Source organism: Monodelphis domestica, chromosome 2 (genome assembly GCF_027887165.1).
Source record: "Monodelphis domestica isolate mMonDom1 chromosome 2, mMonDom1.pri, whole genome shotgun sequence".
NCBI classification, from domain to species: domain Eukaryota; kingdom Metazoa; phylum Chordata; class Mammalia; order Didelphimorphia; family Didelphidae; genus Monodelphis; species Monodelphis domestica.
The window spans coordinates 418,442,106-418,514,194 of NC_077228.1; the positions used below are offsets into that span (position 1 = coordinate 418,442,106).

A 72,089-nucleotide genomic window follows, 5' to 3' on the forward strand; every position below is an offset into this window, starting at 1 on the left:
ATTTCTCCTGGTTCGTCGCCTCTGTGTCTGACAATTCCTTCTCAATCTCCTTTATTTCTATATCATCATTCTCCTGCCCAATTATTGTGTATTCTTAAAACTTTTTTTCCTTGCTCCTTTTCTCTTCTTTTTCTATAATACCATCTTGGAGAGGACATGTGTTCAAATATGAGCTTTATGTAGATAACTCCCAAATCCAAATATCCAGCCCATATTCTTCTCCACCCATATATCTGCATGAACGTTAGGAGAATCAAAGGATTTTGTGTTTCTTTCAAATCCCAAAGTGCTCTATACATTCTAATTATTTATATTATTATTGTAACCATTTGCTTCCTTTCCATTCTCTGATAACGAGCCTGCATATTTTCATTCTGCCATGGTTCTACAATTTTTATTAAAATAAAACATACAAATCTTCAACAAAAATAATTTATGGTAGAGATAGGGTGACAGTAAGTAGTTATAAATAAAATACATATAATATGATGGAAACTTTTCACATGACACTCAGTAAGTAGTTATAAATAAATATATGTATACATATATATTTAATATGATAACTTTTCACATAACGGAGGCAGAAAGAGTCATGGCAAAACACATATTGCTGGCTTATCTTTTCTTCCCTCCTAAGTCCTGAATATCACATGTTGAAATATCTGTTCATTTCTTTCCAGATAGGAAACTCAATGGATAAATTGTTGGACCTGCATTCAGGAGGTCTTGAGTGCAAATCCTTTCTCAGACCCTTACTAATTTGGGACCATGAATAAGTTTCTTAACCTCTCTCTGTCTTGGTTTCCTCATTTGAAAAATGAGCAGTCACAGTACCTACCTCCAAGAGGATTTGCATTTCCATAAGATTTGCAAAGCACTTTACCAACATACTTTGCAAATCTTATGTATGTAAATAAATGCTATTATTATGTAAAAATTTGAAGAACTATTAAAAACTAATGAGATAATTATTCCAATTAATATTAGAAGAGAAAGCTTTGGTATAGTTGGTAGAAATCTTACCCAGGGGTTGGGAAGACTTGTTTTCAAGTCTTCTAACTAACATATTCTATTAAATCAGGAATAGACTATTTGGAAAACTTTCCCAATAGGTTAAAGTTGGATTTGCCAATCTCTGCTGGTCAAGGGTTTTCACTGTGACTGTCCCTAACAGTGATGAAATCACAGGTCTGGACTAACTCCTTAAATTTTTCCAAAATATTAGAGATTTTAATCATAATTCTTTCGTCTAAAGAAATTAACTTATCACTAATGGTTTAGCTACTGTAGAATAGAGAGAGTAACTGGGGGCTCTGGCAGCTGAAGCAGGGGATTTACAGAATCTGGCAAGAGGCCGGAACTAAGCAATGCCAGGAAGTTCTGGGTCAACATGGTTCAAAGAACAATGTAAAAAGCAAAAACTTAGGGCAAAGTCCACCATAGACAATAAATTCAAATATACTCAAGAAAGGGTGCTCTCAGAACTACAGAAGCTTTTTTAAGAGTTGCTGTTCCAATAAATAGCATTCAAGGCCATGTCCTTTGGATGGATTGGGACCTCAGCAGGGGTTTCTTATTCTTAAATGGTCCAACTGTGCTAGACATCAGGGTTGACAAAGCAGACCTGAAAGTAAATGCCATTTTTAAAATCAGAGCTAACTTTGTCCAAGATAGACATGGGAAGCAAGTGCCTAAGCCCAAGTAGAGAGAGCCCCTATCATCTAGATTCAAGGGGCAGGGGGATTAGACTTCCATATGATCCTTACTTATAAATTATCTTACACATTTCTAAATATCTTATTTTAAGAATTTATGTTAAAATGACAACATTTCAATGAAGACTTTCAATTATATATTGGTTTATTTTTCTTTTAAAAATGAAAAAAGATGTGTCCCCCTTTGTCAGATCTTCTGCATTTACTATGATATTAAAATATTCATTTCCCCCCATTTTCAATCATTCCTCTGTAATTCAATGAAACACCCCAGAAATTTGCCCTGAAGAACAGAATAAACATTTTTATAGGAGCCACTAATGAATGATTAGCAAATTCTTTAGAAATGTAGATCTCTAGTATTGTAGCCACATAGCAAAGAGTCAGAGAGAGTGTATTCCTAAGTATTCAACTGGTTCTGAGAAGGCACCTAAGCTTGTAAAAAGGCATTAAAAATTTTATTGACAAAAGAGTAGTAACCTCCCACCAACTCCATCCACCTCATTTCTAGCCTAGATTTTTGGTGTCTTTCTGGATGTTCTTCATTCTATCCTCTGTCTCTTGCCTTCTCTGGCCTCTTACATGACTCAATTTGGATCCCACCAATTTGGATCCCTCCAAAAGGATGTTCAGGGTCTCTTCTCATCCCACCAATTCTGCTACTGCCTGCTCTCTGAAATGAGCTATTTACATTGAATATATCTTTTACATTCATATTTGTTTGTATGGTGCCTTTCCATTAGAATGTGAACTCCTTTAAGGAATGCATCCTGGTTTTCATTTAATTTTATTTTTTTGTTGCCTTTGTATTCCCTGACATTAATATAGTGCCTGACACATAGGAACTCCTTAACAAATGCTTGTTGGTTAACTGACTGTTAGTTTTCTTGGAAATTTGGAATTATATAGCTGTCTCTTGAGAAAGCTGTGTTGGATACATGAATAAGTATGTTGCTAAAATGATAAGTGTCTTTAAAATAAATAACTCAATTGTTGCAGTATGTCTAATTAGTTTGATCTATATCAAAACACATAATGTATGTTCCTCCAATTTATACTTTCTTGCTTTTTTGCAGCCTATTCTGGCAACTCCTGGGAAGTTTAAAAGAGTGATCTGCAGGACTTTTTCACTCTTTACCAATATTTCTTCATGCTATGTTTATGGAGCCTTTACCCACCTTTTAAATGAATTGAATTCAGGTACATTTACTTTCATCTAATCATTTCATAGGCTTTGTACTTTTTTAAATCCATAGTTTCCTTTTTGAGGTCTGCCTAATGATGATAATGTGACAAAGTGACAAAACAGATGAGACTTAAAATGTCTAATGGATAAAGTAAGTGAAAATGGAAAGAAACATTGTCTTGAAAGTTAAAAGTCATTCAACCTCTCTGGAAATGAGAAACATCATTTTTTCCTTGATAAAGAGTTTTAAAAGCTGTTAAGTAACTCCCCTATGTATTGTATTACAGAGATCATTTCAAGAGGCACATCCATAATAAATGTAATAGAAACATAAATAAATCCCCAAACAGATAAGCTGTAAGGGATTTAGAAGAGCTATAACACACCCCAGTAATCCTCCATACCACATTGCCAGAAATGGCTTTGAATGGACTCTTGAGTTACATGGAAATAAAATACAAAGAGCTCTCAGTGTAAGGGGGAAGATGGTTAAAATGGAGAGTCTATTAGAGCTGAGTGTTGGGAGCAGACAGTATTGGAAAAACACACTGGCATTTGAACAGGTATGTTGCTTTGGATCAAATGAGAAGCTGGGTAGTTGTTCTTCCCTAATCCTTCAATTCTAACCACATTCTAAATATATTGATTTGCAAATATGCAGAACAGAATAACTTTATTCTTCTTGGGTTTGATTTCACATATTTCAGTCTCATTTTACTACTAACAAACTGAATGCAGATTGTTGGTCTGCCACATCATCTTTACAATCTGCACTGGCTCCTTCTGCTCCTACCTCAAATGTGAGCCGGACTCTCTGGTTTTGAAATAAACACTTTGCTTGACCTCACTGCCTTCCCGAGCTTCTGACCTATTTTTCTCTTACCCATAACTGCTAAATATCTTTTAGAACTCTCTTGCAGTCTGGCTGCGAATTGGTGACTCCATCAAATCTCTCCTCTTTTGGGTCACTAGAGCCCTTTTTACCACAAAACGCTGTGTGTGTTTATGTATATACATATACATGTGTAAATATGTGTATTAATGTTACTGCTTTGTATATTCATTTCTCAGTAGCCTTCCCCTCTTTGCAACTGTTGACCACTTAACTTTTCTTGAAATTATCTTGTTAAGGCCCAGGATTTCACCCACCACCAAGGAAGGCCATGGACAATGCAATCAGGCAAGGAAAAAGGCCATTTATTATGGAACTGGTATGCACACCAGTGGGAACCTCTACCATCAGAATTCCGAGTTTGCTTCTGAAAGTCTGGGCCTTAAGTACTTTTCAGCATGTATAGCCCCCCTTCCAGCCCCTTATCTGCTACATACCATTGTTGGAACATTGCCGGTGTGTATGGCTCCCCTCAGCCCTTATCGGTTACATACTATCCTTGGGACCTTGACAATTTTATGTTATTGGGGTCTTCTTGGCCTTTATCTGGTACCCACTGCAGCTGGGGTCTTTGGCACATTTATGGTTCTAACACTCCTAAGGTTAGGCAGCTCCATGTTCAGGCATTCCTGAACTTCCAAGGCTAGGCAATTTTTTGTTCTGGCCTCCCTCACTCTCTCCTTCCTCGGACTTCATAATTTTACAACTTCTGGTTCTCTTGGTTCTTCTCCTGATTTTATAACCTCTGCCCTTTTCTTAGATACATTTCCTCCTTTCACTTGCATCCTGTACCCACACTTCACCTCTCATGTTAAGTCTTCCTCCAGAGTAAGCAAAAGTTAGGGGTTCCTTAGGGTTTAGGCTAATGCTTTGTCCTAATCCTCAGCTCTTTTCTCTATATATTATCCCTTTATAATTTAATCCTTTATGTCCTCAACCATTTCTACTATGAGAATGATTCCCAAATTCCACTCCTGACTTCTCACATGATCTTCAGTTTTCTGTCTTCAACTGCCTTTTGGATATGTCTACACTGATGTTTTGCATCACCTCAATGCCAATTGTTCCAAAAACCAAAATAATTATCTTTCCCTTTAAAATGACTTACATTAATACTATTGTGATCAAAGGAATAATAAACTGGAAGAATTCCATGAGAACTGGAACAACCTCCAGGAATTGATGCAGTGAAAGGAGCAGAACCAGGAGAACATTGTACACAGAGACTGATACATTATGGCACAATTGAATGTAATAGATTTCTCTACTAGCAGCAATGAAATGATCCAGGACAATTTCTGAGGGGCTTAAGAGAAAGAATGCTATTCACATCCAAAGAAAGAACTGTGGGAGTAGAAACACAGACGAAAAACAACTGCTTGATCACATGGGCAGATGGGGATATGATTGGGAAATGATCACTGTAATGCAAATATCAATAATATGGAAATAGGTCTTGATCAATGAATGACACATGTAAAACCCAGTGGAATTGCATGCCAGCTATGGGAGGGGGCTTAGGGGAGAAGAAGGAAAGAACATGAATCTTGTAACCATGTAAAAGTATTCTAAATCAACTAATCAAATAAAAATTTCCAAAAAAAATGACTTCCATTCCTGATAATCTTATTTTTGTCAACATAGTCCTCTCCAAGGTTTGACAGTTTGCAAACTTCAAGCCATTTTGATCCCCCTTTTCCTTCAGTGTCCATATCCAATAAATTATGAATGGCTTCAAGTATATCTTCATTGCTTATTTTCCATGCATATCATACCACAACTATTTTAATCTAGTCTTTGGTGATTTCATCCTGTCCCATCTGACAACCTTTTCTTTTGATTCTCTTGTTCCATCCCAGACTTCTTTTTCTAAGTCACCGTGCACACTCATGTCTAATTAAATTTCCTAACACTCTACTACCATATTGCTCCTCTTCAGCACAAGGTCAAATTTTGCCTCTTAGACTTGGAATGAAAGTCTTTCACAACCTGACACCAGAGTGTGTATGTGTTTGTGTGTATGTGTAAACACAAATATATTTTTCAACTTTATGTTATATATTTATATTTGTATCATTCTCTTTTTTCTCAGCACTATGTCTTCTTTCCCTCCACTCTGTTCTACGACACAATTTTCAAAACAGATCTTTTTCATTTCACCTACATAGCAGCCCAGAATATCTCCTTTATTGTCTGGACTATCTTACACATCATTCAAAGTTCAACTGTAGTTGCACCTTCCATGAAAACTTCCCTAGCAATGCAAACCAATCAACATCTTTTTTTTCTGCCATATTTCTATAGATATTATTGTTTGTTTCACTCAAATCAAAGGGATATATATATATGTATATATATATATATGGACATATATATATATGTATTTACTCATATACATATTTATATGCATATTTATATGCACAGTACATATATATGCACTTTTCATCATTTATATGGGACTGAAATGTCCTTGATCATAAGGTCATGCCTTATTTGTCTCAGACTATTAATGAGTTAATTAATATTCATTATCTTCTCTGCATAGCGCATATTAATTTGTTTCAAGAACAAATGAAGAAATCGAATTTGTTCAGTGCTCAAAAGGCACTGGTTTATAGTAAGAGATAAATAACAAGAATCTTTGAGTCAAAAGGTAAAACAAAGGCTACTAACTTCGTGCTCTACTTGAACAAGAAATCTCTCTGCATCCTACATAAAGAATGATCAACCAGCAATGGCCAGTGAGGAAAAGCCTTCTCCCTGCTACAAAAAAGCATATTCCATTATTTACTTATTTTAATTCTTAGGGAGTTAGTATTGCTGTTTCCCCCTTAACTTAAGCTTAAAATTATGTCTTTTCCATTGTTCAAAGTTTAATTCATCTTCCTTGGGACAAACTTTCAAACTTCACATCCCCCCCATAAGTGTCACTTATTACATTCAGATTGTTGTTGTGGTTTATTGATTTTTTTTTTTTTGTATCTTGGCTATCATCTAGTTTTAGCTATTCTTCAGCTTTGTGTTATCTGCAAATTTGATGAGTATGCTGTCTATGTGCTTTAAAGACATAGAGCATATGTAGAGAAGTTATTGGTGGCATGATGAATCATATTAACAGATGACTCAAAACTCAAAGCTAAGAGGAATAGAGACAACATAAAACAATAAAGGTACATGAAGATGTTACAAATGCAGAATATTGGTATAAATCTGATGCAAGAAAATGAAATGAAAATTAATAAGAAGTTTTATCATTTTGCCTTCAGAAGTTTAAGCTACAGTATAAGTCAGCAATTTCTCTGAAAGAGCTGAAGGTTTTAAAGAACTTCAGACTACACAGAATTCATCATTATGACATGTAAGTCAAGAAGGCAAGTGGTATCATGATTCAAAGGCTTATGTAAGAAATAGAATTGATCTTAGGAACTGTTCAGTCCAAGCTATCTATCTATCTATCCATCTAACTAACTATATATATTTTTCAGAGATGAGGAAGAAGGCTATAGTAAAGTGAAGTTCCTTACATGAAACTTCCATGAGAGTGACTATGTCTGGAACTAGAGACAGATTAGCCCCTGTGAATTTTGCCTTTGTCAGACATCTAACAAATTCACTTCTAGGTGTCACATTTGAAGGAATTCAAAGCTAAACTTGTCTGAAAAGATTTTGGACAAGTTGGGGAAAATGATCAGAATTTCAAGGGATATCAAGAAAATGCCATAGGCATATGTACTGAAGAAAGGGAAGCTGTTTGTTCTTGAAAAAAAAAAAAAGTTTTTGGTGTGGGAATACAATACGTATATACAAAATTCTTTAAAGATATTATCTGATGGAAAGATTAAATTTATTCTATTCAGTCACAGGTAGCAGAAGGAGGGAGCAATGGGAAAAAATATAAGACATTTATTTGTCATATAGAAAAAAGAAACTAAGCAAAAAAAAAACTTTCTCGCATTTACAGCTATTCTAAAGTAGAATGAATTTCCTTGGAAGGTAGGATTATATCTAAGAGAACTTTAATCAAAGATAGGATAGACAGTTTTCAGGAATGGGGTAAATAGGAATCTTACTAAAGTTCTAGATAGGTGGATGAGTATTTAGATTTCTTCTTTAATAAGATTATTTTTTGTTCCTGTGGCTCTGTTTAGTAACATTTGGTAAATTTATTTAAAAAGTTCATTTTACAAAAGCTGAATTGTTTGCTTAGTGACTTCCCCCCATCAAACTATTCTGTTAACAATTGTAATTACAAACCATACCATTTGGTTTTCTCATCTCGATTTCAGAATTATTTATTTGCTCACATATTTGTTTGTGTTTAGAGCTCTAATTTCATTGATTTGAGGAATTCACAATGAAAATACCCCCTCTACTACTTGTAAAAATTAAAATTAATGTGCAATAATAAAAATATATTATATTTTAAAAGATTGATTAATTATCATTAGAAGCAAAGTAATAAAAAGGTAACAAAATAAAACCAATCACGTGCCCATGGCTAATGAGCCTCTTTAAAATTCCCTCTTACCACAATTACCATGCTGACAGTAAGCCAAAGAGGCTGAGGCCAGCCAACCCAGTGGCTAATATCCACTGCCTACAGGAAGTATGTAATAACAGGAAGCCAGTAGGCTCCCAGGAAATGTAGTTTTTAGTGACAGATTTCCAATTACACATTCCCTTCTGATGATCATTTGGGGGGGCTAGTTTCCCAAATTAAATCATTTAACATAATCAACTTTTGAATTACAATAATTTAGGGATAAAAGGGAAAGGAACAAACCCATGATTGCTAGACACATTGACAAAAAGCCAGTTAGGGGACAGTCCCCATTTGGCAAAAGAGCATACATACAAAAAGAAATGCATTCAATCCCACACAGCTCAAATCACCACATCCCAAAGTTTACTCTGGATCTTCTGGTGCAGCATGTTTTCTGTGTAGGCATCTTCATGGTGCTTTCTCCAAACAGTTCATTTTCTATATTTGGAGAGTTAGCCTGTTTCTATCCTAAAATTACTCTCAAAAAGAATTTAAACTTTGCATATTATAATAATTATATACCCCCCCAAAGAGGATGTTGAAAAACACAGGGATCACTTAGAGATACATGGCTGAATTATGAGGTATATGAGTCAATTGGCAAGAGAAATCAAAAACATGAAAAAAAATAAAAGAGAAAAGATAACTTCTGGATGAAATATAGACTATAGGTGGTAAATATAAAATTCAAAGTAAAGGAATATAAGCCTATAACGGGTCCTTGAATCAGGGCCCAATTAAAGTGATTTAAGCAATTATGCATTTACCCAATCAGTAGCCAAACTACAGACAAACTACAGAACGTTTGCCACACTATGAAAAATAGAAAAGGGCCTAAATTCATGGCAGCAAATAGGAGCCAGGATGGAGACAGAATAATTGATATTATATAGTTGATATAGAGTGTGTGGTACAAGGAAGACCTGCATTTAACACATGTTGAACAGTCACAACATCAAGTCTCATACATGATCAAGTCTATTCAATCTATGTGCAGAAAGTCATAAATTCACAAAGGACTGGTTTGTTCTTTTTGACCTTGTGCTCAATTGACACTATACAAGTAGCTTTATGCTTCTTTGGCACTGTGCAATGGCTCTTTTTGTATTTCCTTCTCCTGGAATCCTACAGAATCATTAAGCAAAGTCCCATAAATTTTAAAACAATCAATGGCATTATTTTTTATAGTCTAAAGATTTTGGGGTATGTATTGACATTAGGGCAAATATATTTTAAACTTATATTACTGCAAAATCAAAAAAGTTAAAGAAAATCTCAATACTGGTGACATGTGCTTCAAATACAAAAAGGATAGAAAAAATAAAACTGAAATAGTATATTGCACATGCAAGCAAAAACAATAATAATTTTTTAAAAAAATCAAAAATACATAGTGTACAATCATTGACACACTGTGTCAGCTAAGGAAAGGAAGAATACAAAGGTTTCTCACCCAAAATGAGATCTATTTCCATTTCAAACTTGGCCATGATACACTGTGTGAGTGCAAATAATTTTCAAAAACTAACAGTTTTTTTTTTTTATATAAAGAACAGTAGTACAACAGGTAACGAACATTCAAAAAGTATCAAAATCCCCAAAGTTATAATAACACATTTAATGACAACAACAAACAAACCTACTATCATTTGGATTCACATGAGTCTTCGGTACAAAATAAAAAAAAACACTTAGAAGCTAATGGATACTTGTCATAAGTTTTTCATTTGTAGTAATCTTTTAACCTTGACTGAGTTATTTTTTTCAATCTATTACTGTCATCATTATGAAAATATGGCAGAGGAATCTAGCAAAAACAAACCTCTCTACTGTTGATGTTGCATCTGAAAAAAATGTCACCAAGAATCTAGATCATTCTGGAAGAAGGGTAGAGTAAACTGGAGAATGACAAATGACAGATGCTCCCTTTTGGGAGCATGGCTCCCAACTCCCCAGCTCCTCTGGTATGAGACTGTGAGGTCCCATCCATTTATATTTTTACAAATGTGGAGTGGGGATTGCAGCAATTTACCTGCAATTGCTATATGAAAGGGAATAACTAAAGGAATTATGATTTAGAGGAGAAGAGACAAGTTGAAGAGAGAGGTTAATGAATAGAGATAGATACCAGATCATATCTTTTCATGGAAGGACGCGGCTTCCCTTCCATCTTCCTTTGCTGAGCACACAATGCAGAAAGATAGAAATTAACCAGAATGCATGAATAAGGAATCAGGAGTGAGGTGAGAAGAAAGAGAAAAAAGAGAGAAAATCTTTAGAGGTATACTGGCTCTCCATAACAGGAGAGATCCATGTGGCTAGCAGACAGGTAGGAGTGAGAGACAGACAGAGGAAGAGAACAAGAGAGAGAGGGTCTCTTCCTTCCTGACTTTTTACTGATGTAATGACATCAGAGGCAGGTAATACATATAGAGGATTTACATTGGCTTGACAAATCCTTGACGTACAAGCTAGACGTGTGGTAAGTACAGCCTGCTCTTTTCAAACTCCCAGAACAAATACCGCATGGCCTGCTCATAAATTATACATTGGAATGCTGTCTGACAGGTCCAGAGCTGAGCTCTTTGTGGCTCAGCTCTGAGATTCTTCCTGGAATCCTACAAGGATATAATTGCACTTCACTTCAGCTACTAAAACAGACCCTTTAACTCAGAGGCAGGCAAAATGATCAGTCAGAGTTATTGAAAAAAATCTAAAATCAGGTCTGAAGGCCCCTTTAAAATCAATTTGATATATTTAACTGATTAAATTTTCCAAAGGTTGTTAACAAGGTTGACAGAGTCCATCCATCCTCTATGTGACGTTTAACAAAGCCAAAATGTAAAAAAAAAAAAAAAAAGCTGTTTTTATGGACTCATACAATGATATTTTGTTCAGTCTAGTTATAGGGGAAAGGCAACAGAATACATCTAATAGCTAAAACACGGTAGATTCAAATGATTCAGTGCAACAGAATAGTATTGATCAGATTAATATATGAACTTAAAACAACAAAATTAAATCATAAACAAAACAACCAGCAAATACAATAAAATGCAGAGACATTCATAAAACAATGGAGTCTGAAAAGTCTTAACATTTTCACCTCCAATCTCATTAAGTTTCTTCTCTATTTGTTCAGATTCCTTTTTTTTGAAAGCTCTGGGATCTCCCATAGCGAGGGAGAATTTCTCGCTGTACATGGTTTGGTGGAATGCCAAACTGGATGAATCTTAGAGACTGGGCAGGTCCAAATGGCAAAGGGCTGTAGAAAGATGAATTTCTCCCCTGCATATCAGGCAATATGATTGAAAGGACCAGTGCACCCAATAAGGGTAGAAAGAGAAAACATCCTATAACTAGAAGTTGTCTGAAATAGGCAAGTTACTGTTCTTCTGTAGAATGAACCATGCTTGTAATTTTCTTCCTGTTTGGAAGAGTAACTTTCTTTCCCCTTCCCCCCTGCGGTAAAACACTGGGGAGCAGTTTGTTTCTCCTACCATACAGACAGGGAGTTAGGAATCTGATTATTGCCTAAGGATCAGAAGAAATCAATAAGAAGGTTCAACGGCTGAGAGGGCGATGCAGCAAAGCACTGTGGAGTGCTTAGGGCATGTTGGAGCACAAAAGACAACATGGCCATCCAATGCAGCTGAGGAAGTCTCCAGGTGTAACGACTTTTCGTGCCACTGGACCCAGGCTTCCAACGCCAAGAGAGTGGGACTGTCTCTGTGCATCAACTTTTCCACTTAAATCTCCTTCACACACAAGTGTCTTAGTGCACACTCATCTATCATAGATGAAAATGCACAAAGACAATCGTAATTCTCGGTTACCGAGAGACTACTACTATATTACCTAAGGAAAACACACTCTGGTTTTTACCAGATGCCTGGAGAGCAGCTCCAAGTTTGTCTGAAGATATAGCAGCAGGTACCAGCAACCCAGCAGGATCCACAACAGTGTTCAGGGTAAGGGTCAGGGCCAGAGGATCAGGAGATCAGGAGGAGAAGGAGCAGGCAGTATCATGAACAGGCAGGATCAGCAGCAGCTCTGAAAAGAGGAAGCATCAAGGAAAGATGGTTGAAGCAGATGGGTGAGAGAAGCGGTTTATCACTTCTTTGCCAAGTCTTTCAAACTAAAAGAGCCAGGCTGATAGGGAGGGTGGTCATCAGAAGGTAGGGACTGCAGAAGTAAGGCAGCAGCTCCAAAGAGAGTTCAGAGTTCTCTTGGAGTTTGAGTGGGTGGGGGGGTTGGGGGGGTGAGGGGTGAAAAGCCTTGGCAGGAGAAATTTGGCTTAAAAAATTATCTAGGCTCTCTTAAAAAAATTGAGAAGTCCTTCTCCAACTAGTGGTTGCCATCAATGTAAAAAATAAAATTAATGTGTAATAATAAAAATATTATATTTAAGTGATTTATTAATTATCATTAGAAGTAAAGGAATAAAAAGGTAACAAAATTAAACCAACCATGTTCCCATGTCTAGTCAGCCTCTTTAGAATTCCCTCTTACCACCATCACCATGCTGACAGGAAGCCAACGATGCTAAGGCCAGCGAAATCCCAAAAAGAAATTACTAAAGTAAATGGAATTTATGGTAGTTTATTTACAATATTTACAGTAGAAGGAAGATATTAAGGAAGGAGTGATAGAGAGAAAACTCTGTCTTCTTCTGATACCAGTTAGAATCTCTAAGTCCCAGCCAGGGGAAGAGAGTTTCAAGAATATTGGCCTTACCTGGAGGCATCACACCTCCAGAAAGGCAGGGTCACTCAGCTTTTCACTCACCAACTGTGACAGTCTAAAAGAAGTCTGGGTGTCTGCCTTCAAGTCTCTCCTCAAGGGTCTGTCCTCCAGCCACTCCTCTGAGTCAGTGTCCGAATCTCCAAACTATTGTCTAAATATCTGAGTCCAAATGCATGATCCAAATCCAAATGACCCAAAAGTCCAAATGAATATTCTGCCTTTTGGTCCTCTTTTTAAAGATCTTTTTCTCTTGTGTCATTTCCCCTAAATTTCATATCTATCAATCATAGAAGACACTTTATTCCAGGACTGCCCATTCTTTAGTTCTCACCTTCTCTGGTTAGATTTTCTCCAGCACTGTCCACTCTTTAGTCCTCACCTTCTTTGGTAAGATTATATCTTTCTGGGTTCCTTGACACCTCCTTTAGTAAGTTTACCTTTTGTAGTTACTTAACACCTTTTTGTAGTTAAAATGGGCAGATCTACTTAAATACTAAGCTATCACCTTTTTGTGGATTACAATTTTAGCTCCACTATAAAGGAAGAGCTAAGTACCTTCATTGTAAAAATCAGGAGAGTACATTTTTTTCTTCACAATAAAGAAAGAGCTAAGTCTTTTCATTGTTACAATCAGGATATTGCTAAATCCAATCTTCACACTAAAGGAAGTAAGTAACAACAGGAAATCAGTGGGCTCCCAGGGAGTGTAGTTTTTAGGGTAAAAGATATCCAATTACAAATTCTACAGATCTGCAACTGTGTGAAGACATAGTGTAGGTTCTAAAGACAAACAGTGGGTAGACAGTCAGGCTTGAGGCCTGCCTCTGTCACATTCTATAATCCTTTCATAGAACCCCAATGCAACTACAAGGATTTTTCAACATGAGATGTATAAACTTTATTTTCCTTTCTTTGTTTCTGTAAATGTTTTGATAACTGTACAAGAATATAGTTGGGTGCTTTTTTTTAACTCTACATATTTTATTTATTTAAAAACAAACAAAAAATTTATTATATTTTTTATTTAAAATATTTTGTTTAGGAATAAATAGCTTCACCAGAAGGGCTTCATGACATACATAAAAGTTAAGAACTGCTACTCTAAGACTATAAGTTTCAGGGAAGGTAGAGATTTTCACTGGTAGAGGGAGTTCCTTATTAAAATTTTTACTTTGGGTCACATAACTCAATTCAATTTTTTTAACAATTGTAAATGTTGGTTCAGTTGTCCATTTCTGGGAAAATATATTTTACCCAAATAGTATAATAATTATGGAAATGCAAGGATAAATACTCAAGAGACATGTTAAGATCTTTTATTTTTTAATTTTGATTAATTAATTAGTTTTTTTACATTAAAATACCTAGGTAACTTTATTTCTCCTTCCCTCCTATTAGAAAAGGCATCATTTAACAAAAACATATATGTATATATAAAGCTATATTTTGATTGTTTTTATTTCAGTGCTTCCTCTGGAGGTGGACATACACAAGACATTCTTAAAATAATATTTCTGTTGCTGGGTATAATGTTATCTTGGTCTACTCATTTCATTCTTCAGAATTTTATGTAGATATTTTCATGTCTTTTTCCCTCAAAATTAACTTGTTCATCATTTCTTATAGCACAGTAGTATCCTATTGCAATTATATGCCATATTAAAGTTTAATTGTGGTTGGACTCTGAATATTTATATAGGTGGTCGCCAGTGATTTAATTTCTAAATCCCAAAATGAATTACTAAAGTAAATGGAATTTATAGTAGTTTATTTACAGTAGAGGGGAGATATTAAGGAAGAGAGAAAAGGGGAGAGAGGGATCGATAGAGCTCTGACTTCCTCTGATACCAGTTAGAAATTCTAAGCCTCAGTCATCAGAAGAGAGTCTCAAGATGATTGGCCTTTCCTGGAGGCTTCACACCTTCAGAAAGGCAGGGTCACTAATTCAGCCTTTCACTCACCAATGGTGACTGTCTACAAAGATATCAGTCTGAAGTCTCCTGCACGAGGTCCTCCAGGGGTCTGTTCCTCCAGTCTAACTCTGAGTCAGAGATCTTCCATCAAATCCAAGCTCAAGAAACTGATCCTCCAGTCCAACTCTGAGGCAGAGATCTCTTCAATCTCCTTGAATTGAATATCTTCTTCTGGCCTTTGGTCCTCTTTTTAAAGATATTTTTCTCTTGTGTCACCTCCCGTAAATTTCACATCTACCATTCACAGCAGACACTTTTCTCCAAGACTACCCACTCTTTAGTTCATACCTTTTTGCTTAGATTATACCTTTTTTGGTTACTTAACACTTTTTTTTCATTAGTTCACCTTTTGTAGTTACTTAACACCTTTTTTGTAGTTAAAATGGGCAGATCTACTTCAAATACTGAGTTACCACTTTTCTGTAAATTAAAATCTAAAAATAGATTGAGGATTACAATTAAATCTTCCCAATAAAGGAAGAGCTAAGTACCTTCATTGTCACAATCAGAGATTACAATTTAATCTTCACAATAAAGGAAGAGATAAACATCTTCATTGTTACAATCAGGAGATAGCTAAATACAATCTTCACAGCCACAAATTGTTTAAACATGCCTCAATTGATGGGCTTCCCTTTGTTATCCATTTCTTAGTCATCACAAAGAGGTATAATATATAATTTGTTTTCCTTTTCCCTTGATTACCTTAGGAAATAAATTTAATAGTATTATTGATGGGGGAACATTAAACATAGTTTTATTATGCTAAATATAAATCCAGATTGCTCTCCAAAATGGTGAGAAAAGTTCACTATTCTACCCACAGTGCCTTAGTGTCCTCTTTTTCCATATCCCCTCTAACATTTGTCATTTTTTCCCTTTAATCATTTTAACTAATCTGATACATATGAAATGATATCTGAGTTGGCTTTAGTTTTCATTTCTCCAATTAAATGATAAGAGTATGTATGTGGTTATATTTAAACTTAATATATCTACAAGTTATTATTTTTCATAACATTTATTAATAATCATTTAAGATAGAAAAGGTAGATAAGCATAGATTTAAAGTCTCTTCCTTACTCTAAGTTCTGACCATGTGCAGCCTATTCTCCAAGAATCCCTCTCTCCCTCACCTGTCTGCTCCAGCCAAATGTCTGTGCCAAAAGAACTTAGGTGGCCTCTGCCCACTCTCTTTTATTGATTTTCACAGACTCAACACTGGCATGTGAAGAATGTTGATGAACTGGGTCAACAACTCAGGAAGGGGAGGGGATGAACTTCTCTCCACACAATCCCCCTGGGATCCTTTATGAGACTAGTCTTCCCAATGGAACATTTAAATATAACTATCTTATATCTCTAAATATCATCTAGCTAAAAGTAGAAACAATATTTCATTTTCTAAGAGTAAGTTACTATAGTTAGAGATAAAAAGGAAAATAAAAGAAGAAAACAAAAATGATTTATAGACACATTTACAAAATGCCAATTAGGGGACAGTCCCCTTTGGCACAAGAGTATAAATTCAGAATAAGTATGTTTAACCCCCTTCAGTTCAGTTCATTATATCCCAAAGTTCGTTCTGGATCTTTTGAAGTAATGTGGCTTCTTCAGGCATCTTTGTAGGACCTTCTCCACATGGATCCACTTTCTTGATTCAGGATGTTGGCAAGTTTCTTTTCCTGAAATTTCTCCAAAAGATTTTAAATGTTGTATTTTAGGATAATTACACAGTCCCCCCTGAGGAGGTATATGAGACAATTGTCAAAAGATAAACAAACCCTCAAAAAAAATCCTAAATAAAAGAGCAAAAAATAAATTCTGTATAAGAATAAGTACAAAAATAATAAAAAATAAAAATCTTATGTGTATAAAATTCTGACTAAAAAAAATAAACCTGTAACAGGTCCTTGAATTACTAGCAAGGCCCAATTAAAGTGATTTGCTTCCTACAAGTTTGTAGGACAATTGCAGAGATATAGCACTTTACACATCAGTTGCCAGGACTACAGAAAATTGCCAAACTATAAAGAGAGAAGGGACTAGGTTTCAGAAGCAAATGGAAAAAAAATCATTCCCTGGTTTGATTTTACCTTCATTGTCAGGGATATGGGGAGCCAGGAGGACAGCCTAACTCTGGTACTTGACTGAGAGTGTTTTACAAGGAGTATAGTACAAGGAGTCCTGCTTCTTAACATATGTCAAGTGCTGCTACCTCTAGTCTCACACTAGGTTCAAGTACTTTCATATTTCATATTGGTAGAAGTTTAATAATCCTACCTGGATTGGTTTAGTCCTTTTTGACATCTTGCTACTTGGCACTGTATAGTGGATCTTTTGTTCCCTTCTCCTGAAATCAGACACAATCATTATAGAAAGTCTCTTAATATTTATCAATTTATCACAAGTTTCCATAGTCTAAAGGTTTTGGATATGCATGTTACTAGGGATAATAGATACTGTAAACTTATGCTGTAAACTGTATCCTTTAAGTCAAAAACACTAATACTGATTTCATGTACTTCAAGTACTACCAAGGATAGGAAAAAAGAAAGAAAAAATTAAATATCCTATTACAATTTATAAACATAAAAAATAATTAAAAAATCATACATTTGTAGTTCACATTCCATGTGACAATGTGTTAGTAAAACCAAGGCACAACACAAAGGTTTTTCAATGAAAAAATGAGATTTAGTTCCCTCTTCACTTGGCCAAGATCCACAGTATGAATGTACATTATGTTTTCACGGTAAAAACATTTTAAAAATAGTAGTACAACTAATGCAGATATTAAGAAGTATAAAAATCCCCAAAATTATAAGAGCCCATTAATGACAATAGCAAACAAACTCACCATCATTAGGATTCATAAGAGTATTTACATAGCGACTTGCTGTATGACATTCAAAAACCTTTTAACTCAAGAATGTTTGTCACATGTTCTACAGATTTAGCCAATCTTTTTAACGAAGTCTATTATTGCCATCATTCCAAAATTTTGCAGGAGAGAAACAAGGAAAATCTGATAAATACTTTTTGGTTCAAAAATGTCACCAAGAATCTAGATATTCCTGGTGGAAGTATAGAATAAGCTGAAGAGTTACAAATATAATAAACCCATTTACAATCTACCAGGTTTCACAGGAAAATTCATTCCCACCTCCCAGGAGATATTATAATCCATTTCAGGGTAACTAAGCCATTTGGGCACCTCCCTACCTCCTGGTATGAGACTATAACAGTGTAACAGAACTGTCTCCAATATGTCCCACCCATTTTCACTTGAAGTCGAGGACTAAATAGTGAAAATCACTTCAGGCATGTCATCCATTACATTTTCAATAAATACAGAGATGCAAAAATACAACAGTGCCATTGCACTTTACTTCAAATGCAAATGGACCTCTTATTACAAACAACTCAGAGGCATGAATATGATCATTCAGAGGTAGGGATGCTCCCAGATATCTGAAAATCACTTCTGAAGACCCATTATAATCAATTGAGATTATTAGATAATTAAATTCTCCAAAACATGTATACAGGTTGAAACCAGTTTGATGGAGTCCACCGATCATCTCTGTGTGTCAATTAACAAAGGCAATAAAAGAACAAAAGGCTGTTAAGGCAACAAGTGATCTCAATGGATCTGGTGACAAATCCAGCACCCATAAAGGCTTATGGTTTTGCCAGGAAAAGGATTTTTAAAAAATGTTTATGGGCTTTTTCAATGATATTTTCTTCAGTACAATCATAGGGGAGGAACAAATAAAGACAGTGTAACAAAATATTTCAATTTTGATAACTTATGAAGTGGTTAACAGTAAATTACATACATCTTGTATTTAGAATTATGTAACAGAGACTTCTTCATTATTGGGACTTGAAACAGTTAACATCAATAAGTCAATGGGCTCTGTAAAGGTTTAAAATTTACCTCCAGATGCTTTGAGGTCGTTTCCCCTCCTGAGTACCATCATTCATCTAAATTCCTTTGTCCACACATCTGGGGTCTCCCATACTGTGGGGAGTTCCCACACTGAATACAGATGTTTGGGTGTGAGTTTTGATTTGCCTCAATCAAATTGTAATTCCTCCTATCAATATCATTATTCCTGAAGCTTCTATTCCTATTTTCCTGATTTCTCTTATAATTCATAATTAAATTTCCCAACTTTCCACAAAAATAGCATGTTAGTAATTGTTTTGTGCATTCTTGTAAGGAAGCTATGATCTCTCCCTGCTTTGCCTTTCCAACTGTTTTGGCTAATTCTTTTATTTCCTTCCTTAATGTCTCCACTAAATTAGTGTTCTGTTTATCCTTCTCTACCTATTTAGCAGTTAATTCCTTTAATTCCTTCCTTAATGTTTCCAACAAATCAGGCCAGTTTGGACAGCTAGTCATAAAATAATTCTTAACTACCTTACAACTATTTTTCACAAATTGTATTCTGATTTGTCTAATATCTCCTTCCCTAGAAAGATCCAGTTCTATATACCTACCTTCCAGTTCAATAAGCCTATCCATAAACTGATAGGTGTTTCCATTATCTTCCTGCTTTAGATTTTGAAATTTAGTCCACATACCAGGCCTATCAGAAGGAGTTCTCATTGCTTTTAGTAATGCATTCCTAGCCATAGTTGTAAGTAACCTTGCTCTGAATTTGGGTTCCATATGGGCTCTTCAGTTGGGCAACAAGTTGTTCCCTCTCCCTGGGCCTGATTAACAAGAGAAATAATCTTATTTACTTCCCTTTCCATTAGCAAGGGCTGGAGAAAATCTTCCACATCAATCCACATGGGATTTTATGTGTGGAAAATGTTTTCAACCTTATTTATGACTAGCATTGGCTCACTTTCATAAGAGTTTTTTCATTGAATCTCTCAGTGTCTTGTAGAGATAAAGGTGTTTGATGTCCAATGTTTACCAAGTCTCCACATCTATTATAAGTAGGAACATCTCTGAGAGGGAACAGAATTTTATTCAAATCATCTGTGATAACTGCTGCTTAGACTGTTTTCTGGATTTCACCGGAGTAGATTGTATTGAAACTAATAGGGGAAGGGGGTGGGTGGGTGAATGGAGAGGGAGGGGCTGGTCAGGGGGTGGGGAGGCAGGGCAAAAAGATTGGGGGTGGGATGGAGAGGAGGGGGATGAGATTAGGAGCGGGGAAAGAGGAATTGGGGTGGGGCTCGGGGAGGATAGGAGAGGGGGAGTTACAGTAGGATGGGTGAGGTCTAGAGGAGAAGTCATTGTAAGGTGGGTGGATTAGGTCAGGGGAAGAAGGATAGGGAAAAGGATGGCCAAGAGAATAAGGATAGAGATGGTTCAGGTAGGGATAAGGAAAATGGCTGGGGCCTAGGTAGTGAGAAGGAGGAAACTCTCGAGGGTTTGGGTATGGTAAATGAGGGTAGCGCTATAGATTGGGAGGAAAATAGATAGGAGGAGTGGGAGATGAGTGAGGTATGACAGAGAGAGGAGCTGAATGGTCCACATCCTGGTTTGGGTTAGGAGGAGAAACTTTATCACAATCTGTGTGGGATGATATTCTTGCTAGATCTAATCAAGGGGTCAGGAGGAGGAACTGAAGGAAATAATCTAGAATTTTCTGGTTCCAAAGAAAGAATTGTTTCCTCTCTGGAGGGGATAGCCAATTTATCAACATGAGATGCCCACAAGAGCCAGTATTTATAATCTTTGGAATCTTTGTTTTTAATGGCTAACTTCAAATCTTTTAAGATTGTGGAAGGCAATGAAAGTGGGGTTAAATAGGAAGCTCATATAAGGCAATAAGTAATTGTTTCATAGCAATAGTTCCAATAATCAATATATATTTATTGTAATACTTTTTGTTATTAATAATCATAATATTTTGAGTTTTTGCTGTCTTGAAAAGCTTGAGCTTATCAAAGAAGCCTTTGAATTTCTGGAAAGCAACTCTGCCTGCTACTCTCCTCTTCAATTTCAATTTTGTGCTCAACTCATTGTCTAACTTTGCTGTGCATCCAAAATATACTTTTTATTGAATAAACTCTACAGGTATCTATTCAAATGACTATTGAAATCTGAGCAATAAATATTCTTCATCCATGTGGTCTTCTTTGGGAGAATGGTCAGGTCAAATTCCTTGTATCTCTTCTAAAAGGCTTTGCAGTGTTTGGGATCAATGTAATAAGCACAACATTATTCACAAAAGGGAGCATCTGGAGAATCTTAACACCTATGGGAAACCCCTCTTCAACTTGAACCTTGCACTAAATCTCCATCATAATGGTGAAAAATGTTATGTATGAATAGGTGACACCTTGTTTAAAGAATACCTTTATGGTAGTATGCTCTTGGAATGAATCAAGTGATTTTTTTATAATTAAACAATGAGCAAAATGGTATCAAATATATCATTCAGGCAGTTAATGGAATGGAAAAAAATGACACCCATTGCTCAAGATCACTTAGAAAACCTGATTTTTAACTTCATCCAGGATTCTCTCAATCTCTGTATGGATTACTCATAACAGTTATGTCTAAAAGAGACAGCTGGCATGTGGATGGCATTTATTCATATATGTGTTCACCTTTTAAGTGTTAATAATAACTCAGTTTTCTCCCCACCAGCCCCATAACTTTGGAAATTTTCATTTTATGTCAATACTGGATGCCCTCACATTCGTTTTCTTTACAGAACTGATCACTCCTAAACACAATTGGCACAATACAGGTGTATGGAACATCTTTGTTCTCTTTAGTGTTGATTCTATGCCCCCCATAAGTACTTTCAGACCTGTGATATTTACATTCAAATGTCATGGATTCCATTCTTTTTGATGGTGAAGAGTTTAACATAATGATTTTTTAAATGTTTTCCATAATTCTTCTCTTATCATGTTTCCATTTTTATTTGTATGCATCGCTGATGTGACTTTAAGTAGTAAGTTTCTTACCAAACTTTATTTAAACTGTCTTTACTTTCTGCTACTCTTTGAGACAATCATCCTTCATCATTTTCCTGGACTTTATGGAGCTATCAGTAAGAGCTGAGTCTTTAAATTAATAGCCTGGTCTCACAATCCTAGGAGACTATGGCTGCACATTCTTTCTCCTATGACACCCTTGTTCTCATCTTGGAGAAATTGTATGATAAAGTTGGACACACCTTAGGGGGAACAAAGGAAAACAAAGAAAAAGAAATTTACAAAAGAGTTTTTTTTTTTTTATTGGTTACCTTACTGGAATTTTTATATTACTTAAACTTGTTTATAAATTTTTATTGAATATTAATATCATTTCTTGATCTATTTCAAATTTTATTGTTTAGTTTTAAAAAAATTAAGGATTTTTAAAGTTTTGACCTTTAAAGTACAAAATATTGGATTTTGTAGTTTTGTATCTGGTACATATTATCCATGTGCCCTTCAACAACAACTTTCTCCTTCCTAAACAACAGTTGTTTATGGTCTTGTTTAAAAACTGATGTCACAATGGCCAACCTGTTATCCTTGTACATATCCATTAGTAATTCCTGTTATCCTTGTACATATCAATTAGTAATTGTTAACAAGATGAATCATACTCATGTCTATAATGTATATATCTATGTGTAACTATTGCTAATAGTAGAATCCTGTCATTGAGGACAAGAACAGTTTTTGTTTGCTTGGTTGTCTTTGAATCTCTAACACTTAACAGTGCACCTCTCAAATAGTTTAAGCTCAAAAAATGGTTGTTGAATTTAATTGGAGTGAACTATTCAATTAGTTGATATGGCCACAAAAATGATTTAAATAATAATAGTAATAATAATACCTCACAGTACTAAGACCAAATAAAGCTTATAAAAAGCTTTCCTCATAACAACCCATTAAGGTAGGTTATAATATAAGACACAACTATCATTTTCCCAGTTTTGTAGATGAGGAAAATGAAGTGTAGACTAGAAAAATTGCATTTTTTTTATTATTATTGTTTGGAAGTATACAATAGATAAAATAAATTTTCTACTTAACTAGAGAAAGTAAAAGTCCAGTTTTATTTTCATCTATGTTATTAGATACTCAGTCAATTCAGTCACTTGGTAATTTGTATGAATCATCTAATATTCTTTTAATCAACAATTATTGATATGTCATCAGTATACAAGGGATTTCTAAGAACATTCTATTATGCTATTCAGGTCTCTGAATATGTCCAATTTTTTACTTAGTTTATTGAAATTATTTTATTTCCAAAACCAGAATTCATTATCTTTTCCTGTAAGCTCTGACCTCCTTTTAGCTTCCCTATTATTGCAGAAGGAAACACCAACCCTCCAGTCCATCAGACTCACACCTTCTGAGTCATCCTGGACTCCTTATTTTCACCCCCACCCCAAAACAGGCCTGTCAATTTCTTCTTTGCAGTAACATCTCTCCTATTTCACCCCTACTCTCTTCTGACACTGGCACCAATCTAGCTCAGACCGTCATCACCTCATGCCCAGACCCAAAACTCTCTCTCTCTCTGTCTTCTCTCTCTCTCTCTCTCTCTCTCTCTCTCTCTCTCTCTCTCTCTCTCTCTCTCTCTCTCTCTCTCTCTGTCTCTCTCTGTCTCTCTCTGTCTCTGTCTCTGTCTCTCTGTCTCTCTGTCTCTCTCTCTCTCTCTCTCTCTCTCTCTCTCTCTCTCTCTCTCTCTCTCTTCCTATACACACACACACACACACACACACACATATATATATATATATTTATACTACCGATCTAGCTATATAAATGTTGTTGTTGAGTTGTGTTTGATGCTTTGTGCAATCATTTGGGGTCGACTTTGCAAAGATACTAAAGCACTAAAGCCTCATTTCCTTTTAGCTTATTTTACAGATAAGGAAACTGAAGCAAAAGAGTCAATTGACTTGTCTAGGGCCATAAACCTAGTGTCTGAGGCTCATTTGAACTCAGATCTTCCTGATTGTAGACTTGGCTTTCTATCTGTTGTGCCATCTACCTGCAATATAAAAGTAATGATAGATAGATAGTTTGACAGATGATAGATGGCAGACACACAGGCAGATAGAAAGATAGGGAGCTATATGGATAGATGAATGGATGGGTGGATGGAGAGTCTCCATTAACATTTTTATAACCTTGTTTAATGTTTCTCTTCCACTATATTGTAAGTTCTTTAAGGTCAGGGTCTCTAATTTGTCTCTTTTTATATCACTAGTGCCTGGCCCAGAGTAGATATTTACTAAATTTTTTATTAATTGATTTATTAAAACTATTAACCTTCTCAAAGTAACCCATATTTAAGACAATACACTTTAGGGAGGAAAGCCCCAAACAAAATAGTGGAATTTATTTGAACTATAAGTATCAGTTCTTTTTCAAGAATTTGTTCAAGCACTTAATAGAAACAAATTGTGACCTCATTTCCTCATTCAATTTCCACAATAACTATTATGCATATGGGTTTAGTCATGGAGAATGGACATACGGAATGTGTTCTTTGTATTTTCTTGCAACTTTAAAATGTCTTGGAGCTTCTTAGACTTTTTCTTTTCAGGTTAGCTTTGTATGAGATGTTGAGAAATGTGCAGAAATGAAGATGTTTCAAGTGTATCCAGTAATTAATGTAGCAAGTTTAGCTAGACCTCTGATAAACTGTCTAGAAGCATTTGTTTATAACAAGTTGACTTTCTTTTGTGTCACTAGGCTTAGTGGAGAGGAAAAAAACAAAACAAAACAAAACATTATTTTTCCTTTTGTGCAATGTCTGCGGTATAGACATTCAGTTCTCATCCACTCAAACTTATTTAACGCTTGTTCTGAGTAAGTCCCAAATCTATAGCACCAACCCTGCTTTTTACAATTTCCATATTGTGTGGGATGAGATTCAGTGTGTAAGTCTCAGAATAGTATTTGTTTTATAACCCCAATTTTCAAGATCCCTTAATATAACTTAATATAACTATTCCTTAGATTAAAAATGTCCCCCCCTTTTTAGTTTTCTTGACCTATTTAAAAAAAAAAAAACCTTGAGCTTATCTGTATGCCAGTTTTAGGAAGAGGAGCTGAAGGAAAGGAACAAGGAGTTTCAAATGTATCTTTACTTTCCCAGACTGAAACTTCCTGATAGTTATGGGTTTTTGATTATGGGGGTCTTTAGGGTTTAGGTCTTTAGGAGTTGTTTTAGGTGTTTTAGGTGTTTAGGAGTTGAAATAATGTTGAAAATCACTGGCTGAAGATTTGAAACATTGTAGTCCCTCTTCCAACCCCACCACGAGATTGGACAGAGGGAAGGAGGAGAATCTTACTTCGGGATTATTATAAAAATCTATGATTGTACATATAAGGAAGGAGGACATTTTTGCCCTGAGAAAGCAGCTTGTGTGGGCAGAATTCTTTTTTCTCGCCTTCCCCCCATTCTCCATTCTTTTCTCCAAATAAAACCACATCTTCTCTGCAAGTATATTATCCCGTCTCCTGTCTGCTCATTAGAGTAATTTTGGGGGGTGCTATCTCCACCAAAATTCCATGCCATAAAATATCTACAAGTGTTTTGGGATATTTCCATTTGGATGCTCCATCCTCACTTCAAACTGAACATATCTAAAGCCAAGTTATTCTCCCTTCTCCAGGAATTAATTTTACTGCCTTAACATTTCTATCAATGGTAACATTAGATTCTCTTGCACTTGAACTCAAAGCATTAGCACAATCTTTAATTCCTACCTTTCTCCACAATTCAAAAACATAAATATCTATTTACAAGTGCATCTTTCACCCCTGATTTCTTTTCCAAAGTTATCAAACTACTTTAATCATGATCATCTCATTCTATGACTATTGCAATTGTGTTAAAAAAAGATATACTTCATTCAAATGTCCCCTGTTTCAACTCACCTTGCACAACCCTGACAATCAAGCTCCTAAAATATGATGTACAATATCTCATTTCACTGCTCAAAACAATTCCACTCTTTTTAATGGAGTATACAAAGGACATTATATAGAACCTTCAGGATTAAGTTAAAAGCCTAGTTCTTCCATATAGTTTTCCATAACCTTCCTAGTTCCACAAAAAAAGTGTCATTTGGAATTTTGATAAATTTATCATTAATATGACATCATATTTAATAGTTATTTATTTATATTATGTTCATATATAACTAAATACAAATCTTATGATTAGAGACTATTTTACTTTAAAAAAATATTTCGGGCAGCTAGGTAGCTCATTGGATAGACCACCAGGCATAGAGATTAAAGATCCTAGGTTCACCTGACCTCAAATTTTTCCTAACTATTAGACCTTGGGAAAGTCACTTAATCCTAATTGTCTAGCTTTTACCAATTGTCTGCCTTGAAACTGATACTTAGTATCAATTCTAAAACAGAAGACAATAATTTTTTTTTAATTCATCCTATTCCACAGGCCAATGTCTTTCTGAAAAGTAGGTCATTTAGTTAACCAATAAGCACTTATTAAGTGGTATCAGCTATTATGTTGAGGACACAAAGAAATATGAAAACAAGATTAGTAGAGAAGTTAGTAGAGAAGTAAAGAATGTTAGTAGAAGTTAGTAGAAGTTAGAAGTAAAGAAGTTAGTAGAGAAGTAAAGAAGTTAGAGAAGTAGAGAATGTTAGTAGAGAAGACAATGGTGACACAAGTATGTACATATAAAATATATGCAATGTAAAGTAGTAATCCCAGTTGGAAAGTATTAGCCATAATAAGGACTAGAAAATGCCTCTTTAAGAACCTAAAATTGAGCTGTATCTTGAAAGCCAGAGAATCCAGAAAATGAAAGTGGAGAGGACAAGCCATTCAAGTTTGATAGACAATCAGAAAAAAGACAGTCAACATATGAGGGTCATGTGGGATGAACAAAAAGAAGACCTGAGCTACTGGAGATTCGAAAGGTAAAGAGAGAAAAAGTTGTGAAAAGCTTTAAAAACAAAATAGAGGATTTTATATCTGATCCTGAAGACAAAAGAGAATCACTAGAATTTTGGGAATATCACTTTGGAATTTAAGTATATAATTAATATATATATATATATATATATATATATATATATATATATATACATATTCTTCTGGCTTTTTTTCCCATTGCCAATCATATATACCTGAATTTGCATGTGTTGAGTTTGAGTAAAACAAGGTCCAATTTATGTGATCATGTGAATGTGTATGTGTGTGTATATATATATATGCATATACATACAAATATATTTATTTGCAAAATACTCCATAAAGTTTATATTGCTTCACCTAGGTACTCATATTATGCTCATTTTACAATTGAGAATTCAAGTGACTTGCTCAGAGTCAGTTACAAATTCAGATCTTTTTAAGGGGGCTGGACTCAATGGCCTCAAAGGTTGCTTTCATCTCTAAACATAGTATCCTGTGATCTTATCATTCTGTCTCTTAACTAGTTAAGTAAATCCATTTTTTATAGCTACTTGTGATTTGGAGAACATTTTGGAGAACTCTGATTCCAGGGATTTAAAAAAATGATGTCTTATGTCTTTAAAGAGCAATGTAAAATATTAATTATAATACCTCACCTCCCCAAATAAACAGATTGTCTAATAAGACTTTGTCTAGTCTTTTGTAGATGCATACATTTATTGTATTATATTCCAAAACCTTGATAATTAAACTCATGATTGTTAACGTTTTAGTCTATGATTGCCACATATGACCACGAGTAGTATATATTATTAGTCTTGGAAGAAATTTGATATATTATTGTATTTCATACAAAGGAAAGTATAATATTTTCCAGAAAAGAAGAACTGCTATTAACAGCCAATGAGAAGATTTCTTCTCCTTTCCTGAATTTTACTAGATCACTCTTTCATGCAAAGGCAAGGTATATATGACTAAAGCTGGAAATCTGAATTGCTTAGGTGAATCAATGCCATAGACGGTGTCTATATAAAATAAAAACACCTGGCCAATTTAGTTTAAATTGTTTGACATTACATAATCAAGATAGACACTTAGATGATTTTTAATATTTTCAGGAGGTTGTTTTGACATTGTGTGAATAAAAGAAATAGAATGAAAAATCTCCATAGTTCATGGCTTAAAATGGAATATAAATAAATTGTATGATTCCTTTCTTCCTCTGAATTTCTTAACACTATTCTTTCATTTCTCTTTATCCTCTAAATCTATTTACTTGTTCAGATTGGATCAAACCTTCATTTTACTTTGAACACAACATTCTGGGTATTACTGAGGGTCTAAAGATAATATAGAGAAGAGGAAAAACAAAAACAGTGAAGTCACAGGAACTTTAGATGGCATCTGTAGCAGTTTTCATTTGACTTGAAGAATATGGTATGAAATTAAATACTATCTAGTGATTTTTTAAATCTCTCCAACTGGTTTCTTAAATAAATTGGATGAAAAGACCAAAGCTGTCTAATATTTCCAGAGCAGATCCTTTTACTATAACATGACTTCTCTTTTATGATGTTGAGAAGAATGTTCCTATGTTATTACTCCAGCCTAAGGTGTGCCAGAGGAAAGGAAGTAAAGCATTGAAATGATATTGAAGAAGACAGATGAAAGGTGTCAGAAACAGATGAAGATAAATAGGTGCATACAGTTATAAACTAAGAAAAACTCAAACTCAAACAAGGAATGAACTAAATTTCTGAAACTAAATGGAGAAAAACAGGATGTTGAGGGTACAGTGGATAGAAAAGAAAATTAAATGCCTGGCTAAAGGAATAACTATTGCTGTTTTGTCTGAAGAAAGGGATAGGAATAGGTTGTACAGAATATCAAAGAAACAGGCTCAGGACAGGCAGGAGAAATTGTGAGGAAATTTTTGTAACACTATAATGGTTAAAGACATGTATGACAAGATATTTTTAAGCAATTCAAAAGGAAGTCACATATATCCTCTATAGGCCTTTATTTTCCACAGTGCCAAATAGCTTTAAAATTAATTATTAAAATTTAATTTTATGATATTTTCTTCAATGTTATTATGAAATATGATATTTCTTGATTTATGTCTATTACTTTCCCAAATTAATTAACTAATTCAAGTTAATCTAGATATTTGGATTTTTTTCTAAGTAAACTTTATGGTTTTGCATGTTCCTTTCAATTATATTTCTCTTGTGCAGCCCGGGCTATGATATCTTTGGGAACAATCCCCTTGTTGATGCTTTAGCCTGATAGAGTCAAAACAAAGTAAAAGCCTTTTCAGTATGTGAAAGGTCACTGTAATTCAATTCCTGAATAAAGTCCCAATGAAAAAAATTCTTTCTTAATCCTATATTCATTTTGAATTCAGTTCATCTTACTAAAAAATTAAAACATTAGAGAAAGCTAGGGCATGAATTTAATTAAAACTGTGGTTTCATATTTGGATTATTAAGAGTATTTAAAATAGGCCTTCTTAGCCTTTGAATTTCTAGTTTATAATTAGCTCAATTTTCTGTGATCCTCTTCATGCTCATTCTACTTTTTTTAAATATTGCTGTTATGTTTACCCATTACCATGGTGATTAATTCTAATTTTTTTCTGCAGTCAAGATTTGTAAACTTCCCCCACCCATCCAATCTCCCACCTACCCACTTCAGATATTTCACTGCTAAAACCAAAAGAGAGGGCATGAAGATAGAAATTAGTTATTCCAACCCAAAGCATCCTTGCATTCCCTCTCCTCCTTGCTGCTTGGAAAGCTATAACACTACAGATAATGGGAATTCAAAAAGACCCTGATAAACATTCAAATGCAATATAAGTATAACTGAAATACTATTGTGAGATGTGCATGTCCAGATTTATAACTGAGGCTAGAAAGATTTTAAATTTTATTTTTATTCTAAAAGCAGAAAGGGCAAATCTCTTTAAGTAAAAGGATCAAGAGCACAAACCTTTCAGAAAGAAACAGAGATATTATTAGAATATATTACATGAAGTGCTTAAAATATATACATATATGTCTTAAATACATATCTTAATATATTCATTTATGTTAACACATATAGATGTTCTTCAAATACTGTTTTTGCCACATGTAATTTTTTTCCTTAAGTAACTAAAGGTTTTCAATTCATTCTTTGCTTTTACCTTCAATTTATGCTTGATTATTCTGTTTAGCCATTGTCCTATTTATCATCTCTATCTATCACCCTCTGTGCTGTTGGACTATCTCTTCCCCCCTTGCCCTCACCTCCCTCTCTCTGAGAGATATGTAGACATAGACTAGAGATTCAGACACGTATATTTATCATTACAATATTTTAAAATTGTTTTAATTCTTCAAAAATTATTTTTTATTTTTAATTCATCTCTATGTGTTTGCATGTATAAACACATATGTACAGATTATTGAATAGATGATAAACCACAGAGAGAATAAGAAAGTGGGAAGAGAGAGAAGTAGAGTGGGAGAGAGAGGCAAAGATTGAGAGGTAGATACACAGAGAGGATAACAGAGAAAGGATGAGAGAGATACAGAGATACAGAGTCAAAGAGGCAGAGAAAGTGATAAATTCTGACATGGCCTTTCATTTGCCATGTGATCTTGGCTAAATCATTTAATGTGTTTGAATATAGCATCCACATTTATAAAGTAAATAAACTGGCCTCTTGTCTAAGGTATATTTCAGCTCTAAAAATCTCTGAATTTAAAATCTAATGATATTAAATAAAATATTAAGTTGAAGAGTTTGAGATGGTTAGAACTATACAAGATATATAAGGAAAAACAAATGTTTAAAATCTAGATTAATTTTTAAGCCCTTTCTTTCCATCCTCTAACTTCACATTGGTTAAGATATGTGTGTGTATGTGTGTGTATGTGTGTGTGTGTGTGTGTGTGTTTAATCTGATCATGGGATTTTAATAACCTTTCATGTTGCAAGCCAATGAAATATTTTTAGTTTTCAAGCTTGAAAACAATTTTTTCAGTATTAATAATGATCATTTAAATTTTTAACTCAAGCCATTCTATTTGCTAGCATGATTATTAATAATGCTAGTCTTCCAATAAATAATCATTAGTTTTTAATGTTTGTAAAATAAATATATTGGCAGAGCTCCGGGGTAGAAGCTATTTCCACACATCTGCCCCTCTCAATTTTGTATCAGCACTATATTTGTGTGAGCTCAAAATGAAAAGGAAAAAAGGGCACCTTAAACTAGTTCTTCTATTTTTCAATCAAGGATTATCTTCAGTAATGATATGTATCTAGCACCTGCATAAACAGGGACTGAACAACTTGAGATCCTTAGAAAAATCAAAATGTATTTTCTCTTCAATGAAGTAGCACACTGGAATCAGATTAGTCCCCAAGTTTCATGCAGTTGATAGAGAGACTGATTTATATTAATGCTCTTGTGTGTTTCTCCTGGTGCAATGTACAGTTGTCATTTTTTAACGTCATCTATTTAAGTGTCTGAGTATGAGTTGAGGAATAGAGGGTACAGATTGAAAGCCGGAACAATGACTCCATGATTGGAAAGTCAGACGGCAGGCTCGGTTACAGGGAGACATGACTTGTACTCTGGGTACAATGAATTGTGTTTGTAGTAGTAACAGCAGACATCTGGGAGCTAGAACAGTAGATGAGAATACTGCAATCACAATTTTTCTCCCTGCCATCTTTCATTACGCCTCTATGCATTATAAGCACTACTTGAACTCTTGGTCCTGTCCAACAACAATGACTCTCCAGCCTGCAGATGCCTCACAAAAGTCCCAGCATTTGGCTTTGATCAACTGCTCTCATCCAGGCACAGAGTGTAGTATATGCTTGAACAAATGGAAAAGTCGCTCCAGTAATTCAAAGCACAATGTCAATGATGTGGATTTGTCTTTTGAATTACTGTAGAATAATTTGTTGCTTATTGGGACTAAGAGGGAAAAAATGGAGTCATTTCATCCTTCTCTGGCTAATTCTAAACCTTTCCCAAGGCAGAATCCAGGTGGCTAGATACTGCTCTTATGGATTCGACATGGTTAGAAGCAGCATGCCATGTGGAATGAGGATTGCAGTTAATCATAAGGCTTGGTGTCATTTACTGAATCCATTTCTTAGTGCCTAAATGAACATGTATACATAAATGAATTTCTTGGGAGAAAGAAAGAAATGAGAGAAAGAGACGGGGATAGAGAGAAAGGAGAGGGAAGGAGGCCAAGAGAAGGAAGAAAGAAAGGAAAAAGGGAAGGAAGAATGAAGGAAATAAGAAAAAACAAAAAGAAGGAGGGAGGGAGGAAGGAAAGGAAGAAAAGAGAGAGGGAGGGAGGAAGGAGAGAGAAAGGGAGGGAGAAAGGACTGAAGGAAGGAAGGAAGGAAGGAAGGAAGGAAGGAAGGAAGGAAGGAAGGAAGGAAGGAAAGAAGCAAGGAAGGAAGGAAGGAAGGAAGGAAAGAAGCAAGCAAGGAAGGAAGAACAAAAGAAAGGAAGGACAGGAAAGAAGGAAGAAAGGAAAGAAAGAAGGAAGAAAGGTAGGAAAGAGAGAGGGAGGGAGGAAGAAAGGATGAAAGGAAGGAAAGAAGGAAGGAATGAAGAAGTTTGGAAGGAAGAAGGAAGGAAGGAAAGAAGGAAGGAAGAACAGAAGGAAGGAAGGAATGAAGGGAGAAGGAAGGAAAATTATCCTTAATCATTACTGAGGTGTCCTCCAGCTCTAATTCTACAGAAAAAGGGTAGAATAGTCTAGGAATGGTGGACTTTTGAGTCATTAGGATCTGGATTTCTATTCCACTTCCGATGTTTTCCTGAAATGTATGGTTTTGGGCAATTCACAGTCTCTTTGGGTATCATTTTCTCATCTGTTAAATGAAGTGTTAGACTTGATGATTTCTAATGTCTCTTCCAGCTCCAAATGCATGTTGCTGTGAATCTTCCTACTTCAAAAACAATAATGAATTTGGTCAGCGAGCTCCTCTGCAGCTTAAACAGTCCCATTTAATACTGTAGACTTCAAGTCTGGCTGTAATGGGAGCAGCTCTATTGCTGTGGACACAGTACAAAGTAACTATTTTCATTATTCAAGTATGATATTGATGGATACTACTTGGATGCTATAGTATCTTCCAAATGGCTCTGTGTTCTACGGACCTTAACAAATGCCAGCAAGCATGATGTTGATATTTCTGATTTCTAAATGCAAACATGCACAGAGATGCAGCATTTTAAATGCTTACTAACAGACTTTTTCTCTCATCTAAAAGGGCAGTAGCAATTGTGTTTCTGACAGGAATGACAGCTTTTTCAGCTTTTTCATCTGTAGAGGAAGTAAATCTCTGAGTGGAATTTTAGAGTATATGTTCATGATACAGCATGGGGAGCAATGAAAATAGATGAGTTAGCAATCAAATTTCATGCTTCACAATTTAAATTGTTCTTACCAAGTGTTAGAAAAAATCCTTTTTTACATCTGTTAATGAGGGGGGATTTTCACTATTCGCTGACAAGCCTGAATCATTAATATGGCCAATGGTCCAGAGAAAATTTGCAATGTCCTGTTTAGATGTTAGATAAGAGAGTACTTTAAGAACCATGGCAATACATTCTTGAATTATGGGTGTTATCAAAAATGTTGACATCTGAGCACCAGAGGGCGCTCTGAAGATATTCATTATGAACCTATTGAGGGAGTGGGCAGAGAAACTGAACAGGAGAGGGAAGAATAGAGGGAGAAGGGAGAGAGGGAGGGAAAGAACAGGTGGGAGAGGAAGAGAAGGTTAAGGGGACAGGGTGGGTGGGACAAAGAGTGATGGAAAGGAGAGGAAGAAAGGAAAGGAGAGAGAGGGGGCAGGGAAAGAGTGGAATAGAGAGAAGGAGGGAGGGAGCAGGAGAGAGAAGGGGAGAAGAGAGACAGAGAGACAGAGAGAGAGACAGAGAGAAAGGGGGGGGGGAGAAAGAGTATATTTTTCCTCTTTTAAAATGAAAAAAAATCCATCTGACAGTAATAGTTTCATTTATGTATTTATATTTCCATTTTCTAGCATGAAATCTAGGAGGTAGTAGGTTCTTAATAAATACTTCTTGACCAATTTTTTGATTGTCCAATTGCACCTTTATCTTTTATTGCAGTATCTGAGTCACGAAGGTGAAGAGAAAGCTATTTTACTGTCCCATGTATCTGGCTCACTAATGCCACTTTACCAGTCCCTTCTGGCTTAAATTCAAGCTGCATCTGTTTTATTGCTTATTTGTACCCCCCCTTCCTTTAATTTTCTCCTTTGCAACACCAAAAGTTTTGATACTGGTTAACTCATCTGATGCTGACATGTCTTCCTTTATCCTTTTTCTCTGTCAAAAATTTTCCTCTGAAAAATCATGATATTCAACTAGATTTTAAATTCCTCAAACTAAAAGTCTATGTTTTGTATATATTCTATATTATTTTGAGAATGTTAAGCATGTAGCTATTATACAATAATAAACAAAAATAAACTGGTTTATAAAGAGACACACATAGGTATGTATTTCTCTCTCTCTGTGTGTATATCCAGATCTATATTTATATTTATATCTATATCTGTAATCTGTATTTATCAACCTGATTTATCCCAAGTGCTCAGAATGTTTACCAGTGTGTGGGTGTTGCTCATGCTACAGCTTCTTGGAGTCACAAGTGAAAACTGGATAGTAAGGGAAGACCCAAGGAAGAAAGAAACCTGAAAAAGACTCACAGACATTTCACAGCAAAGGTACTAGCCTTCCCTGACACTCCATAAACCCCAACTGACAGGTCACAAACCATCAGAGAATGGGGGTGGGGGTGGGGAATCCTACCTTAGGAAAGTGAAGACTTTCCCTGGTAGAAGGGGCAGATGAGAACAATTTGTTCCATGGTCATGAAAGCAAGAGAAGTGAGGATAATGGTGCTCAAAGAGCTTGGTTAGATATCAAAGAAACCAAGGTCATCTACTGCATTCTGAGCTATCAGTGATTTTGATTTTTTTTCTTTAGCCACTGAGCTTTGATGACCTTGTAAGAGAATGCGAGGCTCACAACTTTGGGCAACTCTGCCTCCCTTAAATCCAATTTCTGCTCTAGACAAAAGACACCACTAGTGATGTCATTTTGGTTCTCTACAAGTACAAAGGAGCAGCCATATATTTAATATATCTTTAAAGTAAGTCTCTTAAACATATATAATATATGAAAGTATATATATAGATGTATTTATATATTTATATTCTTTTAGAATATAATGAGCATTTATGTATATTGTTTATGTATATATATATATATATATATTCAGGGAGAGGACAGAGACAAAGAAGGAGGCAGAGTGTGTGAGAGACAAATATACTTTGATTGACTGTGAGGGAAATTGGGGGTCACACAGAGTATAAAAATGACTTGTAAAGGATATAGACAATTGCATGAGTCTTCTTTCTGTTATTCTTTAATTATTTTCATTCTTGAGGATTAATTTATATTAACTAGCAAGTTTCTCCCCTTCAATAATGCTGGTCATATAGAAAGAATTGAAGCTCTTTCCTCTCTATTTACCTTTTGGGTCTCATTACCATCACTTGAAATGATCACTCTTCAATGTTATTCATCACTACTGAGAAAATTTTCCAGAGTAAAATATGGATCTCAGCCTCAACAGTACTGTCTTTACTGTCTTTCTAATCTATTCCCCCCATTTAATGATTAGTAGAACTCATACTTTGTAAGTATATCTTCTCTGAAAGGTTTCTAAAAAAAAAAAAAAACAACCAAACCCTTAGAATTACTTGTTGTTCGAGGTGTCCTAAACATCAATCATAAACATTAGAGATGGGAGCTATGAGAACTGACCTAAATTTGAAAATGCTTTCATGCTGTGGGCTGATTGTACACAACTTTAGTGAATCAAATCCTTCTGAAATTGTGCTCTCTTTAAAATAGTTTTTTTTTCTTTAGAGTCTGATGGAAAGGTTTATCTAAACATCATATCTCATTACTTTAAAAAATAAAGCTAGGAAGAAAGGGTGGGAGAAATTTGTCCAAAAGCTGTAAATTATTCATCTGAAGGAAAATGAAATGGTCATCTTTATAATCCCTTTCATGGAATGCCACATCTTATCAGATTCATGCTTTTAAAGGATGCTAACATATATGGAGACTGTCATGATCTCAGAGTTTTCTCTTGACATGAACAGAAAGTATAGGAGAATTTATTCTCATATTATATATATATATATGAACTCTGTTATAAGTTTATAAGTATAATGCATGTGTCTACACACACATATATATGCATGCACACAAATCTTTGTATATCTTTGAATATATATATATATATATATATAGTGTGATGCCATTAGCAGTATATCAGTAACAATGGGAAATACATATATATATCAAGTTTAAATTATTTCCTAAAAGAATAATTATTGTTTTGCTGAGGATCTTTCAATAATATCAAAATTTATCCACAATTCAAGTGTTTTAAAAAGATTCATTTTTCAGGATTTTACAGTGCTGTAAATGTTGTCAAGATAAAAATATCACTGAAACCTCCATGACTGTATTAACTGCCAACCTTCAAAATAAATGCTGATATAAATTCATATTTTTTTACAATTTCCATGATTTCTTTTCCATTTTCATTTTATGTAGGTAAAGCAATCAAATTAGCAATGTCAACTGCATTTTCCCAGATCTTCCACATTCAGGTTTCAGTGCACTATAATAATGATGCTATTTTTATTTTATTTTCCAGTGCCCCAGAAGATACATGTAGGCATCCATATGCATGAGGTATGACTGTAAAATGATGAGACTGACTCCACAAGCCAATTCAGATGTCTCATTACTTAATAGTCATGGCACAGACTCTTTATTCTACATGATAATACACACAAGCAGTTCAATTATACTTATCACTTCTATATGATACAATGCAAATGCATATGTAGATGATAAGCATGTACATACATATTTACATGAATAAGTTGTGACATATAGTACTCATACAGTACGAATATGCTTACCTAAATAAAACTCTCTAGGAATACATTTTTCAACTCGATGCCATAAATGTAGACTTCCAGACCACCAGGATGCCATGTGATTGCCCTGGACAAAATAATTTATGAAATTGTACCCTTGTGCTCTGTAACAAGCAATTTGCCTCATATAGGTGAATCATTTATTCACCCCAGCTCATCAAAGGACTAAGTTCCATCCATCAAGATACTCTTTTCTCTAAAAATGTTTTAAACACTTTCAGGAAAATGAGACTGACCTTGCCTGCCAGAAGAGAGAAAATCAAGCATGCACCCTTTTGGGAGTTTGATAGGTTTTCTCACCATGAAAAATAGCTCCAATATAATATTTTCATATTCAAAAATAACTTTATGATTATTACATATGGCAACCTTGACATTCAGATATTTGATCATTACCTTTATAGAGATAATATAGATAACATTTTCCCATTTTAAGACATTTCACAAAATAAAAATTTAAACCCATGGTTCATGAAACTATATTAAGCATTTCAAAATGATCAATTATCCCTATTTTCTAAAGATTAGAATTTGTTGCCTCATAGAAATTACTTTTATAAAGATAACCTCTGTTAAAAATGCAATGTGTCAAGTTGCAATACTACAAGTGATGGTGTTATTTTGCCGAGAAGCATGCAATAGCATTGCCTTTATCCACTTTTGTTGTTGTGTGATCTTAAAAAATATTCCAATTAATCTGTCATCTTATTTAAATGTAATATTTGACAAATTAATCATTTGTGGTAACAATAGGACAGTAATGGCCTTTCATCAATGCATTTGGTGAAATTTCCTCTAAGCATTGCCTTCCAAATATTTTCTGTGAAGAAAATATCACTTGCATACTCTCTTGGTCTGCCAAGTAATGAAATGATGATATCCTTAAACTATTCAGGTTACTGTAATTCCATTCTGTAGCTTAAAAAATGACATGCTATAATGAAATGACAAGACTTTTAAATTGTCAGGAATAGGATTAATTGTAAAGAGTTGTATGGGCAGATACTATAATGATGAAAAAAATAGGCAAGAGGAAGGTGAAAGGAATCATGGGCAAAAGATACAAAAAAATAAAGGATGACTCCAGAATAAATTAAACAATAAACATTTTTACATTCATCATGTAAACAAATGTAATATTCAGTCTTTTGCAAGAAAAAATATGTCAAGATAATAATAGCTGCCATTTATACACTTTCAAGTCACAAATTGTGTCCTATACAGCACCTCATTTAATCCTTATAATATCTCCCATTTTATAGATTAGAGAACTTAAGATCAGAGATGTGACATGACTTAGCCAAGGTCATACACCTATTAAATGAAACACCTGTGACACAAATCCACATCTTATGATTCTATAACTAATGATCTTTCTGCTTCCTTATAATGATTCACATGGTATTTCATTTTCATTCTGGTGATGGATGAACATGATCATTCACTAAAAAGAGTCTATAACTACTAAGTCTTTATCTCAAAGAGGTTAAAGATAGAGGAAAGAACCTACTGATATAAATACATTTATTGCATTCTTTTTGTGGTGGAGAACAAAATGGAAACTGAATTGATGTCCATAAATTGGGGAATTGCAGAACAAGTTGTGGCATATGATTGTAATGGAATACTATTGTGCCATAAGAAAAGGCAAATGATTACCAAAAAAAAATTACAATTGGAAAGACATATGAAGTTATACAAGTGAGTAGGACCAGGAGGATGGTGTATCCAGTAACAACAATAATTTAGGATGATCGACTGTGAATAATTGAACTATGAACAAGGCAAGGATCAAGGACAACTCTAAGAGACTCACGACATGAGAGGATATCCAGTGCCATAGAAGGAACCATGATAGAGTCTGAATGCAAATTGAAACATATTCTACTTGATTTTATCTGCTTTATAAATTTTTCTCTAGTGTAAACAAAATGTGTCCTCATGTCTTCACAATATGAACAAGAAAATATGTATTATATGATAATATATGTATACATATAAAACCTATGCCATATTACCTGCCTTCTTGAGGAAGGGAAAGGGGTGAGAAGGAAAGAGAGAACATTAATTTCAAAATATCAGGAAAGGATTTTCAGAAATTAATTGACATTTAATCTAGAAAATTATAATTTATAAAATAAAAAATGTTTATAATGTGAAATGTATTTCTTGACACTCAGACATCCTAACTGTTGAATTTTTGAAGTCTTCTAATTTTGAATGAAAGAATTCACTTAAAACCTGTATATGATAACTTCCCTCCTTTCCTGGGGAAGACATCAATGGATACAGAAAGCTGCATGTGCTGTTATACATGGTTGTATTGATTATTTTTGGTTATCTGTTTTTACTTGTTACTGGGAAAGGGTCATAGAACAATGGAAATGTATTAAGCAATTACTGGAATAGAAAAATAATTGAAGAATATCAATTTTTAAAAATATACTGAGTAAAAAAGTATTTACAAATGTGATTTAAAAATTAAAAAGATATGTTTCAATATATTGATAAAGTAGTCTGAACCACTGCTGAAATGCATTCAAGTTAAACTGCTAGTGTAGATTCCCTGAAATCCGATAAAGTGGTTTCTCCCAAACATTCAAGTTAACATTTTCTCATAAAAAGGTCCTGTCTGGATCACACTATCAAAGCTAAGACATTTTGCTCTCTTAATTTAAAGAAAAGGGGGGAAAAGGAAAAGAAAACAAGACAAGATAAAAGAAGAGAAAAAAAGAAAAAGAAATGAAACTGATAATTTAATGCTACCAAAAGCTATGGTGACCGAACTGTTTAATATGGATATTCTGGAGAAATTTAGTCATAGCAAGTAAAACCTCATGAATTAATATATTGGAAATACCTTAAGAAAGTTTCCATCTGTGAGTTATAACTAAGGTCAGCTATAATTTGGTATAATTGAGCATGAAGATAAGGATAGTTCATGGCAATGTCCTAAAAAAAAAGAGATAGAGGGGGAAAATATTTGAACAAAATTTAAATTAACTAGTAAACAATTCAGAGTTGAAAATCTGACATTTTAAAGAAATTAGAATGTTGAAAAGCAGTGATCTAAATGCTTACCCTTGGGAGGGCAGATTGAATGGCTGGCAAAATACTGACTGCCTAGAGATCAGGCTGCATTCAAAGACTGTCCGCCAAGTCTTTTCCTCATCTCTAGAGAAATTTGAAAATCAATATCATAGCAGACTTTTGTTATACTGTCCCTACTTTATTGAAACAAGAGATTAGATTCCTGGAAATACAACTGTCAATAAAGTATTTCTTCAGCTAGTAATATTCAAAGTTCCAGCTGCCAACATTAACTATTTAAGGAACTAAAGAAAAGGGAGAATACAGTCAAAAGATAAAGAATGGGATGCTTATTTGACTGTGTTGGAGAGACACAGGGCATAGTTGAATGAGAAGAGGAGTCAGAATCAGAAGACAGTTTAGAACCCAAGTTTGATGCGTACTCACTGTTAGATCTCAAGCATATCACTTTATGTTTCTGGGTCTCAGTTTCCTCATGTATAAAATTGGGTAGTTGGACTAAATGACCTCAAAGTCCTTTCTATCTCTAAATTTTATGACCCACAGGGCAATATATTTTAAAAGAGCAAGAGAGTGATTTGGCTATAACTAGTGTTGGAGAAGGTTGACATATGTTAATATTTCTCTCTGCCTATCCATTTTCATTTAAAAGGGATACATTTAAAAAATGTGATCCATAGAAGACAAACCCCAGGAAGAAAGATTCAATCATAAAAAAATAATTAATTGCCACTTGATAAGGAGAAGTTTGGATAAATAATGAGATTAAGGAAGGTGATTAGTATCCATTGACTTTGGGTAGTATGTCAGCTACTCTACCTTATAACTTAGTGCTCCCCATGATTGGAGAGCTAGAGTCATATAAGAACAGTCATTCACAAGTATAGTGCAGAAAAATAAATCATGGTAGAAGCAGACCCCTATCTGAGGGTAGGAAGCATGAAAGGACCTTTTAGGATAATCTTGAGAAGATAATAAATTCCCCTACTTCCTTGAAAGTACCTTTCAGATGACATTTTTAAAATATATGTATTGTTTGTTTTTAACACACAAAAAAACAACTTTGAGTTACAAATTCTTTTTCTCCCTTCCACCCTAACACCACCCACTGATATAGTATGACAAAAAAAAATTGATTTAGCTTCAATGTTTAATATCTACCATCTCTAGTTATAGTCTTTTGCCCATAACGGAGACTTAATAAATGCAAGTTGAATCATTATTGGAAGATTGTGGGAGACAAAAAGACTTTTATGCATATGTAAGATCACAAGAGAAGCAAATTCTAAAAGGCTAGAGGAAGGAAAGAAATGGAACTGCCATACTAAAATCCTCACAGCACATTTTAAAAGGCAGAACTGCACTATCATCTCTGTATATATTTCCAGCCTAGACCCTTCAATCTAGACCTAGCTAAAGGTTCCTTGTGTTGGTCACTTCACTGTCTCTGGAGGCAGAAGGAATATGAAGCTAATGGAAGTCAAAGGACTCCAACTTAAAATTTATGATGACTATTAGCTCCAAATTATATTTTAAACTCTCGAGTGGTACAAGGGAAAGTATGGTGGATTATGGAATCAGAAGATCTAGGTTCAAATGCCAACTCTGACAGGCTCTGCTCTATCTGCCATCCTTGCTCATATCATTTCACTTATCTGGACCTCAAATTGATCATCTATAAAAATGAGAAAATTTAGCTTGATCAGTGGTATTAAACTCAAATAGGAAAGGAGGCCACTAATTGCTACATTCAGAACCCAATAGGGCACATATTGATCTATTTTTAAAAATAATATATTTATATATTTATTAACTTTTATGTATTTTATTAAATATTATTATATTAAATTAAATGTTTTCTTTTACCAAATTTATTTATTACTAAATTTACTTTATTACTTGCTTAAATAATTTAGTTAATTATTAAATAGGCTATTGTTATTTTAATATATTTATTATTCCATTAAATATTTTCCAATTACACTCAATTCTGTTTCAAGACACCCTCAAAAATCTTCTGGGTCACATGTGACCTATGGGCTACCTTTGAACTAGATGAACTCTAAGGTACCATTTTTCTAATATAAATCTATAATCTCTGATCTCTATCCATCCATTCCCATCCCAAATTAGTGACAACTTTAGATGCTCTTAAAATTAGGAGAAAATTATATCTAAGATGGAGAACAAGAAGGGCACTTTTTGTGTAGCCCTTTACCAGATAAATCAGTTCCATTGATATTATAGATGTTCCATAATGCTTTATTCTCTGTAATCTTTGTACCTTCTTCCCATTTTACTCTGAAGTCTGTGCTATAGGTTTCATATAGTGGACACACCAAAGATGGGAGCAATCCATAGCAAGAAAGATCATATAAGAGGGAACTCTAGTCAATTTTGTATAGGATTATGTATTAAAAATGGGAAAGGAAGGAAACAATTAGACTATGATATTTTGAAGAGCAATAGGAATTGTATTTTGCCTAAAATACGAGTCAATTAGGAAATTTGAACATAGTTTTGCAGGAAGAAAAAAAAAAGATTGATGTTTAACAATTAATTATTTCTAAGCATTACTTTTGAGAAAATCAGAGTTGAGAAAAAAGCAAGTACAACAGAGAATAAAAACAAGAGAATTTAAAAAGAAATGTTTGTTTTTTTTTTTTTAAATGAACATCTTGAAAGGTCTAAATGTTGATGAAGAATTTAGCTTCTGGAAAGTGGAGAAGATGCAATTGTCCGGATTTTACTCTCTTGAAGGTCAGTAATAAAACAAAGAGAGACAAATTAACGTTTTGGCCATTCAAAAAAATGAAAAACAGCCACAGGAACAATAACAACTCATACCCTAAGGAAAGAGAGGAAAGCTAGGGTATAATTTGCCAAAATTATAACTGCAGTAAGATGAAAGAAAATATTTCAAACATAGAGGTGGATTCAGGGGACAATAGAATTGTTGTTGTTTTTGTTGTTTATTTGTTTGTTCTGTTTTATTTTTTTGACCTTTATTTGGCCGAGGAAGGCTTTAAATAGAAAAGATTGTAGTGATAGAAGTTCAGTGAAGCAACAAGACACTGGCTGGATTCAGTGAAGAGAAGGAAGGTTCTTGAAGGGGGAGGTAGAACCAGAGAGAACTGTGCCTAGAGGAAAATGAACTATAGCTTTTAAAACTTGGCTATGAAAGAACCAAAAATAGAATAGAAAAGAAAATGACTTAGTGATTTGGATCTGAGCTGGGATAGAGTGAGCAGAAAAGATAAAATTCAGATTATACCAAGCCATGTGGATGCAGATACTTAGAGTTGATTTCATTCCTTTTCCCTCTTTCTTGTTCCTTTTTTTTTTTTCAAAAAAGATCCAGTGGTGGAAGGAGAAATAATTAAAACTGGATTGGTGTGGAAAGCAATCTTAACAATATAACCTTAAATATAAATAAATTTGACCTTTGCATAACATTAAAGCAGTTAGTAGGATCAACAGATGGAGCACTTGTGCTGGATTAAGGAAGACTTTAGTTCAAATCTGACTTTATATATTTACTATCTATATGATCCTGAGAAAGTCACTGCTATCTGCCTCAATTGCCACAACTTTAAAATGAGGATAACAATAACACCTGACTGCAGGGACTGCAGTTTTAAGTGAGGTTATATTTGCAAAATGCTTAGAACAATGCCTGCTGCATAGTAGATGCTTAATAAATGTTTCTTTTTCTTCTTAGCCTCCTCCTCTTCCTTCTTTTGTTACAAAATGGTGTGGCACATTGGGTTAAGAAGCAAAACCTAACAAATTCCTATGGGATATACACTTAAATGAATAAAAACACCTATAATTAACACTTAAATGTATCAATGATCTCAGATATTCCTCTGTAGTTACCAATTATGTAGATTACAACCCAACCCATTCCTACCCATCCTCTATGACCTGTGTCCATGTTTTCCCAAGAGTTTACCACAAAAAAAGCCCATTGAGTTTCCTGCGGTCCTTACTCCCTTTAATCTGACATTTTGAAAGTAACAGAGGAGCATTCACTATCTCGCTATAATTCTTTGTCCTGACCATGTGACCAGCTGATTTCTTTCTACCATTAAATTTTTTATTAGCATGTTTTACTCATTTTCATCTTCATCTTCAGCACTACTTACTGGTTATATACTGGACAGCTAGGTGTCACAGTGGATAGAGTGCCAGGCTTAAAGTCAGGAAAACTCATCTTTCTGAGTTCAAATCTGACCTCAGACAATTACTAGCTTTGTGACAAGTACTTTGACATTAGAAATGGGTGAATTAAAGAAGAAATCACAGGGAAAATAAGTAATTATATTAAAAATATTAAAAATAACAAAGAGGCAACATATAATTTTGAGGCTATACTTAAAGCAATACTGAACATTTTTATCAACTAAAGTGCAGATAATATAAACAACTTGAGGAAATGCCTTAAAATAAAAAATAAAATCCTAGAAAATCAGGAAAATGATATTTCCAAAAGAAATGAAATAAAAAATATCAAAAATAAAAGTCATTGAGCTAATAAATACAAAAAAGTATTTTAATAGCAATATAATAAAACATGTTAATAATTGGCTGGCCATCAAAAAGTAAAAGGAGAAAATAAATTGCCATGAAAAAAGTGAAAAATGAGATTTTACAATGAATAGAAATAAAAATAAAGAAAATTATGAGAACTACTCAGTTATATGCCAATGAAAATAAAACTTTAATGAACCAAGAAAAACATTAAAAACTCAGAGTAACAAAACAATACATATGTGTGTGTGTATATATATATATATATAAATATATATATATATAATGCAAATAACTTCTCTAAAAAGCAAAAACTAACCAAAGCTTAAATAAACTCTAGAAGAGGGGTGGGAAACAAGTCCAGATGTAAGTGAATCCTATCAAACATTTAAAGTCTATTTTCTTAGCATGTGATTAACTACAGGAAGGCTTGTTATCCAAGGATAATTAGTACCAGAAAAAAATCCACTTAAAGCAAATCCACTAACATTTCATAGTAAATAGAGAAAACAAAATGTTACTTCAGAACTTTATTTTGAAAAAAAGAAACTAAAAAAGCTGAAAATGTCACATATTACCCAAATTTAGGTTATAAGTGCCATAATTTTCTAATTTCCAGAATAAACAAAGAAGGAATCAAATACTGATGACTTTTCATGAGCATTTTTCCCCAGAACAAAATTGCATGACAGCCTGATACAACAACCTTTTTTTTCCACATTTGACTTTTACAGAAAGATAATAAAGAGGTTCATTGCTGCAAAAATATTCTGTGACCTCATTAATTTTCCCAAGGGCTTCTCTTGTGTAGAAGTCAAATTATACTCTTTTGAAGGTTCACTGACAATAAGTAGCAGAAGATATTTGAAAGTATGTGGGTATAAACATTAGTGTTAAGCAGGGAGGGATATCTGAGTAGGCATTTGTTTTATAAGTGGTCTTTTCATGAGGGAATATTTTCATTTTATAAAGACCTTTGCTTTCCTATTGAGAAAAGCAAACATTGTTTTTGTGTTTTATATTTGATTTCATCCTATAATTGATTTAGTTCTACAACTGTCCAAGTCATAGTTCTTTTGTCTCTGAACTTAGTTCAGAATTTCAGTTGGCTTGTAACAAGTCCAGTTTAGATATCCAATTTTCTTGCTAAACACTTTTTCTATTCTTGCCTCAGGAAAATATGTTATTTTTGGAGGATGTTTGTGAATCTCAGGGAATCTGGACTAATGTCTTTACACCATGGATATATCATTGAATTATAACTGGTTTATGGTCCACCATCTCTAACCTTGAAAGTGGACTCAAACAATGAATTTTCTTGCTCAAAGATTATTGATGGTCCCTTATTCCCAATTTCTAACCACTCATGTTGTCCCACATGCCTCAACTCTGTGACCAATCAAGTTGTTCTCATCCCTATGATGCTGCCAATTGTATTATTTCCCTGATCTCTCTCTCTCTCTCTCTCTCTCTCTCTCTCTCTCTCTCTCTCTCTCTCTCTCTCTCTCTCTCTCTCTCTCTCACACACACACACACACACACACACACACACATTCTCTTTCTTGTTCTCTCTCATCTACTCTTGTTCTATGCTTATGAGAATGAGTTACATATTGTTCTAAGAGTCTTTTGGCTAACTGAAGCAGTCATTAGACCCCTTCTATTGGCCAGTTCATGCCTTATTGATAGACTATTACCTTGCTTGCAGAATATTTGTCACAGGCTACTTTTATGGAATTTCACTTGTTCACTATGCAATGCTATAGGGAGAGTTGAGTAGATAGGAAAGAATGGTAAACTCAGAGGACAACATGAAGTCTTGAGTTCCAGTTTCCCTTCTGATACAAGTGAGAAAGTCTATGAAAGACATAAGAGTTGAAGATTTGCATTGGTGAAGGTTATTTCCTTGCCAGAAGTGCTCTTGCCACAATGAAATAAATAATGGATACAATTGATTTGGCTTTGTTACTGAATTCTGATATCGAAATTCTCAGATAACAAGAGCCTCCTCTATTTCAGTCTTGAAAATCAGTCAAACTGTGCCTGAGATATGGCATAATAGAGTAATACTTCCATGAAGAAATCTGGAGTTGATTCACTTCTACCACTAATTAACTAATTAGGCCAGTCACACAACTTATTTGCTTTTATATGAAGAAAATGTTTCCACATGCTCTATATTTCTTATTCTAAGACATCAGCTAACCCCATCTCACTTACTGTCTCTAACTCCTATAATGAAATAGAATTAGTTACTTGCTTGTTAAGGTGTGGAGTATATATGGTTTTTCCTCATAGTTCTACAAACCATTCCTTGCTGAGATGATACAGTGAAGTTCAAATCATTTATTTTCTTAATTCATACCTTGAATTTGGACACAAGTCATTTGACTCAAAATCAGGACACTATGCTACAGGTATGATCACTTATAGTTTTAGAGAGGGAATAGGCAGGCTTTCTCCCACTTCAGTTATACATTTCAAAGGTCAACAATTTGTACCATTAGTAGTTAGTGATTCAATACAAAGTCATGAACAGGAGAAAGAAAAACTTAAGAAGTGGTAAAGGACTTTCAACAGCAATGCAAATTACCTAACAATAGATTCTGGAAACACTATGTACAGGCAAATAATATGTAAATACTCTTTTGAACCTTCTAATTTTATCAAATGCTTAGAAATGACCCTCAATAAGCAAAACCTAGACACAGAGGCATATGTTTACAGTAAATAAATAATACAGTAAATAAATAAATAATAAATAAAGGCAGGATTACATTCAAGGCAGAATTGGAAAGCAACATAAAAGATTGCATTCAGGAAATATATTCCCTAGCCTTGTCTCATTATGTGCTCAATCTCTTTGAACCTTTTATTTTGGTGTCCTCTTTCTTTTTTACCTGAAACCCTGCCTTTTCCTCTAGGTTCCTGCAATCCTACATTGCTCTCTCTACTTGGAATCAAGAAGTCCTGATCTGAGGTCCTATCTCAAACACTAACTATAGAACCCTTGGCAAGTCATTTGCCTTCTCTTGGTTCTATATTTTTTTATCAGTAAAATGGGGATAATCTAATTTATAGCAATTGCTACTGTGAGGATCAAATTAGATATTATCTGGAAAATAATTTTTGAAACTTAAAATTTTATAGATATTTCAGTTATTATCCTCATTGTCCATCATCATCATGGTTCCCATATTTCCTCTGTCCCTCCAGCAAGCTATCAAGGAATTCTAATTGGAATAATACAACCATATCCCCTCCATCTTGAGCAATATCTGCCTTTTAACTCTTTTCCCTTTCCTAATCTCCACTATAAAGACATAATTTGTGTTTCATTATTCAGGGAACTATACCTAGATATTATAATTGGAAAGGGATAGCTAAACTCATTGTGATGATCTCATATCTGATGTTACCCCTCCAGGATTTTTTTCACATAGACACAGAACAATTACATAATTATTCAAGGAAATGAATCTCAAATGTTAGATTTTCAGGGGCTGGTGATAAGGGAGGTGATTTTTGAGCAGTAGGACTTAAGTTGTGCCCTTCAAATCAGAGCACTTTATATCCTGAATGCAATAAATGCTCTAAAGACTTCAATTAAAAGAACATTCTCTTCTGGGTCTTCAATAGATGTGGCTATACAGAAATGGTCACCAAGTTGCATCTCCAAGGGTCTTGAATTTATGATTATGAGTGATTAGTATCTTCTTTCCATTAGTCAGATTCTTTATATTACTCCTTCTCTCTCATACAGCAACTCTTACTCAACTAAAATTGCATTAGTGATTTTCATCTAATTCCATCTCATAAGAATATATACCTTCTATGGCTTATTACTGATTCTTTTAAATAGCAAATCAATTATAACATAATTAAAATTTTCTAATTCATTACATACCACATGTCTCACATAATGCTAGGTACTATCTTATGTATAGAGACTCACATTGATATTCTTATGAATCTATCACTTTATCTGATTTTTCCACTAATTGAGATTATGCCTCTTTCATCTCTTGTGATTCTTGTCCATGTCTTTCTATAATTACTTAATAAATATATATAATTATTATATGATAAACCTTTCTCTGGTTCATTTAATATTTCAAATACCTTTGTAACATTTGACCTAACTACAACTTATTGCATATTTTCATACATTGAAACAGGCATTTCTATGCTCCCAAATCTACCCTATCCTTTCCATTTATTTTTTGTCATGCATCTCCTTTCTAACATGTTTTATGCAATTATTTGAACATGTTATTTGTAAACTAATTTACATGTTCAATCGGTTTCTATGCCATTGTGCCCATGTGTCTTTAAATGGGACATATGTTTACATACATATGTTTGCTGAAATTTGCTACACAAAATTACTAGACAAAATAGGAATACAGTATTATATTGTTGCCATTAGGAACAAATATAGCCTTCCCAATTTGGCATTTAAAATATTTTATAATTTGGCCCTTGCCTACTTTTCTAGACTAAAAACACAGTGAACTTTGACAAGATCTAAATTTCAAGTTAATTTAATACACTCATTGTTCCTTGCATACAACATTACATTTGCAGACCCTTTTCCCTATGACTTGAATTTATTCCTTCCTCATCTCAGTCTTGTAGATTCCCTAATTTCATTCAGATCTCAGATTAAGTGGAACTTCTTAAAGCCTTTCCTTATTTTGCCCTCCAGGTACTTATGGCCCTCCACTAAAATTACTTTGCATTTATTTTAAATATATTTTATTTTTATTAATGAGTAGTCATATTCCATCCCAGTGGAATAAAATTTTCTTAAAAGCAAAGCTTGTTTTATTTTTCTTTTGTATTTCTAGAATCTTTGAGTGCTTGGAAGGCAATAGACACTTAATGAGTGCTTTATAATTGATTTTACTCTCAAAGTAAAAAAAAAAGAAAGAAAACATTTTAAAGCTATACTTCTGAGCGAAGTCGACGTCTTGCCGCTGCCCATGAACACCGGCACCAGGCCACAACTGCACCTCCCGTAACAACTGGTGTCCCATGCCCCATGTGCCACAAACTGTGCGCCTCAGCCTTTGGACTCCAAAGCCACATGAGGGTACACGTAGATGAAACTGCACAAAGACAATAGTCATTCTTGATCACCGAGAGACTACTATATATATATATAGATATATATATATAATTTAAAATATATTAAAATATTTTCTTTAACAAAAACCTCATTGACCTCATTCATTTTATTTATTTATTTAGAAGATTTCTCCATGGTTACATTATTTATGATTTTTTTCTCTTCCCTCCCCCACTCCCAGAGATGACAAGTAGTTCCACTGGGTTATGCATGTATCATTGTTCAAATCCAATTTCCATGGTATTCATATTTGCAGTTAAGTGAACTTTTAACATCACTCCTCTAATCATATCCCCATCGAAATCACATGATAGATCATATGATTCCCTTCTGCATTTCTACTCCCACAGTTCTTTCTCTGGATGTGGATAGCATTCTTTTATATTTTATTGTATCACAGTGTATCAGTCTCTGTGTACAATGTTCTCCTGGTTCTGCTCCTTTAACTCTGCATCAGTTCCTGGAGGTCATTCCAATTCCCATGAAATTCCTCCAGATCATCATTCTTTTCAGCACAATATTATTCCATCACTATCAAATACCACAATTTATTCAGCCATTCCCCAATCGATGGACACTCCCTCATTTTCCAGGTTTTTTTTTTTTTGCCATGCTATAAATAATAAATTTTGTACTCATATTTCTCCTTGTTATCTCTTTGGGGTGAAAACCTAGCACTGCTATGGCTGGATTACAGAGCAGGCAGTCTTTTAACACCCTTTGAACATAATTCCAAATTGCCCTTCAGAATGGTTGGGTTAATTCACAATACCACCAGCAGAGTATAAGTGACCTCAATCTTAAGCTCTAAGAATGTACACTTATACTAAGTGTCTTTTCATAGATGCACATACACACTTATATATAGGATATGACACTATTCCATTGAGATTCTCATATGCATATAGTAATGGGATATTAAAAATATATCAGATTAAAAAATATAGGTCTTTTTTCTTCCTGTACAACTTGGGATCATGAACAAACCACAATTTGTTGATTGCCATCTAGCTTTCCTTGCTTTTTCTCTTATTTAATTCTGAATTCACCTCTCTGTGTATTACATTTTTGTTAAAGATTTATATACAGATTATTTAAATCTCTCAAAATGTATCTTATATTTTGGACAATAGAATATTTTAACTTATTTTTCCTTTTGTAGATAGTTAAGCCAAATTCTTGGCATACTGTTAATGTCAAGAGAACATAAGGAATTATCCAGGTTTTTTGGATGGACTACATTGATGAATTTCTAAGGAAGCCAAGGATAAGCATATCACAAGATAGAGAAGCATCAGTGGATTAGATATGCATCATTTGGATTGGAAACTCACATCAATGTGATCACAAATGTTCGGGACACATTAACGATCCAAATACAAATTATCATGAGTATATAAGCAAAGAAATAAAAACCAACATTAGTGGTCTAATTATCTTCTGACAAACATTGGGAAACATTTCCAAATGAATCATTATCAATTTTAGTACAACCACAACAGAAAAGATCAGTAACAAATACTGTGGGATCAGAAGAAAGAGAGGTCTGTGGACAATACAACTGAAGGGCAATGGAATGAATATAGGTCACAAAGATTCCCACTGAACATTGTCAGTTGCCATCTCAGCACCTGAATTGAAAATAGTTTGCTCTTAGATCCTCTTATATTTGCATTTTATGGTCTTCAAGATATGACACTTCTACCCAAAACATTAGTTTTTCATTCAGCCCCTTCTGATATAGATGGATGATTTTGGCATATAGATATAGGTATCTATGTCATATCTATCTATCTATCTATCTATCTATCTATCTATCTATCTATCTATCTATCTATCTATCTATCTTTCTTTCTGTCTGTCTGTCTATCTATCCATCTATCTATCTATCCATCCATCTATCCATCTATCTATCTATCTATCTATCTATCTATCTATCTATCTATCTACCTATCTATCTATCTATCTATCTATCTATCTATCTATCTATCTATCTATCTATCCATCATCTGTTTCTATCCCTATCAGTATATTTTGTAACATAATTAGGCCCTGTGACAGATTACACACACACACATATAAAATATCTATCTACCTCTTTATCTACCATCTCTCTGTCTTACAGTAAATTTCATTATGTTCCTTATCTCTTCAATAATTGTGCTTGAATACCTCAAAGCAGTATAGAGGTGAAAAAATGGTTTATTAAAAGTTATACTAGAGAGGTACAGTCTCTAACTGATACCACCAATCTGAGAAAGTCTTCAAGTAAGGGCCTAATGGCAGAATATATGTCTCTATTGCAGGGATTAGCTTAAAATCAGAAAAAAAAAATAAAACATCATCAGAGGCCTTACCTTAATAAATTTTGGCCACACAAATTCTTGGAGAGACTATAATCTCTATCAATGAACAAAATATCCATGCAGATGAAATCTTGGATCCTTAAGGAAGATAAAGCTCTTTAGAAAATATATTTACCAAAATTTAGGTGCTAACTTGAGCAATGTTTTCTTTTTGATTCTTTCCTAATGACTAAAGCCTCATACTAAAAAAATGCTGTGGCCTCTTTCATTTTATGAAAAATATTATTTTATATAAATAAAAAACAATTCAATTTACTGTGAAATGTAAAATTGATAGTTGGAGCTTTCTCTATTTTCAGCTTCCTAATGGCTTATAATATTTCAGATTGACCTCTTTAATCTTTCTCAGTATTCTTTTACCCTCTGACTCCAGTAGCTAAGAATAATCCAGAATGTCCCATGTAAGATTTGTCCTTGGGGCTTTGCTTGTCATATACAGATGTCAACAGAATTTTATAAAAGAATATGAAAACTTCCCCCACCTCATACCCTTGGCAATATTGATATTCTTATCATTAATAATTCAATTATATTTTACTTGCTAAAAAGTAATTAGCTGCATGACCTGGATTTTCCCCCATAAGCATGATTGTTTATAATACTCAGGAATACTTTATGTCTATTTTTTAAACTGATAGTTACATCTCTATGAGACTCAAGTTTAAGTATATCATTGATCTCATTTGAGTTTCTCTGAGTTTTCTTGTAATTGAAAAAAATAACTCACCAGTAGATTAATAACATTAAATGCTGATATGCTCTTATTTAAAATGGAATCATGGAATGCAATTCTGATCCTTCCCAATCCCTTCAAATTGTCCTACATTTACACATCTTTCATAATAATAAAGCTATTAGCTTCCACAAATTTTGTAACTGAGGATTCTAATACTCTTAACTGTCTTACAAAAAGCCTATGTCTAGTACTCTTTTCTTTTTCTTCTAAATTTCCTCAAGCCTCCAGAACTAAGGTTACTATTCAGAGCAATAATTTCAAGATCATACTTATAAGCTATGCCAACACAACTAGTTAAAAAGTAAAGAATTACAAAATGAGTTGTTTCATCTATTCCCTCAACAAATAACCACTCAGATTGATTTGCTTCACTAACTCAAATGTAGTTTTTGTTTTGTTCTCTTGAGAAGCCAATAACATAAAAAAGATAAAATTGCATTTCTCTACTGAAAATCTGATATTAACAATTTATCTAATGACTGCTTTATTCATAGAAATTGAGTATTTCTTCATGTAGGGGAGATACTTTCTCCATTCTTATTAAAAAATACAAATCAATTTATACCTACTACAAAGGGTACTGGACAATACAAGAAAATGAGAAATGTGAAAATAGATAATATGTTAGAATAAAAAGAATACATATGTTTTTGGTTAGATAAGGATCTAGATGACCCCTGGGCAAGACATTTAACCTCTCTTGACTTCAGTTTCCCATTTATGAAATTAGAGAGTTGTACTGGATGATCCTTAACGTCCTTTCCAGGTCAAATTCTATACTATTTCTTCCCAGTGTGACTTTAAATTAATAAGACCAATTTTCACATGTGACTAATGGAAATAAATCTTATTAATTTATAGTCACAGCTTATATTTGGTTGCTGTAGTTCAATATTTTAGGATTGAAATATTTAGAGAAAGATAAAAATCTCTACAAAATCACACGTCTCCTATTATAATGTTTACACAAGGGAGCTGAAGTTCCAATTCCAGAAAAAAATTAAAACAAATAAAATTCTCAGGAATATATATTTTACATGGAATTCTTGACTGTATTACCATACATTTAAAGGCAGAAAGAACTGCTAATAAGTGGAAATGTTTGGGAAGAGGAAGTAGGATTGGGGGAAAAGATGTTTTTGGCTTTGTTTTATAAAGTAGACAGATTTGGACTCAGATCTGCATTTTCAGATCTCTGGAGAGCTCCTCTTGTGGAAACTACTACCACAGATTAACAATTTGTTAGCAATTAACAATTTGTAATTTAGAATTCTGGAGATTTCTGGGGATGCCAAGAGATTCAGTGAATTGCTCAGGGTCACATATAGGTGCCAGATTTATCATTTGAAAGCAACTTCAACCTTCTCACTCCAGCTACTATACTAAACTGAGTCCATCTGACTGATTTAACTATTTCCTTTTGTTTTTCCAAATGAAGAACATCACTTCCTCCCACTTACACACACTCCTCATTGAATAGGTTAATAGCAATAGAACTGCATATAGCTTGTATTCCCAGTTTATGTAGCCCAGAAAAGGACACATGCCCTGGGGCATGTCCTGTATAAAAAGAGAAAAAGAATAAAGTCCATTGTGAGCCTACCTAAATTGATCTTTTAAAGGACAGCAAGCTACTTGAGAAACTTGTTGAAGCACATTCTAAACAAGTTAGGCATCTTTCAGGCTATTCAAATTCTATTTAGCAAATCCATACTCTTAAGTTCAATAATTGCTAAATTAAGACTCTATAAGATTACCAGGGAAAAAAGCTTCTCCTGGCATCTCATATCACTGCCCAACACTTCTTAGCATTTAATCTACTTGTCCGATAAAATTATATTACTCTTCTGTCTAAAACAGCAGATGTCACTTTGAGAAGTGTCTGGTTTACAAAGGCTACCTTAGTGTGGGGAACAGCTTTGCTCATTGTCTACAAACAGATGGAGAAGACATCTCAATTTCCCACTAGGACAAAAAATATATAAAACATTTCTGGTTCTTTGTAGCCATAGACCTAAGCCTTGAGAGAATGGGGAGTTTGTCAAATAAACATATAACGTGAGATTTTTTTATGAAAAAGCTGAAAATAAAAGAGCCCTGAATCCAATCTTTTAAGAATCACCCCACCTACTTTTCAACAAACGTTACTTAGTTGAGAGAAACTTTTTTTAAACATTTACCCATGAGTCCCTAGCCAGGAGTAAGAGATCTATCTGTGTTTAGAGATATAGATCAGGGGATCAATTCACTGTCTTTATAAATTACAACTCACAGACTGTCTCTTCTGTTTTAGACTTCAACAAGCAGTACAGTAGCTAGTTGTCCTATTTCTGACTGGTGTCTGTCAGCAAATGAAACTGTTGGTATAATTGGAAAGAAAACTTACAACGCAGCGATTGTGTCCTTGAAACAAGGCGTTGAGAACTATTTAATTTTTCCCCCTCCTCTATACCTCTCTCTTTTCCTCCTTCCCACCTGTCTCCTTCTTCTTATTTCATGACTGTAAAAGAGAAACATGCAGTGCATCCTATCAAGAATGGGAAATTTCTTTTGCACATAGCTTTAATTTGATTGTCTATGATTCTGTAGGCAAACACCAGAACACTGAATTGCACACAACGTCTGCAGTCACATCATCTGTGGCCACAGATGGAAAACAGCCTGCACAAACAGGAGGTATTGCTAACCAGGTGGAATTCCAGTTTCAATATGTTTGAACAAATCATTGGGTAACATAAAGCCACTAGCAACTGTGCTGTGCTAGAGAGGGTTCATGAGAAGGTCCTTTTAGGTTCCTTACAAAAAATAAAAAGAGAGAGATTTAAAAAGGAAACCTTTAGTCTCTTTCTAAAACTTTCATGCTATTTCTACCTGTTTATCTCTGATATTTTTCCTCATTTTCTTGCTGGAGCATCCCTGTCCACCTTACCCTGCACTTCTTTGAGTTTAGAATCACCTTAGGCACAGGCTGAATAATGTCATAAAGGGAAGAGAGACAACACCACCCAGGCACTGGAACTCAATTCTGAGAAGAGTTCAATGACTCATGCTTAGAAATGTTGTCATCTGCAAGAGGTCTGACCTTGTTTCTTATTACCCTTTATTTTAGCAAAGAACATTTGACTCTGGCAATTCCAATGGGTTGATCAGTGTTTTGGGGCGAGGAGCAATTTCCTGTAATTGTCCTTCTCCTTTCTTTCCTTACAGCTTCTCACTAAGTGACCAGAGTAACTAACCCCTGGTGTCCTTTGATAATCAAGGAATCCAGGTATGACACTCATGAAGCTGTGGACTGCCTAATGACGCTGGTTTCCAAGTCCATCTTGTTGAAGTGATATTGACCTTGAAGGAGTACATAGGTGCTTCCGCATCAAGAAGTGAGACTAAATAGAGTCCCGCATTTTAACTTTGACCTTCCAGACCTCCTCAGGAGTGAGTCATGGAGCAGGAAAGGAAAATCTGTGCTCCAGTATAGATTTATTTTTCCCTTAGCTTAAAATATTTCTGGCTTCTAGCAAAATTCCAAATACAGTTCCAAAGGGGAATATATATGTTAAAGAAATTATTTTTTAAAAGATATGTGTTTAATATTCATTCATCCATGTGTTTATTCATTTATTTGTACATAAAAATGCTTTTATTTTGTACCCTAATGCCCCAACTTGGGGAAAACACACAGAGACACACACATGCACAAAGTCTCCTTCAATTTCAGGCTTCTATACATCTATCCATCCTATATAGTACTTTACCTTCTGATGATGACCAGAATATCAATGTTGGGGAGGGAAGAGGAAGCTTTTTTCCTTTTATCAGCTGGAATCAACCCTTCTCCCAAAGCCTTTCCATTTAATGCTAGCAGAGGATTGTCTCTTTGCCTTTAAAAGTTAAATCCACCTTCATCACACAATGAGAGAAGAAGTGAAATTAAACTGCAGTGTGTTCCAGAGAAGAAAATCTACTTTATTTATCTCTCAGTCCTACTTTAACATACACTGACCTAATTACAGCCCACACCAGGAAAGCTAGCAAAGCTAAAGGTGTGCTTCTGCCACCTAGTGGTGTTTGTTCACCACTGTTTCCCAAGCCCTCACTCCAAATCCATCCCCCCAAACCCCCCCTTTTTTTTGTATGTCTAGCACATAAGTGCAAATGACCTTCTCTAGTCTCTCTGCATGATTGCTAGGGATATGCATCCTGCACTGTTTCATCCTTTTGGAGATTCAAAATGGAATGGTTTGACTAAAAATCTATATTTAGGGAAGGTTAAGTTATCTCCTTTTAGGAGGAGCAATAGCTTGAAAGCTGTTTTAATAAGGTACTGTGACATTTCAGAAAAGTTAAATTGAAAATGGTATAGCGAATATTAGCAGCTATTAAGACATTTTTAAAAATATATAAATGATATGTTGAACTTAAAATATTTAAAGCCATTAACACTAATCTCTTCACCTATCTATCCCTCACTCCCCCCCCCCCCCCCACAGAAAAAGGTAAGTATTTTTGCACAAGAGTGAGGACAGTCCTGGCTATTTATTTGTGTGTCACTTTTTTTGTTTGTTTAGGGCAGGGAAGGAGGTGGACATTGATGATTATTTGCTTCCCTTTCTTCTAGCTTCATTAAAAAGTTATTGATCAGTTACTTGAAAGAAATGCTTAGAGGAAAAGAGTAGTCAGCCCTTAATTAACCATGCTAATTAAGACCAGGGAAAGGATCCCAGGAAAAAAAATGAAGCCCACTGATAACCTTCAAATCTTAACTGAGTTAACCTTGGCCCTCACCAAACCATTATAAAGGCAAGTCTTCCAGTGGAGGTACTGAAATGTCCTCCATACATAACAGCCATGAAGATGAAAAGCAGAAGGTCAGAAAGTCTGACAATATGACGTATGAATTATCAATTACTGCATCATCCAAATGAGAGATACTTAAGATCAAATAAAAATCCTGTTCTGCAACACAATGAACATCTTTTCTTAGATCTAACTTTTTCATTGTGTTATCATTCTGGCTAAATACAATCCTTAGAGTATTATGGCCAGAAATTAATTTGTTTTCTCCATCAATGGTATCATCAAAGCAGCTATATAGAGGGCTGTATTTGGAATCAGAAAGATTTAAATTCAAATTCAACCTCAGATAAGTAACCAAACATTTGACCTTGGAGAGGGCATATAAATTCTACCTCAGTTTTCTCATCTGCAAAGGAGATATTAATAGTAACTTAGCCCTAAAGTTGTTGTAAGGATCAAATGAGATATTTGTCAAGTGCTTTAAAAATCTTATAAATAGCTCTAGAAATAATATGATTGTTATTATTAATCCACAGCAACATTAGTTATCATACAGAGTGTATTATCTCAGCTTGGGAGATATAAGCTTCCCATAAAAGCTTCATGACCTATAATGTCATTAAATTGTTAGATTTCAAATGGATCAGGATTATACAAGAGTATTCTTGATATTGTTCTGGGAATAACGATTATATGCTAATAGAAATATATAATTCTCTGAGGGATGTCAGTTTTATCAATAACTAATTTGAATATTTTAGCCTAAATTGAGATTTTTGCCTGAATATTCATATTGTATACTCTGTTTTTCTTATCTGCACAATTGTAGATTTTCCATTTCACAATGTTCTTTGCAGATTTAATATGCTGATCTCCAAATGAAAGTCATAATTTTATACATATTATAGAGATTGTAGGAGACAAAATGCCAATGTGTCACTGATTCTAAACGTATAATGTGTCCCTGTTTCAGATAGTCTTTTCTTACCCCAGATAATTGTTTTAGTGTTCAACTATAAGGAATAATGCTGGAGTAGGTTGGGACTAAGGTTCTCCACATCTCTTGGTATCTCTTCTTTCAGCTATTCAGCCAGCATGTTGCTGAAAGGTCAGGTTGAGGAAGAAATAGATCCAGAAAGCATTTTGTGGTGAATAGGGAAATAAATGATTAAAGTGGTAAGTGAGAAGAAAGGTGATGGAAGGAGGCAGAGTCCAAAATTTTCTTAGTATTTAAGCAAAGATTTTTATTTTGGAGACAGGAAATGATTCTGTTTCCAGTCTATCTGTTTTCCAATTGCTATTCATCTCTCTCAAGCCTAGGCTTAGTCATATCATTGTCTTGTTCAATAACTTTTCATGTTTACAAGAGGAGTCATCTATTAAGGAGCTCTGTGGGCAAACTGAAGGCAGGAACCCTGTTTTTGCCTTGCTTTGTATCTACAGTTCTTAGCACAATGCGGGACATATAGAAAGCACTTTATAAATGCCTGTGGACTGAGTGACAATCTGGCTCCCCTCAAGGTCTTAAAGATCTTCTTTATATTGCTCCTCTCTACAAACTCTAAATTATAGCCACACTGACCTACAAACTATAATCTCCAAACTTTTTGATACTATCTTCTACATCCATATTTGCATGAAAGTTGTAACTCAGTCATGGGATGCTTTGTCTCTAAGGATCATTGTTTTCCTTAAGGGTTCAGCACAGGTACCACCTCTTTCAAGGAGTTTTCTATAATCTCCCTATTTTAAATGTTCTCCTATTTCTTAATTTTCCAGCTCTGTATTTATCCCTGTACATATTTTATCTATTTCCTCACCTACTAGTAGAATTTAAGCTCTATCAGGAAAGCTTCCTGTTTCTTATATGTTTTTTGTATCTGAGGAGAGTAATTTGAAAAGTAAATAGATAGTTTAAAATGTTTGATGAACAGAATTTTGTCAGTAACTTGGACCAGTACAAAGACAATTACAGATATTTTTTGATGTTCAAGCATAATCTGGATAATGAGTTCAATTCCCCTTCCCTTTGTCTGTGGGCAAAGCCCAACAAACATTGAGGATTCAAAATCAGGATTCTTGAATAGTTTTTACCTTCACCTCTAGCTAACTCATAGATTACTTCAGATAAATCACTTAGTCATCCTAAGGATTTATTTCATACTAAGTAGCATAAAAAATACATTTTTGTGAGTCACTGATTTTTTGGATGAAAAACTGCTCTGGAAAACATTTAGAATTCCTTCTATCTATAATCTGTGCTGAAGTGAAGAAAGTAATACTATTGATTTACTCTATTATCATTTTAAAATGCCATTTGTGTCATGTCTCACTTAAAATCGACAAGGTCTTATAAGATAAATAAGATCTTATTGTTATTAATTATATAGGTTCCTAAACAATGCAAGTAGTCATTTATCGATATATTTTTCTATAGATACTTAAATCAATACTGATTTTATACTTTTATTTTCTTTTTTGATTATATATATTTTCCTACCTTGCAGGAAGAACTCATAGGGCTTCTTTATACTTAAATCTCCCTTAACTGTGTATTATTGCATGCATTTAAAAAATCAATAGAGCTTAAATCCTTAGCCACAGGGCAAAATATGACTATTTAGAGCATTTAATACATTTCTCTCCTTTGTGAGTTCCTTCAACAATATGTAGCATGGCATTTGAGTCAAGGGGTTAAGGGCTGAAAATGATCTCTGCCTGTGAAGAGATTTGATTTTTTTGTTCTTTGAAACGAAAACATGAGCTGAACAAGCATCTTTACAACTGAAAAAACACACTTAAACCTATAATAAATACCCTGAAAGGAGCAGCACTTTGGAACCACTAAGCCAATGAGACATAGAGATTCAGCTCACATCACATGATCATAGATAGAATCCTCTTACCACCAGGTTCAGAATCTGAAATCTTCTCCCTTCTTCTTGTGCCTGCAGAGAGCAGTCTCCATTGCTTTCTAGGGTCTCAAGTACTTCTGTGTTAGATACTAAGTACAGCAACTGAGCAGCAGATTTAAAACAAAAGAAATTTTTTTGCAAATATGACAACTTACTTTACCAAAAAATAGGTCACTGCATTGATAAGTGAACAAGCACTTTTTGTGATGTTCACAAATGAGGGGAAGTCAAAGGGGAAAGCCACAATTTTTTTCTTATACCCAGGGAAAATTATCTAGAATTATGAAGAGTTTTTTTCTTTTTTATGGAATCATCTTTCCTTCTTCATTCCTTCCTTCCTACTTTTCTTATTCCTTTCTTTCCTTCACACAAAATAACAGCATAGGTTACTTTTAAGGCATTTTTGTACAAATTTATGAATAATTAAAACAAGAAATACTTTCAAGGCAACAGAACCCAGAGTTCATCCTACCAGAGTAAAAACATTCATACCAGGGCAGAAATATCATGAGTCATCACTTAGGGATGTTAACTGGATATTTTTCATGAGCATAGCTATAAAGGATTTATAGAAGCTGAGGTTTTGGAGCAGTGCTTATATGGAAAGGATATCAGTGTCTACACATAATAGGGCTGTCTTCAGGCTACAGAGCTCTGAGAATTCACATTTACTCAACTAGATCTGACAAGCCCCATGCCTAGCTTTTATAGATGCCATCCCTGTGCATGAATCCATTTTTATTTTCCTGATAAAATGTGCTAGATAGAATTTGCTCATAAAAATCTTGGTATTTGTACCCTATTTTCTTTTAAAAATTCCCATTTCTGGGAGAGACCTAACCTGAACTTAGTGATATCCCTCCCACTAACATACAGTTGTAATTTTAGCAGTATAAAATTCAATCTAATTCAAATAAATCATTATTAAATTCCTATTATGATGGAGACATATGAACCTGGAGTTTTATATGTAGATAGCCTACCTAAAAAACATCCATATATATATCACAAACCAAACTTCAAAAATTGGATGAACTAAATAGCTCATGCTTTTCCAATTCAATTGTTTTTGTACAAGAATGAAAGTTTATGTATACTTGCTTGTAAATTAGAATTCTGACTTTGGTTAGTCAAACAAAGATTTCTTAGGTGACTTCTGTTTCCTTCTCCTCAATAGCATGAAGTTTAGGTTGATCATAGAAAGAGAAACTTTTAGGTGACTAGTTATATGAACCTTTCATGCAGGAAAGAGTATATACTTGCATCACCTACTTTTCTAAAGAAAGTCCTTTGTAAACCCGGAAGAGATACAGAAATTTACATTATGATGAAAATGATGATGATAATAACCTTAGGCAAGTCACTTAGCATTTCAGTGACCTGGGCCACAGATTTCAGTGGTGGATAAAAATTTCTCAACGGGAGATCTCCCTACCATTGAAATCACAGGTCTGATTAAGAAGAACAACAGCAATAGCAACAATAATGATATTGTTAATAGTAATAATATTATTTTTATCTATGTAGGCAAAACTATTCTTCCTTCCTAATGTCTTCTTTATGGAATTAAAATGCGCCCCATTGAAAATGTATACTGTTTTGTTACAGACTAGTGTAAAAATAATTAATAATGGCAAACACTAGAATTAAAGCACACTGAACAAAGAAAATACGTTGCTGTTAAATATTAAAAATTGAACAATATGTTAAGGACATAAAATATTTTTTGTAATCTGGTTTAAATATTTAATGCAAAAGCTCCCAAATAAATTCATTAAAGAGCAATTCTAAATTGATGTGATTTTTCTTTAATAACGATGCCAGTTTTAATTATCCTCATCTAAATAGTTAAGTAGGTAATGAATGTTACATTTACTCTAATATTATTTTTATGTTGGATTACCTCCATTGATAGCAATTTAATTAAAGTATGCCTTGGCAAGTTCCAAAATTGTTTAATAGTTTAAAACAAAATTTTACTTAATCATTGCCAAATCTTAGTAGCAATTAAGCATCTGAAAATGATACTTTTTTTCACTCTTTCAACTGAAAGTGTTCAATGAAAACAGGTGAAGCAATCAAATATAACATAACTAAAATAAAATATCATTAAATTAAAAACTATATAATGTAATTCATAAATACTGCAAAGAATCAACTGGAGGGCCAACTGTTTTGGAAAGTGATGGTCAGGATGCTTTAGAAGAGGGATGTCCCATAATAAACTCCCAATTTAGGTTTAAAAAAATGGCCTAATCTAATTTAATATAGTTTCTTTACCAATCATCTTTTATATAAAAAGAAAGACATGAAACCTATCCAGCTGGTAAATGACATGCTTATAAAGATAGTGAGATTTCAATCAGAAGCCAAAAAGAATATGGTTGGGACCAAAAAAAATACATACATATATATATTTATTTATATATATATATATATATATATATACATATACATATACAGAGAGAGAAAGAGAGTGATACAGATATATATAGAGAGATAGAAGTATATATGTTACATACATACATACATACATGTACCTATAGGGACACACACACTTGTTGCTATGACAGGAGGTAAGGGTTTACAAATAAAATAAAATGTACATAATTAAGGCTGTGATTAGAATAATCCTTAAATATATATTTGTATTTTCAAGGGATTGGAAGTATTTTAATAAAAAATATATGAATGTTTTCCAGAGCAACTAGTTGGTGCAGTGGATAAAGCATCAGACTTGAAGTCAGGAAGACTCATGTTCCTGAGTTCAAATTTGGCCCCAGATGCTAATTTTGCCCTTTAACCCTTATCACTCAACCCTGTTTGTTTCCTCATCTGTAAAATGATCTGGAGAAGGAAATGATAAACCACTCCATGAAGTCTGACTCAATCAAAATAATTAAAAACCAACACCACTAATAGATCCTAAGCTAAAATATTTTCTTTGCAGATTTATGGAATCTCAGTCACAAGAAACTGGAGATGCAACTCTAGTCCAATCTTTATTTGATCCAGAATTTCCTCAACATCAGACCCAATAAACACTTCCAACTTTTGCTTGAAGACATCAAATAAGGAGTAAATCCTTAAATACTTAAATCCTTTAAGACTGTTCTTTCCTTTTTTAGAATACTCTAGAAAAATATCCTTTCTGTACATCAAATATAAACATAGCACATAGCTTAAAATATAAAGCAAATAGCTCAACCTATGTAGCAGATAGTTCAAGAAGGAAATTGTTACATATTCTCCATCGGCTTTATACATATATATATATATATACACATATACATACAAATATATATTTGAGAACAAAAATCTACACAGTAATTTTGAGTATATGCATTTTTATCCTTCCTTTTCATCCATTATATCAAAGTTTACTAAATAACCTCCATCTCAAATTTGCCAACTATTCTTAAAATGTTTCCATGTATACATTATTCAGCTTCAGATCATATTTCTAATATGACTGCACTTAAATGATATTTTCTATTTTACAATAACATTAAAATGAATTTATACTCTCTTCCTGTTAAAAAACATATTGTCCTTTCACATTACAACTATTGCATGTTGACATAGGGGGAATACCAATGTACTAGAATCAAGAGAATTAAGTTTTTTGTTCTAGAAATCACAGGATGTAGTTAACATGTCTAAAAGAGAGCTTAGTATTATTTTCCTCATCTTCTAAACTTCCCATTTCTGTTGTGGCCACAATCTTCCTTTAATGTTTCAATTTCATTATCTTAGCATTATCTGAACTCTTCAGTCTCCTTCAACTGCCTTATCTATTTAATGGCCCAATCTTGGCATTTCCAGCATCTATTATTTCTAGCTGCTTTCTACTCAGGAAGTTACTATGTAGTACCTCCATTGCCCCTCTCCCAGATCTTTGCAACAATCTTCTTATTAATTTTCCTGACTCAAGTCTCTTCCCATTTCAGTCACCCTACCTAGTGCTGACAAAGTAATTTTTCTGAGTAATCAATTTAACCATGTAACTCCTCTAATCCAACAACATGAAGAGTTTCCTATTTTCTCCAGAATAAAACATAAATTCCTGTTTTGCTTTGAAAATCCTTCAAAAATTGACCTAACATACCTTTCTAGACAAATTTGACATGGCTCTTTATCCCATAATGCATGATTCAGACAGATTGACCTTGTCTCTGTTCCTTGCTCATGACAATCCATCTCCCAGCTCTACACATTGACACTGGCCATCACCCATCCCTTACCTCTATCCCATATGATTTCTTTCTTTCTTTAAAAGTAGCTCCCATGCCATTTCATTCATCCTCCCTGCCACTGCTAGCACGTCCCTTTCCAAACTATTTTGTATTTAGCCACTTTGTATGTTTATACATCTGTATATATAAATACACATATACATATATAAATTGCATATATATGTATGTTAGCATATTTAAAATAGATATCTATTGACTGTACTAATTTGCTTGTATTTTTATATGTACTTGTCTCACACTAGAATAAGAGTTCAGTGGGTATAGTTATTGTTTCATTTTTTATATTTAAATCTCCATCTTCTAGCACAGTGTATCAAACATACATATTTAATAAATGATTATTTATTGACTGATTCTGCAGTAAATTATTCTTTTTGGGCTTCTATATGTGTTTCCATAAAGCAATGACATCTTTGAATGTCTTTTTAACATATACAATGGTATTAATTATTATTCTTTTAACCATATTTGTGAAGTCTCCATTCAATTAGTTTATACATTTTTCTGAAACAATATTTATTGTACCCTAAATTTCCATATACTGGATTCTGGTTTACTGGTCTTTGACAGGATTTATGTACTGGGCTTTGGTGACTATGAGAAAAGTGCATAGAAAAGTCTATTCTAGAAATCTCTAGCCTTTAATCTTAGGTAATAAAAACAAAGAGGATACCTATGGCCTTCTGTGCAAGTGACAAAGAATATTAACCTATATCAATATAAATCACAAGAGCAAAGTGAGTTTCAAGAAGAAAACATAAAGGAATGAGCTTTTATAATTTACAGATTGTGTAAACAATCCCTAAATAATTGTTTGATATAGTTATAAATAATTCTTCTTATACTGGGGGAAAATTTCTACCCTCATTGAAAAGAGAGCAACTAGAGAACATGTGCATACATCTATTTTTAAACAGATGTTACAATGATAATTTTGAGTATAGATTTTAAAAAATAACCATTGTAACTTTATTATTAGGATTCATAGCAATAATATGCCATTTTATTTCATTTGCTAAAAACATCCCTCATCTTCCATCTTAGAATCAATGCTGTGAATTAATTCCAAAACAGAAGAGCCCTACTGTCTGCCCAATGGGGATTAAGTGATTTGCCCAGGGTCACACAGCTAAAAAGTGTCTGAATTCTGATTTGAATCCAGGACCTCCCCTCTCTAGGAGTGCCTCTCAATCTACCGAGCCACCTAACTGCCCCAGACGTGGTATTTTTAATTTTAAACAACAACAGAGGAATCCCAAAATAAAACAACACAATTACAAGACAGTTTATTATTATCATAAGGGGGATTCACCTTTATAAAGCAACTACTATGTACCAATCACTAAATGAAGTGATTTTTACATATGTTATCTCATTTTTTATCTCATTTGATCCTCATGACACTCCTTCAATATAGGTGCTACTATTATTCACAAATGTTAGTTTCCAAATTCATTTTAGATGTGAGGAAACTGAGACAAAGAAAGGTTGCTCAGGATCATGCAGTTAGTATCTGAGGCTTTCCTATCTCTTGAGTCTAGTACTCTATCCACTGTACTACTGGTTCCTCTAATTTTGTTCTATGGAGGCAACTATTTATTATGCAGATTTGGTTTTGAGACAGGACAAATCACATCCCATCAAATATAATGAAATGCAAGGGCCACAGCCACAATGATATATTTAGGGGAATTATCCCTTTTGGATATGCCCAGAAATAATCAATATGGTAGTTGACTCATAACAATTTCTGGGACCCCATTAAACTTGCCAATGGCTTTATGAAATTCACCAGCAGGTTTCCTTGAATAGTCTGATTAGAACTTCATCCCAGAGTCAACATAATGCAGTAAAAAAAGCACCAATTTTCAGTTCTATCACTAAGAGTCTGGATGACCTGGGTCTAATTCTAAAGTTCTCAATTTCTTCATACATAACTTGAGGGAAATATTTTTTGCATTATCTTCTTGATTTGATTGTTATGGGTTAAGTACTTTTTAAAGCTTTAAGAGCTTTATAAATGTGAATCACTTCTATAATTCTATACCAATCCATTGTCTTCAGTGTGCAAGATATAGGAAGCATGAAAGAAAGTAAACTCTCATCCAAAAGTAGCTTACATTATTTTGGGGCTACAGTACTTACAAAAATTAATGTATATATTATCATTAGAAGAGGAAGGAGAAAATATTAACAACTCATGAAATCAGGAAAAGCTGTTCATAGGAAATGGCATATGAGCCAGGACTTGAATGAAGCTAAGGATTATAAAACAAGATGAAGGGAGAATTCCTAGTCATGAGGGACACTGTGAAAAGATAGATTGAATTTAGAGAAAAGCAGGAAGAGCCTTTAGAGTTTGGGAAGGGGAATAAAATATAATAGGATGGGGAAAGAGAGTCTGGAGTCAAACTGGAAAAGGAGAATCTTACTACCAGCATCACTGAAGATTTGTAATACATATGTAACTAATGAGGGGATGTCTAGTACTTTCATTGAAAGTGGAGGAGAAATAATAATGAACTGAGTTCTTTTACAAAGAAAACCCTAATTTTTTCTTCAATTTTGACTTGTAGTTATGTTTCACTAATAAATTGACAATTTGACTTACAAGTATATAAAATATCCAAATAATCAAATTAAACAGATTAAATTTAAGAATAAATAAGTATAAAATAATCATGGGTTTTCTCAGACAGATGTGAAAAACATTTGGAAATGTTTCTTAATTCACTCTCTAAACTCTCATCCAGGCTTTTCTAAACTCCATTTCAGAGCCTGTTTTCAGACATGTCAATTTTCCTGAGAGAAAATTTATAATGTTACTTTCATAGGGCACTATATCAAACTCAAATGGCACTTTCTAAGTTTCATGTGGATCTGCTTTGTGTTTAAATCATTCCATGAAAAATAGCTACTTCAATAGTTAGTGGTTTCTTTAAGAAGAAGTGCATTGAGTTCTCATTTAACATTAGTCCATAATGATCTATTATAAATAAGCAAGTAATGACTAGGCCAGTGTTAGTATGAAAAGGATATTAAAAATAGTACTTTTAGAAATGGCTTTTTATTGTAAAAAGATCGGGTAGAAACCAACCTCATTTTAAAGACAGTTAAATGTGAGAGAATGTTAGATAGAAATCAGAGAAAATAACTTCAACAAATATAGAATTATGAGAATTTGCTTTCATGGTGTAGAATTATTTACCAATGGTGACCTTTCAAAATCAATTCCTTTTTTCTCAAACCATATATTCAAACAATCTTACCTCTCTCTCCCTCTCTCTCTCCCTCCCCCCCCTCCATAAGACTTTACCCCATAGTTATCAAAAGAAAAAATGAGAATTCTCATTCAAATCTATATTTTCTTTCCTTATATCACACTTTAAGGCACTTCAACATTTCAATATCTGTCTGTTGAGGTATAAACAGATCATTTACCTATTTGAAAGAAGATCACAACCAATGCAAAATTAAAATAAAACATGGAAATATAGAAATTCAGTGTAAAAATTGAAATAAATAAGAGCAAGGACTTTGATGCTTATTAAAATTCTTAGAGAATTTTAGTCAATATTAAAAACACTTTGCAATGAAATGTAAGTTACAAAAAAACCCAGGAGTCAGAGGGCAAGAGAATTGTCTTGGTTGGCAAAGACTTAACAACCTTGCTAAGTAGAAATATATGGCAATTTTCAAAAAAGAACACCAATTTAGAGATGAAGTTTATTTGTAAGAAATAAGAGAGAAGAATAATGAAGGATTAACCAATATATCACCTAAAATTTTAAGAAAAAAGAACTGGATGGCAAGGGGGAGCTTACAGAAATCTTGATATGAGAACCAACTAAGTTAAGATTTCATGGAAGCCAGCACAGAGGAAACTAGAATAGTACAAAACAAACAAGCATCAAATGGAACATTTTTAAGATCTTTTTTCTTCTATAACTATTCTCATTATAAATGATGATAGAACATTGACTTTTGAATTTCAAAACTTAAGTACTAATTGTGCTATGTGAGTAAGAAGAAATATTTTAACAAAGATTAAACCAGAAAGAGAAGCTAAAATATATCACAGATATAAAGAAGAAAACTATGGACAATAACATGATTTTAAAAGAACTTGGGGGATATTTTTCAATATATTTTAATGAGGATTAGATTCCACAAGAATTGAAAAAGATCACATTCAGTGTAATTACCTACTTCCTCATATATATGTACATATATATGTATATATACAGAGTTACTGATTGTGATTAACTCTTTTAATTTACTTATATGCCACTCAAAGCTATATCTATACAATGTTCATGTCATCACATGAGAATCAATTTATAACTTGGTATACATGATACCAAAATACCAGATTAACTATTTTAAAAAAAGGAAAATCTGAATTTATCAATTGTCCATTTGAACTATATGACAATTCAATTAAAAGATTTGAGTAGAACCATAAAAACTTGCTGACCTATAGATGAGGAACTTTTTACCAATTCATCAAAAAATCAACTCAAAGACAGTACAGTCTATTTGCTTCTCAGCAGTACTACTATTACTTTCCTGGACACAGGGTGGTTTGCGGGGAAGGCGGATTGCAGAAAAAGAAGGGACCATCTAGTCTAAAGAAAATGAATAGGAAGGTGTCCAATTAATCATTATTTCTTAATCATTTGGCAATTATGTTTGTCCATGAAAAGCAATTGCTAAAAACAGTTTTTATTCATGGAAAAACAAATACTCACTATAGGATATTATTTTAAAATCACTAAATAGGAGCAAATAATGCTGAAATCAGTGTCCAGAGATCTTCTACATTATTTGCTAGATGAAAGGAAATTAATGGGGGCTTGGACTAATTCTGTTCTGTGATTAAATCAACAAAAATGCTTATCTCTCCTTTGCTTATTCATAGACCACTATCAGGTAATTAGGGTCATCTCTACCACATCATCTGCCAGCTGTGAGGAGAATGAGAAGTGCAGTTATTCAGTTCAGCAAGATCATTATCACTCATAGCTGGAAAATGGGACATTTTAAAATGTTAACAACATGGTTAGATCAAATTTCCCCCCATTTTATATGTACAACATGAATCTAAAACCACGAACCAAATAGTTCCATTTGCATATGGTCATGAGTCATAAATTTAAGCTGGAAGGGTTATGAGAGCCCATTAACTACAACTCCCTCATTCCCCACCTCACTGTAAATATGGGGAAACCGAGGTCCAGAGAGGCTGACTTGTGTAGGGTCACATAGCTAATAAATATCTTGTTTTTGTTGTTTGTCTTTTATTTTTAAAGACGAATGACATTGCTTTGGAATGATGTCTTGACTTGCTCATGAATTGGATTTAAGCAAAGTCAAGAGTCACAGGGCCATCAGTCACACTCTCTCTTTCAAAGTTATGTGTCCAGTGGTAACCCAGAAGTCCAGATGATTGGCAATGGCACATTTTCTATGCCTGGTCAAGCTCTGAAAACTCCATAGAAATTGCTTCTGTTCTCTTCATGGTTTTTGCAACAAAATTATTCTTATCTGCCCATTCCACCAGGAGAGGTCTTCATATTCTTGAATAGACAAATTCCAGGTGGCTATTCTTAACCTGGTTTGGCTAGTCTACCAACTTGGTTTTACCAGACTGTGACCACTGTGCATGCTATGGTGACTTGGAGAGATATTGAGAATTAGATTTAAGGAGGACACCAAAGATTGGTGAGCAGCCATGAAAAGTTCTCAGTAAGCTTCTCGACCAGAGTTACTGTTGCTCCCTGAATAACCCACATATCCCTAATTATAATAAACATATAATGCAGAATTTGACCTATATCTCTTTGACTCCAAGTCTAATGTCTTATCTGCTTCACTATCTACTACTGAGGCATATAAGAGGCATAGTAGATAAAGTGTTGACTCTTATATCAGAAAGACCAGATTTCAAATCCAGTTTCAGAAATTTACCTGTTATATAATTCTGGATAGCTCACTTAAACCACGTCTGTCTGTCCTATCTGTCGCTGTCAGAATTATATACTAATTAATTTACAGTGTTGTTTGGAGGATAAAGTGAGTTAATATTTGTTAAACCTTTAGCTCAATGCCTAATTCAGAGTCAAGTAATCAGAATCAGAAAAATAATCTATACTATAATAATATAAAAATGAACAATGTCAAGGACTTCTGCAAACTGAAGAAGGATATAAGCAGTACCAGGAGAATAATTTATAAAATAATAATACCATAAAAGAAGCAAAACGAAACTTTTAAAAGCTGTAAGAATTATTAAATACAAAGAGCTTTCATGATACCAGAGGACAGATGTTAAAATATGGTATCCATTATAGAGTGATTTTAGGATACAGAATTATATACATATACATATATATATACACACACACACATATATATATATATATATATATAGAAATTTATTTTTCTTTTTTCCCTAGTGGGGTGGGAAATGAGAGAGAAAATACATTCATTAATCTTTTTAAAAATCATGTTTGTGTATTTGTGTGATGGAAAATGCTATAGATATGAAAGGTTTGGTGCACTTTCAGATGAAGTCTTTGTATTATTATTTTCATTATTTTACTATGTTACATATTCTCTTACTAAAGGAAAATGATGATCTATAAATGATTCTAATGTAAAAACACAAAACTGAAATTTACTACAAATATGTATATATGTATATACATATATATAGGGTTTTGTGGTGGCAAAAAAACTGGAAACTTAAGGAATGTTCATCAATCAGGGAATGACTGTGATATATGCTGGCAATACTCTATAAAAAATGGCAAACAATATGATCACAAAAACCCTGGAAAGACATATATGAAACGATGCAAAGTAAAGTGAGCAGAAGAGGAGAACATTGTACCCAGTAACAACAATAAGGTATGTTGACAAAACATATCAACAATGTAAAGATCCAGAATAACTTTAAGAGACTCATAATAAGAAAAGGATATCCACTGTCATAGAAGGAACAGATGATAGAGTTCAAATGCACATTTAAACATACCAATGTTTATTTTATTTCCTACATGAAATTTTCTTCAGTATAAGCAATATGTGTCTTCTTTCATAACATGTTTAACATGGAAATACATAATACATGATAATTGGCTTCTTGGAGAGGGTTGGAAGAGAGATATGGATGAGAGATAGAGAGAAAATAGGGTGTAAAATATCAGATAATGAATTTAAAAATTTTTCTATTGACCTGTTAAGGAAAAAAAATATTATTATAAAAGAG

At 33.9% G+C, this 72,089-nt stretch overlaps 1 long non-coding RNA gene across 1 annotated transcript; it reads right to left on the bottom strand.

Moving 5' to 3' along the window:
- Positions 1–2,976: 2,976 nt before the first annotated feature.
- On the bottom strand, positions 2,977–56,848 carry LOC130457467 (uncharacterized). Its single transcript, XR_008916697.1, has 3 exons — positions 56,604–56,848; positions 17,339–17,408; positions 2,977–12,389 (listed from the first exon to the last, which is right to left on the bottom strand). It is a non-coding gene; the product is annotated as an uncharacterized LOC130457467 (long non-coding RNA).
- Between the last annotated feature and the right edge of the window lie 15,241 nt (positions 56,849–72,089).